The sequence below is a fragment of the Microtus oregoni genome, unplaced genomic scaffold (genome assembly GCF_018167655.1).
Source record: "Microtus oregoni isolate MIOR12 unplaced genomic scaffold, Mior012 000011F_ref0000422, whole genome shotgun sequence".
In the NCBI taxonomy this organism is placed as follows: domain Eukaryota; kingdom Metazoa; phylum Chordata; class Mammalia; order Rodentia; family Cricetidae; genus Microtus; species Microtus oregoni.
Window position 1 is genome coordinate 52,836,483 of NW_024543070.1, and position 71,702 is coordinate 52,908,184.

General features: G+C 45.3%; 1 protein-coding gene across 1 annotated transcript; it reads left to right on the forward strand.

Annotated features, from left to right (window-relative positions):
• The first annotated feature begins 13,291 nt into the window (after window positions 1-13,291).
• LOC121453660 (serine palmitoyltransferase 1) lies at window positions 13,292-58,533 on the forward strand. The gene is made up of 15 exons (XM_041660585.1): window positions 13,292-13,399; window positions 16,390-16,497; window positions 17,314-17,408; window positions 22,306-22,399; window positions 22,935-23,007; window positions 36,911-37,043; window positions 42,370-42,499; window positions 45,476-45,565; window positions 47,614-47,721; window positions 48,695-48,790; window positions 49,469-49,565; window positions 50,411-50,465; window positions 51,922-52,039; window positions 55,417-55,490; window positions 57,182-58,533. The coding sequence occupies exons 1-15, from the start codon at window positions 13,343-13,345 to the stop codon at window positions 57,273-57,275; spliced, it is 1,422 nt and encodes a 473-aa protein (XP_041516519.1). The 5' UTR covers window positions 13,292-13,342; the 3' UTR covers window positions 57,276-58,533.
• Window positions 58,534-71,702: the final 13,169 nt, after the last annotated feature.

Here is a 71,702-nt window from a genome sequence, read left to right on the forward strand (position 1 = left end):
AGCAACCACATGGTAGCTAACAACTATCTGTAATGAGATCTGGTGCCCTCTTCTGGTATGCAGGCATGTGTGCAGATAGACTGCTGTATACATAATAAATAAATAAATCTTAAAAAAAAAACCATACACCATCATTGCAAAAGGAAGTAAAGGGAGCAAAGTGAGGAAACGTGGGCCAGAGCAAGCCTGAAACCCATAGACTGGGAAACTCCGGGCTTAGATGGCTCTGTCCTTGTAGCTTTTCTAACTGCAACACCCTTCTCTCTCTCGGCCTGTTTCTAGGCCCAGTTCGCAACTCTTCTTAGCAGGTATCCGAAGGCTCTGGCATCTTCAACATCTTGGGTTCTTCAGCACAGTTTAGTCTTCACTTTCATTGCTTCATGTGGTGGCCTCTTTAGGCCTTCAAGCAGGAACTCGACTGGCCGCAGCAGCTTTCCTTAAGCCCAGAGGGAGGTTTTACAAACCACTTACTCCTGTGTCCTTCTCTAAAGCCAGAATTGCAAGGCTGAAGCTGCCAAGTTCTGCTGCCTGCCTGGGATGGGCTCTGAACCCTCCAAAGGCTTTCCTTCTTACAAACTGCAGTGCTAGCTGGGTGAAGTCTTACCCTGAGGGCAGCATGCCCTTTATTCTAATTCTCATTGGCCTGTTATCCGTTTCAGTATAAGCCTTGACTACAGAGTTTTCCCCCTCCAACTGTCCATTTGTATTTCCTTTGCCCTGCTTGCTCTTTTTCTTGACGATGTGCTTGATCTCTAATGACCATAAGAGAGCCAATAGTAAACTATCTTGAAATCTTCTCTTCCTATTAAAATCTATGGAATTAGTCCAAAGCTTTTCAATTCAGCTTCAGGAAGATTCTTAGGACAAGGACAGAAAGCTCTCGTGTTTTTTGCCAAAATATCACAAGACCTGTCTCTAGCCCAGTTGCTAATATTGTTCCACCCTGCAGTCTCTTGATTTGGGCCTCTATAGTCACATTGGTCTCAGCACTACTGTCTTCTGAGCGCCTGCTAGGACTTCCCTTAAAGCCTTGTTTACAGCATTCAGCCACTTTCCTAGTCCAAAGTCCCAAAGTCTTCCACAGTCCTCAAAAAACCCAGCATGGTCAGGCCTATGGCAGCAATTCCCCTCTTTGGTACCAACTTCTCAGTTATTTCTTATTGCTGTGAAAAGACACCATGACCAAGGCAATTAACAAAAGAAAGAGTTTATTGAGGCTACAATTTCAGAGGGTGGGTCCATGACCATCGTAGTGGGTAGCAGGGCAACAGATGTGGTGCTGTTGCTGAGTTCGAGATCCCCAGGGGAACCTCACCAAGCAAGACTTCAATTGAAAAGTTAAAAAACAAGTACATCCTATTTATAGCAATATTGTGCCAACAGCCTCCTTTGCAAACCTGACAGCTGCTGCAAAGAGGGAGATGGGTTGGAGTTTTAAAGGCTTAGACCACAACTGTCTCAATTCCAGGGATTTTTCTGCTACGTGAGACATTATCATTTTCTTTTTGTTTGGTTGGTTTGGGCTTTGGTTTTTTATTTTCCTGAACAAGCAGTGGTTATGTGAGATTACAGAAGCAGAATGTGTGTCTGGCTGATATTTCTAGATAACAATTATACAATAAGGGGAAGATGAGCCAAGTGGATCTGAGATTGGTCTCCTCTTTAGATTGCTGTCAAGACTCCACTGCTGACGAGGCTGACCTTAGGATCATGGTCTAGACATCCTGTGGTTAAAAATCCTTAGGCTAAGAATAAGGTTCTGCTGACTTCCAGATCTTTCCTTTTTATACAGTAACTTAGTTTGAAACTCATTTTTTTTACCATTACCTTGCTGGAGCAGTAGCTGAGAGTTTACATCTCGAAAGAAAGCTACCAGGAGGCAGAGGGAGCTAACTGGGAATGATGTGGGGTTTTGAAACATCCAAGCCCAAGCCCAGAGATGCACCTCCTCCAGCACGGCCACACCTTCTAAGCCTTCCTAAACAGCTGCACCTACTGGGGAACAAGCATGCAAATTCCTGAGGCTCTGGGGGTCATCCTCACTCAAACCACCACGCCTTTCCAGGTCCCTTTTCCCTAAGTACACCCACTCTCTGAAGGTCTAATTTTGGGTCTGTTCCCAGCTTCTAGTTCTCCGGGAGTGAAAGGGAATGAGTTGTGCAATCAGTTCACACTCACCATTCACTTACTGCATGTCAGATCTTTCCTGGCCAGATGATAGCTCCAGGAATGAGCAGGCTGAAATAGTCCTAACTCTAGGAGCTGGCATCTTAAAGAAGTGGCTATCTTGAGAGGCGGAGTTCTTATCCAGCTAGCTGGAATGGATGAATGAGAGAAAGAGTGGCCCACTGGGAGAACAGGCGGGCAGAAGGTTGCAGGGTCCTTTTGGAGCCTGAAGGCTAAGTGTGTGCATCGCTGCAGTGTCACTGTCTCAAGTTCTTACCTTATATTTCTCCTCAAGTTTCATATTTAATCAAGGTAAAACAAATCCCTTCACCTTGGGCTCAACATCTGGCATTGGTGCACACCCTTCCCCCAGTCCCTTTTACCCTTCTTTCCTGTGTTTGGGGGTTTTCTGAATGCCCTATGCAGGCTGCATTTGGGGGTTTTCTGAACCCCTCTCCAGGCTGCCCATCTAGGCATCTCGGTTCTCCTTGAGACCCGCTTGGGGCTTGGACCTTTATGGCTGCTATTACAAAGCCGCTGGCAGTAGACAGGAAAGTTAATTCCCAAACAGCTATAGTTGCCTCCAGCTAGGCCCGTGCAACACAGATGTCCCCCACCCCCTTCCAGCCAATTCTGCCTAGCGCTCACAAGTGCCAGGGCAGAGGCTATCCCAGCTGCCTGACCAACCCTCCCCAGTTCATATTTTTTGGCCTTACCCTGCCCCATGATCTCTGCCTCTGTACATGCCACTTCCTGTCTGGACTGCCCTTTTCTCTCCTCCTCCCTGCCACCTGCCAGAGCTAAATTCTAAAACATCTGAGTAAATCATGATTCAGGTCTGTCTTTCTTGAATCTGACATTTGTGCCTTTTGAGCATGCTCACAGTCCCAGTCAAATAGTTCTAAGTGAATAAATACAACTTTAAAACTGTGGAATCTAACATTAATGTCTCTTTTAAAGACATAAGGAATGTACTCATGAATATGAGCAGGTATGTTCTGAAAAAGATCTCAGAATGTGCACACTAGAGTGTGTGAATTCCCTGCTGGGAGAGAGAGTGAGGAGGACGTGTGGGTTAGGACGCACTAGAGTTTTTTCTGTCCCTTGTTCTATAGCCTTTCTTTCCCATTAAGGATGCACGTGGCACACAAGACCGTGGAGGCAGAGCCCAGAAACAAAGATGGAGCCTTTGCCATCACTGTTTTACCATGGTTACAGGGTCATTTTCCTCTCCATGGATTGAGGTGTATTAGAATACTCCTAGTCCCCTGCTCATTCTCTTGTCAGTTCCAGAAGGCTTAGAATGCCTGTCACCTTAACAATGGCTTAGATTGAGAAAACCCTTACTCTAACATAAATTCTGTTCCAAGATTTAAATACTCACTTAATTCCAAGAACAAATGGAACATTGATGTGCTAATAAAAGCAACACATATACAGAAGGACATGCCACATCAGAACACATTAAGACATAAACCTTAGGAGCTGTTGTGCAAGCCTGCTCTGAGGAAATCTAGGTCAAACAACTACAGCAAGAACAAGATGTGGCCAAACACAGCCTGCTCCTGTGGACCCCACATGATCTTACCGAAGCCCGCCCGCACCGGATTCTGCAGGAGACACTTGAGAAGGTCTGATCCTGGCTTTCCCTGTTTCCTTCATTTCCTTCCCTAAGGCTGATGCTTTAGAGACTATCCTTCCCACACATCTAAACACGTGGAATAAAGAAAGAGTGGTAATTACCACAACCCACTAACTGTGACATTAAAACAAGTCAATATGAGATCCTGGGTTTTCAAACACAGAGATTGATGAGCATTTCAGGTTAAAAATCTAACTAGGGGCCATGGAGATGGCTCACTGGGTAAAGTGTTCGTTGAAAAAGCATGAATGGCTGGGTTTACATCACTAGCAACCATGTAAAAACCTAGATGTGGTGGAGCAGGGGTCCATAACCCCAGTGCTGAAGGGCAGAGATGGGCAGATCCTGGGAGCTCACTGGCCAGCCAGTCTAGCCAAACTGGCAAAGGTCCAGGTTCAGGGAGAGACTCTGTCAAAACATATGGTGGGAAGCAATTGAGAAGACATTCTGAAGTCAGTCTGTGGTCACCACACGTCCCCACCAGGGGAAGTGCTCTTACACACACACACACACACACACACACACACTCATGCATATACCAAACATAAAAACTCCAGTTTACCACAGCTCAGTCTAGACTCCATCTGGAAAAGGTTAGAACATGTGCACACTGCACCGGGTGAGGACTGGAGGTGGGGTGAGGAGCTTAGCTCAGTGGACCGTCTCTCGCTCAGGCCCGTCCCCTCCTCTTTAAACCTTCTGGTATCTGCCCACTGAGCCAGCAATATGGCGGCTTATGATACACTCTTATTTGCCCTCTTCCTTTGGTGTGTCTGACTGCCTGTACTGTGTTTCTCCACGCAGGTTCATTTTTTGTCTGGTTGGTTTTGGTGTTGTTGTTGTTGTTGTTTTGTTTGTTTGTTGGGGGACAGGGTTTCTCTGTGTAGCCCTGGTTGTCCTGGAACTCACTCTGTAGACCAGGCTCTGTGTCCCAAGTGCTGGGATTAAAGGCGTGCACCACAACTACCCAGCAGGTTCATTTCTGTTTAACCAATCCTAAGCCTCACCAGTGGCAAGAGATGGTATTACCTGAAAGGTGAGCCAGAAATAAACTGTCTTACGAAACACCTGGCAGAGTCCCTAGGCGCACACTCCAGGGAATTCAGGCCAAGAAAGGTCACCTGACTCACCTGGGAACACCAAGGGCAGGAAAGCAGATAAGGAGGTCGGGTCCACAGAGTTCAACCTTGGGACACTCATTGAGTCAAAGAGAACTACACCAATGTTTGCCAGGCTTGACACTGAACACTCACTGTTGTGGTGGAGGAAGAAGGGAGCTGAAATCCGCAGCTTATTTTGGGTGCCTTTTGTCTTATCAGTGGTGCTCAGGTCTGCTCAAGTGTGAATGCTTCCTCATCTTGAATGACCCAAATGAAGTCATCGAAGGCAAGTCATGAGCCATCCCTGCTGGGGATACTGTTGTGTCACCAGGAGGGAGTCTCCCCAGAACCAGGTCTGGGCTCGTCCTCTGAGGTGCTTTAAAGGCTCCCAGCCCTCTCTCCATTCATCCTGAGATTTTTCTACTGATAACAGCTGCTGTTGGTTACTACTGCTTGCTGCTGGCTGCTTCCTAGAGGTTAAAGAGTTTCATTTCACAGTTCTCCAACTGTGTTGCACAAAAGAGAAAAATAAAACCCACCAGGCTCTCTGTTGAAGTGCAAAGGGATTTAAAGTAAGGATTGAAGCCAGAACGGTGGAGCTGGCACTACCTAGTTTAATTGTCCCCTGTCCTGTGGCCATCTTCCCGGTCCAGGACCCTGACAAAGAGCACACCAATGCACTCGCCACAACTCATCCTAGGCTGCGTCCAGGGCCCAGCGGTTTTTGTCAGCCTGACCAAGGGTTGACTCAGTTATTTTCTGTGTCTACTCTAGACAAGCACCGAAGTAGAGAAAAAAGGCATAAAGAGAGATAAAGGGAGAGGGTTAAGACAAATCTACATCAAGATCCTTCATTACCTGGAGACACTCATAGCAGACTACCAGTAGACTATGGAGAGAGGGAAACACAAAGCTGTGTGTGTGTGTGTGTGTGTGTGTGTGTGTATGTAGATATACACATAATATTTAACACACAGAGTCTGGCCTGGATTCCTGTAGGTTTCACATCTGTGAATTCAACCAACCTCAGAACAAAAATATTAGTAAAACAATTTGCCTCTGTATTGAATACATACAAACTTCTTTCCCGATAAATAACCCTTAAATAATACAATTTAGCATTTGTGCGCATGGCACTTACTCTGTCTTAGAAGCAATCTGAAGTGGTTTGACGTGTAGGTCATGTGTGCATAGGTTATCTAGAAATCCTCTGTCATTCTTTATGAAGGATTTACTTACAATGCTTAGATTTGAGTCTGCATAGGATATAACTCATTCCTGTAGATGCTCAAGTCCCATGAAGAAAATGGAGTGCATGCAATGACCAGGACGTTCTTTCCCTGCCCTATGATAATCTTTTTGTTGCTCTCATTGGTTTAATAAAAACCTAAATGGCCAGGAGCTAGACAGGAGAGACAGACAGAACTCTGGGAAAAAGAAGGGTGGGGCCATCAGTCATGTGGAAATGGAACAAGACATGCAAGAGGACAGGTAAATGTCATAAGTCATGTGGCAACAAGAAGAGTGATAAAAAATGGGTTCATTTGAATTGCAATAGCTAGTCAGTAACAAGCCTAAGCTATCAGCCAAGCTTTTATAATTAAGAAGTCTCCATGTGGTTATTTGGGAGCTGAATGATGGGCAGAGTCCACCACATACATCTCACATAAGTCTTAAACCCTCTCTAGATCATTTCAGCTCCTAAGGCCGTGTTCACATTGTGTGGACAGCTGTCCCATTCTATTGCATAAGAACAGGAAACATTTTACACACACTGAATACAGAAACATCTTTTTTCTGACTATTTTTTCCAGTCTCTGTATGTATGTGCATTCACGTGTGTGGTGTATGTCTGTGTATATGTTCATGTGTAGGTACATTTCTTGTGGAGGCAACGTTGACCATCATCTGTTGCTCTTTACTTTGCTTTTTAAGGCGCTGTCTCTTATTGAACCTAGAGATCACCTATTCTGCTAGACTAATTGACCAATAAATCCCTCAGATCATTTTATCTTTGCCCCCAGTAGCAAGGAGATTAGAGTCATGCTCCGTTATGACAGGCTTTCATGGGTCACCCGGGATCCAAACTCAGGTCTTCATTCTTCCACAGCAGGCACTGTATTGACTGAGTCATCTCTCTGGCCATGATTCTGAATAGCTTCATCTTGTGGCTGTTTGAATGCACTGGTGTGGTACCCCAGAATGCACAGAGAGGCTGGGCAAATGGTGTAAAACACAGCCTCTGAAAAAGCTCCTGTGAGAGCTTTCTTCTTCAGCCAGGGCTCTGCTTGTCCGTCTCCAACCAGTTAGATGTCTTCCATCAGTCACTTTGTTCCTACTCCGCCAGCCATGACTTTGCTCTGAAATATGACTGAACTTGAAGGTTCCCACGTTCCCTCCTGCACTATAGTCCCAGCACTTGTGGACACCTCATTTTTATATTTTAAAAAGCCAGAAATACACACCAGGAAAATGACAGCATCTTCAATAAATGATACTGCTTAAACTGGGTGGCTGCAGGTAGAAGAATGCAAACAGATTCACAACAATCACCCTTCACAAAACTCAACTCGCAAGGGATCAAAGGCAGCAACATAAGGCCATGTACACTGAATCTGACAGAAGAAAACGTGGGGGATAGTCTTGAACTCATTGGCACAGGAAAAGACATTTTGAACAGAACACTCTTAGCACAGGCTCTAAGAACAACAATTAACAAAGGGGACCTCATAAAACTGAAAATGTATATTTCAAAGGACACTGTTATTCGAACAAAGGAGCATGCTACAGAATGGGAAAAGATTTTTTACTGATACACACCCAATAGAGGGCTTATATCCAAACTATATAAATAACAAAAAAGAGACACCAAGAAAACTAATGGCCCAATTAAAAAACAGGGTACAGAACACAAACAAGGAAACAAATAGCTCAGAATTACTTAAAGCTCAACATCTCTAGTCATTGGAGAAATGCAAATCAAAATTGCTTTGAGATTCCATCTTATACCAGTCATAATAGCTAAGATCAATTAAACAAGACAGCTCATGTCACTGAAGATGTGGAATAAGAGAAACACTGATCTATTGTTGGTGAGAGTACAAACTTGTACAACTACTATTTAAATCAGTGTGGTGGTTCCTCAGGAAGTTAGTAATAGATCTCTCTCGTGATCCAGCAATACCACTCTTGGGCATAAACCCAAAAGACTCTACATCCTACCACAGAGATACTTCAACATCCATGTTCATTGCTGCTCAAGTCATAAAGGCCAGATTAGAAACAGCCTAGATATTTGTCAACCATATAATGGCAATGAAAATGTGATACAATTACATAGTGGAATATTATTCAGTCATTAAAATTTTTAGTCATGAAATTTGCAGGTAAATGGATGGAGCTAAAAAAATCATCCTGAATGAGATAACACAGACTCAGAAAAACAAATATAGTACATTTTTTGGGAGAATGTCAATATTAAATCATTGATAAGCAGGCTATGATCCATAAAACCACAGAGGTTAGAGACAGAGTAAGAGTCTAGAGTGGAGGGATGAATCTCCCTAGGAAAGAATAGACAGATATGGATGGATGGATAGGTGGATGGATGGAGAGAGAGAGAAGCAGGAATGAGAGGATCAAATGGGGTGGGGAAAAGAGAGGGTCAGGAGGGAATATAGAAAGGGACAGCTAAAACTTGAGGCCATGAAGGGTTATATGGAAACCTAATACAGTAGACACTTCCTAAAACATTTGCATATATGAAGGCAATCTATTTGAATCGCCAAATAACAGGAGAGATGGAGTCCCAAGTGGACAGCTATAGTCACCAAATGAAGCTTCCAGTACTGGGAATGGGTGACATCTAATTGAAGTGTTGGCCAAAGTGGCCCCATGGGAACCCCCAAATAAACTAGGCTATGCCAAGGTTAATGGATATTCTCCACAAACTGATGGGAAGGTCCTGTTGCTGAGGACAACACCTACACAACCCAGTGAACATCGAGACGTCAAGCTGTTGCCTACCTAGAGCCTTAACCCATACCGACTAGAGCTAGAGGTTCTGGAAGGTACTCTGCCTGTCACCAAAGGAGAACGGTTAACATCAACCCAGCTGCAAATCCTTCCATCTACAATGATGAGGTACACTGGTGCAATTGTGACACATAGTTTGTGGGAGTAACCACCCAATATCTGACTGGATTAACTGGGTTACTGGATCTAACCCATACTTGCCACTGCTTAGGTGGCCAAGAACCTGAGTCTAGATAAGCTGGGAACCTGGGGAAAACCAAATACTGGTTCTGCAAAAGGAACATAGCAATAAAATGCTTCCCAGTGACATGCTGCTATACTCGTACGTAGATCAATGCCTTCCTCAGCCTTCATCAGAGACGCTTCCCCCTGCAGCCAATGGGAACAAATACAGAGGCCCACAGCTGAGCAATGTGAAGCTGAAGTCCTGTGTGGATGTGCACAGTTGACACTGGCACCACCACGTGTCTCACTCATGGGAACATCACCGCCTTCCTCTGTCTGGGAGGACAGATATTGACAAGTGGGTGACCTGCAGCAAACTCAGCACGTGCAGAAAGTACTGGCTGCGGCTTCTTCAGTCTCTGTGCTACCCTGAGACTGCTCCAGTACAGAGACCCCCCTCTTGAGATTAGCCAACTCACTTCCTAGTTCATGCTGTGTATGATTACAATTGTGTCCAGAGCCTAACTACTATTTATCTGGGCTGTCTTTAGCCCTCTTTAATAGCCATTCCTTGCCCACTTCTGTGTCTGATCCACTCCTTGTAACAAAATCTTATGTAATGCACTAACTTAAGTGACCAAAAACATCCAACAGTCAACCATGACACACCATTTCTGGTTCACCAGGATGCCTGCCACTAGTAGGAAATTTAGTACAGTGTCAGAAAACAGTGTCTGTTAGCACGTGGGTGTGTTTCATAGATGCATATTCTGAAATAGTCTAAGAACTTCTTAGTAGCTGTCAGTGAATTCAAATATCTAACAAACTACTATCTATTTGATGAGTGTTTAAACATACTGTTTTATACTTATTTCTGGCCATGTGAATTGAATGTTTAGTTGTAAAGAACAGTATTTTAATAAGGGGAACAAATATATACCATAGATCTGTGGTGAAACACATGACATATTTAACATATGTCCACCTCAAGTACTGTCTTTGAGGATACAAGGTGGCTCAGTCACTTTTTAAAAAAAGTTTTCATTTCCTGAAGGGCTAATACAGAGTTAGGGCATAAACCAGTGATTTCATTCCTAGAAAGTTTGTAATGAATGGACTATGCCTTATTAGATGGAAATGGGTCTTTGAGGAAGGGTAGGATGCTATCTATGATTTTAAAGAGACATGCTGGGATGTCAAGATGACAAGGAGTGAACTTGTGGTGGTTAATGTGCATTGTCAACCTGATTGGACTTAGAATCACATAGGACACACACCAGTGGGCATGGTTAAGAGGGCATTTCCAGAGAGGTTTAAGTGAGGCAGCCATCATGAGTGTGGACAACACCTGGACTAAATAGAAAGGACAAAGGAGAAAACAAGTTGAGCACCAGCTTTCATCCCTGCATCCTGACTGTGGATACAGTGTTACCAGTCACTTCACACTCCTGCTGTCACGCTCTCCCTTCCATGATGGACTGTATCCCTCCAAACAGTATAGTATAGTTGAAATTGAGGACATAATTCTAAGATAAATAAGAGAAAGATACTAGATGGCTCTGTGTATGAGATTTCTCACTAAATTCTTAAAATGAAGTAGGATGGTGGTTGTCTGGAGCTGGGAAGAGCTAGGAGAACTCTTTGGGGACTCTTTTGTAAAAGCTTTGGTCCCAAGGGTGAGTCCTCCACCCTCATGATCTGATCACTTCCCAAAAGCCCAAGCTCCTAGTAGTACCGGTCTTCCTCAGTCCTCTCCCCACAGACTAATTTATAAAGGTAGGAAATTGAACTTCCATTGTTCAAGAAACTAGAAGTCCAGTAAGTAGGTGCTAGGATCTGCTGAAAGCCTTACCACAGGCAACACAACCTGCCAGAAGCCATCACCTGACAAGTGAGAACAAAGGAGAAGTGGTTTACATAACAAAGCTGCTACTGTGAAACTAATCTGCTTTCCTGGCAATAATATAAACCCATTTGTGAGGATGGAGCCTTCCTGCATAATCCTGCCCTAAAGGCCCTACCTCTTAATGACTTAAATGTCAACTCAATGTCAGCATGAGTTTTGGAGGAGATTTAAACTGTAACACCACTGCACTAAAATCAGGTTTGGAAATACAAATACTCATTTTAGTACATACCCAGTCAATAGCGTAGTGCCTAGAATTATACAAGGAACTCTCAAAATGAAAATAATCCAGCTGTAAAATGGAGAAAGGACATGAACAGTCATTTCCGTGAAGAGCAGATTTAGTTGGGTGATGGAGTGACAGCTCAAGCCTTTAAGAGCACTTGTTCCTGCAGAGGACAGGTTCAGCTCCCAGCACCCACATAACAAAACCACATGGGACTCCAGTTCCAGGGAATTCAGCACCCTCCTCTGGTCAACAGGTACCAGGAACATGAGGGGCACATACAGTCGTGCAGGCGAATCATACACATAAATCAACATAAAAAAAAGAAGAAAAAGCAATGTCATTTGATGTCAAATAAACATATAAAGAAGTTTCAGCGTCACGGTCTAGTTAAAAACTAACAAATTAAACTAAAATGAGATATAAGCACAGCCTTGTAAGAATGGTCAGAGTTTTAAAGAGAGACAAATCCTACTGAGGGTGGAGCGGAACCGAACAGTGTTACTAGCAGAAATGCAAGCCTGCTACAGTTGTGGAAAATGCAAGCCTGCTACAGTTGTGGAAAACAGTGTGGATATTTGTGTAGTTGTGTGTGTGTGTTCTTCCTCAGGAGTCATGCACGTTGTTTTTGAGACAGGGGCTGTCTCTGGCCTGGACCTCACCAAATGGGCTAGGGTAGCTGACCCAGAGATGAAGGGACACTGGCCCACTCGAGCATGTGGCTGTGGCAGGCCTTGCCCTCTCCCCCATTCCCTCTGCCTTGCTAAAAATTGTTAGATTACATTCCTAAAGCTAGTCACCAAGGTCTATTACCTTATTTGACTACTTCCTCCTCCTGAGGCTGTCAAACTCCAGCAATCAAAAGTCCCTTTTGGTACGCCTAATTAACATGCCCAATTAAAAACACCTCATCCTAACACGGAGCTTCCCTCTTGACCTTTATAAACATTTGACTCCTCTCTATCCCGAGGCAGTCCTTTGTCCCTCTGGAACAAAAATCCCTTCCCCCTTTTCCCTATTTTCTTACCACCACATCCCAGCCCAATTTAACACAATCCTCCCCTTTTCCTCCTCTTAAAAATTACACCTGTGAGGTCAGTAGCTGCTGTTTTCTGCCCGAGTCAGAAAGCAGCCACTTTAACTTCTCTTCCCTGCTAAATAAAGGATCTCCCCGTGAAAACAGGTGTTTGGGTGTGGTTTGTACCTAATCTGGTGTTGGGGGGAAGCCCCTCCCAACAAGATAATTGTTTGCTCCACCTCCCCATACTAGAATCGCTCTTTTTTTTTTCCTTATAAGGTGCTGGGGATTGAACTCTGGTCCTCTTTACTGACTGAGCTATCTCTCCAGGCCCAATTTAGTTCTCTCCCACTTTAAAAAAAATAATAAAACTGTTATACCAATGGCACGTCTGGACAAGTATCACGAAGTGTAAATCGGTGTGAATATCAAACGTGGCATCTAAACCTTCACGACAGCATTTTGACCGTATTTCACCATGACAACAACCAGACATACCCACACTATGAAATAATGACTCCTCATCTTGCCCTGAGGAACAAACTACATAGATTTCTATGGGTTAATTTTAATAATGCTGAATGACTGGGTTCCTTGTTTCTAAAAAGGGGAGGGGTGTATTTTCCTCTTGTTGTTTTAATTTTTTCTTTTTTGTGTGTTTTTATTTTGAGACAAGGTCTCACTGTGTATCCTAGTCTGGCTTGGAACTGGCCATGTAGAGCAGGCTAGCCTAGAACTCAGAAGATGAGCTCCTCTGCCTCTCAGATGGGATTAAAATAGGAGGTGTCACCCACCTCCCCCCGCCTAATTTCGTTCATCTCAATAACCCTGTGCACAGCCGACCATCAAGAACAAAGGCCAAGAACTAATTCTCTCAACATAAAGTCTACTGAGCGAAGGTGTTCGAGTCTCAGGGCTCTGAGCCTCAGACTTCACATCCTGGTTCAGGAACAACGCACACCCTGGAGGAGGCGACGCACAACTTCCCGCGGCCCCGCCCCGCGTTGGCGTGACGTCACTAGTCCGCGCCGCCGCACTATTTGACGCGACTGTGACCCGCCTGCCGGAAGCCGGGTGACTGACCATGGCGACGGTGGCGGAGCAGTGGGTGCTGGTGGAGATGGTGCAGGCGCTGTACGAGGTGCGTCGGTAGCCAAAACTACCCGTGAACCCGCGGCCCGGGTCTAGCGACCCGCGGCCCGGATCCACGGTGCTTCCTGCTCCCGGGGAGCGCAGGGGAGAGAGCCTCGGCTGCCCTCGCCTCCTGGAGTCACGCAGGAAAGCAGCTCTTGGGAGGGGTGCCGAGGACACACGAGTCCTCAGAACCACAGTTGGAACTGATGGCCAGACGGGGTTTGTGGGAGTGGGCGATCTAGGTGGGAGGAATGCCCTATCATAAATTACAAACTTTGCCCAGGGCGGGGGAGAGTGGTTTACAAGGCGGAGTAATTGGGAATTTATGAGCATGGAGTAGACATTCTTTTGCCCATAGTTTCTATATTATGAATATATAACGTTTTGAAGGATATTTAAAAGAATAGTTAAAGGGTTTTGGTGGTTTCATTCAGCTATGTAAAAAAAATGGATAATACAAATGCCAGTCTTGGGAGGACGCTGGTTTCTTGAACTGAGCTTCCCTGCTATGTCCTATAGAACTTGTACATTTTCTGTCTCAGGGCCTCTTCAACACGGCCTTCTCTAACTTCACGTGATAATAGGCACTGGCAATGCGTTTGTAATACCACTTTAATGTGAATGTCGGTGACCATGTATGTATTAGACCAGACGAATCTGAAGCCCGGAGACCAAGCTGTTTGAGCGAGCAGATAAATCCCGGTGCATAGAGAGCTCACATTAGTTGGAAGTGAATTTCACTTTATTTGATAATGTTATCCAGAGTTGCTTCTTCTGAGGAATGACCATGTTCCATTGCAAGAACTCTCTGGAATTTCTCTTCCTTCCTTCCCGTCCTCCACTCCCATCTCTCTGTGCCGCCTTCCCTCTCTTCTTCCTTTCATTTCTTTGTTTCTTTTGCTATTTCTAGACAGGGTTTTTCTGTATAGCCCTGGCTGCCCTGGCCTCCCAAGTGCTGGGATTAAGTACATGGCACCAAACTCAGATTACCGGGAATTTCTTCATGAAAATTATTTGAGACAGAGAGTACTTGATTTTCCTAATCTATACTGAGGTCCAATATTAGGCTAGTTATAGCTACTGAGTCACTATAATTGTTATTTTTTTTAAGAAATGAGTAATTTTCTGTTGTACAGTGTGACTTCTTACTCCCCAAAAGGGACCAACACAGACTTTGGAAAATTCTTTGTGTGTCACATTTCCTAGGTAGAGAGAAAAAAATAAAACTTGTATTTATGATTATTTGAATAATTTTTTAGACTATTAGTTTTTCATCTTAGGGTAATTTCTCTATGGGGTTTGTTAGCTGAAGAGATGTTTGCCTGCTATCATCCAGTTATTAAGAAAATCAAGGTTATCTGGACTCACTCTTTAATTATGTTTAAGAAGGGTCAGTAAAAGTTTTAGGTCATCTTAAGTAGAGATTTCTGTTTTTGTTCTCAGTTTCTGTGTATTTTGTAGAATTTGAGGCTTGTAAAGTATATCTGAAAAATAAAGATCCATGTGCACATGTGTATGTGCGTGTCATCTATGTAGTTTTAAAGGTACTTTCACATTGACAGAAAAGTTCACATGAGAACTGTCAGCAGCTTTCCAGTCTGTGGTCTGGTGTGGCTTTTGTTTGCTCCTTTGTTTTTAGCTATGGTGAAATGTCATCCCGTATTTCTGCCTCAGTGCTGATCTATTCTGTATTTAAGTTTGTAAGTACATGGCTGTATTTTGAGATAATGTCTCACTCTGTAGCCTGGGTTCTCCTTGAACTTCAGATGCTTCTAGTATTTCAAGCACACACCATCATGCCTAACTTTTAAAGGCCTGGGTTTACCAGGTATGGTGGCTCATACTTTTACTCCCTGCATTCCTGGTCTAAATAACGAGTTCCAGGCCAGCTATGGCTCCGTAGTGAGACCTCTCTTCAAAACAAAAGGCTTGTTTTGTTTCTTTTTTGTGTGGTGGTTTATTTGAAATAGGGTGCAGCTATGTAGACCATCCTGGCCTTAAAGTCAAAAGATCTGCCTGCTTGTGCTTCCCATGTACTGGGATTACAGGTGTGCACCATCACACCCAGATTAACATGCCTGTTTTAAATGATTTTTCTGGTGGTAACCCACTGGAATAGAGAATCCAGCCAGTAACTGAAGGGCTATAGGTGTCTAGATTCTTCTACATAAACTCATCCATGCCTTTATTCTGAAACCATGTAGAGAACAAGATAGTAGACTAGCCAAGATTCCATCTTACTATGCTGGCTCCACACTCTGGGCGAGGGTCTGGATTCAATTCCCAGCGTCTACATGGTGGCTTACAGCCATTTGTAACCAGTTCTAGGGGAATCTTCTGATCTCTGCAGGTGCCAGGAGCACATGTGGTAAACAGACATGTGCAGACAGAATACCTATACACATAAAATAATAAAATATTTTAATAAAAATAAAGATATCTTTGTGTCTATCATCATGAAACAGGTGGAAATCCTTTGGGTCCCATGATAGAAAAGAGAGCCACTTTCCTTTAAGCATTTATTACTGCCACCTCCACCCATCCACGCTGCATTGTTTAAGGTCTAAGGAAATTTAGCAGCAGGGTAGGGAAAATACAGTAAGATGTGCAAAACTTTAAGAGTTATGGAAGCTGGTTTGCACGTAGTTTTATTAGCTTTTCCATGGTGGGTACAGGTGTGTTTAGGTGTGTACAGTTTCCTTATACACATTTCTTGCCAGTAAAAGTGTAAATTATCTGAAAGACATGATAGAGTTGTTTTAACTGTTGGGGTTGTCAGGTCTTACCTCTTTCTCTTTTTCACTATTGAAAGGTTTTAAAGCTGAAGTACTGGGGGTTGTTAAGGTGGGAAAGGCATGAAGAGCCCTTAAGGAAGCCCTGGCAGTGAGGTGTATACAGTAATAGTGCAACCCTCAGGAGAGGCAGCACTGTGGTGGACTGAATTTCCCTACAGCTTTTGAAGTGACTACTTTCCTTCTTTGCTTTTCTCCCTCGTAGGCTCCAGCATACCATCTCATTCTCGAAGGAATTCTAATACTTTGGATAATCAGACTGGTTTTCTCTAAAACCTACAAGTTGCAGGAGCGTTCTGACCTTACAGCTAAGGTAAGAAATGAAGCCTGGGGGCTGGAGAGATGGCTCAGTGATTAAGAGCATTGCCTGCTCTTCCAAAGGTCCTGAGTTCAATTCCCAGCAACCACATGGTGGCTCACAACCATCTGTAATGAGATCTGATGCCCTCTTCTGGCCAGCAGGCATACACACAGACAGAATATTGTATACATAATAAATAAATATTAAAAAAAAAAGAAATGAAGCTTGTTTTATTCAAGGTATGTGGGAGCTACATCATCTTTTTTAAAGCAAAATGAAACTTGACTCTGTAGTGGATGTTAAAACGTTGACTATAAGAAGAGCAGGCAGTAAGGAACATCGGAGTAGATGAAGCTTGAGGAAAGAGGCATAAAGCCTCACTGGAGGAGACTGCAGCCTGCTGGGAGATGGCTTGAGGGGCGCATGTGTGTCTCACACAGGTTATGTGAGCTGCCCTTGAGGCCAAGAGGAGAGTCCTCCATGTGGTCTTCAGAAAGGGGATTCAGAGTTGGAAATGCCCACATCCCAATTAGGATTTTTTTGTGTTATGTGTGGTAAGATGGAAGAAATCCTAAACAGAAATGAGATTTTTAAGTTATCAGGTTACCCAAAAACTGCATGAGAAAGGGGATGAGCTGTAATAAGGAAAGAAGTAAGAGTGGGAAGTACCCTGAACACAACAAGGATGGCCTACGCTCTCCACAACAGCTGGCAGGGGTGTTTTTGTGGCACGCTGTTCATTGCTGCAATGTTGCAGTTTGGCATCACCAGAGCCAGTGTGAGGTGACTCGTGCTGAGCCACTCACTCTAACGCCTCTTTTTCTGTAGGAAAAGGAAGAACTGATTGAAGAGTGGCAGCCAGAACCTCTCGTCCCTCCTGTCTCAAAAAACCATCCTGCTCTCAACTACAACATCGTTTCCGGGTGACTTGCTTGGCCTTGCTGCTTGGAGTGATTGACCTGGCTTTAGTTCTGTTGCCAAGCGTGTGAAGGGTGATCTTCACCCTTATTAGATGAAGACAGTTTTCTTCAAGGGGTGGCCTGGGAATCTTTTAAACTCTAATTTGGGAATTGAAGATTATCTTTTTATTTTCCTTAAAACACATTCTCTTTCTCCCCTAACTCATACTCTGTTGTTTCTTGATTCCCCCTTGTTCCTCTGAGGTTTTGTTTTGTTTTGTTTTTTTATTTTGATTGGTGGTGGAACTAAAGACTGACTATAAACACAGCAGATCTCAATGTCCCCAGGACTCCAGCATTCACTGTCTAGTCTCTGCATAGATTAGGAAAAGGTGGTCTAGAGCAAGTACAGTGGCCTGCTGTGGTCCTCTACTGTTTCAGCACCTGGGGTACCTGCAGGAAGAGCCTGAAGCTTAGCCGTACACATCTCAGCTGTGTGCACTGTCCTGTTCCTCCATTCCCTGTTAACTGCAGCATGATGTGTCTAGACTGTGCTCTGCTTCAGTTTTCTGTCTCTGGCCATATTGCCACTAAAGAAGCCCATGCTGAGTGACTACTTTATCATACACTTCTCTTTGTTTTCCTAGCGTTGACATCATCCTTGGTTTACTTTTGAGCTCGACAGTCTGCATTCCATCTGTGTCTTCCTCCAGAACTGTACATCTCCATTGCTCAGTCATGCCATCCGTTTCTTTTCTTTTTTCTTCTAGAACTCCCTGTCCTGCTCCTGCTGCTCAGAGAAGCCTTATGATTTTGTCTGTTGGCTTGAAAACATTGGCCCCTTCTTTTCCCCTTTCTCCACCCATTCCTCTCCCTCTGTCTGTCTGTCTCCCAGAGTGGGTAAGCAGGTAAGGTACACACATCCAGTGCTGACATATGTGGGTATTTGGAGGTCAGCGGTCGAGTGTCTTTTCCTGCTGCTCTTGCCTTACTCCCTTGAGACAAGTCTCCTGCCTGAAAAGCTGTCACTGATGTTTGGCTAGGCTGCCTGACCCAGAGATCTTCCTGTCTGAACAGCCCAGCACTGCACTGGGATTATAGGCACTTGACTGTTCCAGGCCTTTCTTTAATTTTCTCCTTCATGCCATTGGAGTACAGACAGACTCCTGAGAGTCTGGACTATGTCTTGTGCTTATCTTCAGTTTGTGTTTATTTCACACTCATGTTCTCTACTGATCCTCACTATCCATCATTTTTTTCCAACCGTTTTTATCAAAATCAAGTGCATTATGTACATTGCTTATAAAAGCTACAAGAGGCCAGGCCTCTTGGCATAGGAATTCCAGCAATATAAGAGACTTGAGTTGGGTTCAAGCCCTGCCTGGGGTACAGAGTGACTTCAAAGCCTGTCTCCATAAATTACTTTTTTAAAAAATAATAATAACAAATAAACTGAGATTGTAGCTCAGTGGTGGTAGAGAACTAGGAAGAGGCAACACAGTAGTTAGTTTTTAATTTTTTCAGTTTGATTAGTTCTCTCTCTCTGTGTGTACATGTTTGTGTGTCCATGTGTGTGATAAAGAGAGAGAAAGAGAGAGAGAATATACAGAAGTGTTTGTATGTGTGGGGGCCTGAGGTGGCCAGAAAAGGTTGTTGGGTCCCTTGGAGCTAAAGTGGCAGGCATTTGTAAGCTGCTCAATATGGATGCTGGGATCTAGACTCTGGTCTACACAATGGAGCATCAGGCTCTTCACCACTGAGCCATCTCCCCAACCAAACACACTGGTGATTTTACCAGTTTTTGTAGTGGTAGGAATGGAACCTGGACCTTGTATGCTACACAGCATTGTACACTGAACTATGACCCTGTCATGAGGCTGTTTCTCATGATGTTGAGAAACTATGTTTTACTGCTGTTGATGCCTGTTTGCTTACATACTAATTTGGCATGAAAGTGTTTAGTTTTATTCTTTAAAATCAAGCTTTACTGAACATCCACATAGCACAAAATTTATTGTTTTAAACTATTCAGCTAAAATAAGTAAGTGTTATTGTATTTACAGAGGTGTGCCACTATCACCATTTTCTAATTCTAGAACATTTTCTTTCCTCCTCAAGTCAATCCCAAGCTTTTCCTTCCTGCCCCACTTCCTGCCCAGACCCTGACAGTATTTATCTACTCTATGAGCAGACTGGACTTTGTAGGTATTTCATAGGAACAAAAGTGTACAAAGTGTGATGCTTTGTGTGTAGCTCATCTGCTGAGCTTAGTGACTTACATCCATGCTATAGCAGCTGGCAGTATGCGTCTCCTTCCCTTAGATGACTGAGACTCTTCTTTATTTGCTTCTGTCTGTTTTAGAGTATCTTTTAAGTTCCCTGGCATCTGGAATTCTGTGGCGCATGCCTTTAATTCCAGCATTCAGGAGGCAGAGACAGGTGGATCTCTGTGAGTTTGAGGACAACCTGGTCTATAGAACGATTTTCAGGGCAGCTAGGACTACACAAACGCTGTCTCAAAAAACTAAAAATTGAAAGAAAAAGAATCTAGAATTCACCTTTACATATCATGTATCAGCTTTGTCACTAGGAAATACTGGTACATGCCCTAATTACTATGGGTCACATATTCTACTTTGAGGTTGTCAGCATGGCAGGTTCTCATCAGTGTCTCTGCCTGCCTGTATTTTATTACACATTGTATGTCATTTCCACCAACAGTAGTAGTAGTAGTAGTAGTTTCATGAGTAGGGAGTCTACAGGTGATGTGATCCAGGGCCTTGTAGATGATAGTGTGACTGATTTTGTTAATGTAAGTGAAGTCATTGCACACACTGTTGTCTTTTGTGATAAGCTGGGCAGTAAGAAAGTATGATGCAACTTTGGTTTCTATTCTCAAAGACAATGCCTTCATTGTCCTCTGTGTTATCTACATAATTTAGATAGTCTTATCAATTTGTATATCCTTCTTATCTTAAGAGTTTAAATACCCACACTGAACTTTATCCAGGGTCATTTCTTCATTGGTGTTTTTTAAATTGAGTTCTACCAGGGATTTGCCTTCTTTTTGCATTTTTGAGATTGACCAACTTAGTTGAACTCAGTTTTAAGCGTTTACTTTTTCTAGTGAGGATTCAGTCTTTTTTCTGATACCTTAGGAGCAGACATTCAGATTTGTAGATTTTGAAAAACACTGTATCTACTTCTCACATAAATGAGCATTGTCCTGTGACCTGGGAAAGGCGCAAGCACTGCCACCTCCTCTCTGCTTGGGATGGGTTTGCACCTGAAGAGTTTTGTTACTTTAAAGCTTTAGAAAGTGTAGACAAGGGGTAATGATCTCTGCAGAGGGGTGTAAGTTCTTCCTAAGATCTGTCCAGCTATAGCCCCTACTTTTACTATGTGCTGTTAAAAGTTTGACACTTTAAACAATATTTCCATATGAAGTGTGCATGCATCCACATGCGTGCCACAGCATGCCTGCGGAGCTGAGAGGACAGCTTTCAGAAGTCGGTCTCGGGGATCGACTCAGGCTGTCGGGCTTTGTGGTGAGCACCTCGACCACTGAGCAGTCACCAGCTCTTAGCACTTGCCTTTGATACCTGAATGCTCTCAATTTTTTATTTTGATTTCTAAAAAGCTTTCTCTTCCCTTTTAAACCAAGAACATTGCTTTCTTTGGACTGTCTGTCTTTAGTGCTTTGTGATTGATTGCTTTCTTGTTGGAAAGTGTGTTCCTTTCTGAACAATTCCTGTGTCCTTGCTGAGATTTGCTTTGTGTCTTTTAGGTTTTGCCCATATTATATATTAGAGTACACAGTGTTGCTGGGTGTGGTGGCTCACAGCTATAGACAGTCATACCACTTGGAAGGCAGAGACAGGAGGAGTTCAGGAACTGAAGGGCAGCCTGGGCCACATAGTAAGTTTGAGGCCATCATGAGAAAGTGAGACCCAGTGAAAATACCAGTGTTTTATAATACTAAATATCATGACATGTATTTTTAGTATTTTTTAATAAAGCAACGTTTTATTTATTTCTGGGTGTCTTACATCCATTGCATCATGCATTTTATTGTTGCTAAGACATTGCATCTCAGACATTTTTCTGTCTGCTTGACTGCCGGATGAGTGACAGAGAGCAGAGATGACTACCTCCCTGCCACCTGCTACATGTGTCTTATTTTGTTTTGGTTTTTTCTCCACTCTTTTTTTCTGGACTGTCTGCTCACGGGACTTGTAACTTTTCCGCTACTCTCCACGTCCTTATGTGCTCTTTCATCTTTCTGTAGGCTCTTTTTTTGCTTTGCTTTGTTTTCTTTAGACAGGGTCTCTCTGTATAGTGCTGAAAGACCTGGAAATCACTATGTAGACCAGGCTAACCTCGGATTCACGACGCTCCTCCTGCCTCTGCCTCCCTGAGTCTTCTCTCATTTTGTATGTTAGTACTGTAAGTTGATTTCAGGTAGTCTCTTCTCTGGCTTTCTAGAATTCTGTACCTCTTTTCTCATGAGTTATCAGTTCTGTTACAAATAAATAAGTAGTGTCTGAGAGCAGTGTGCAGTCCTTTCTGGCTCACCACAGACAGGCGTCAGCAGTGTCACTGAAGCCACAGTTCCGGGCACAATCCCTCTCCTCTCTTGGCCCATGCTTTGATGGCCTCTGTCTGTTCTGTCATGTTGTGCTGTCTCCTTACATCAGCAAAGAGCTGGCTTTCCCACAACTCCCTACCATCTTACTCTTTTTTAAGTACAGGGAGCTTATTAAAGAACAGAGCTAATAGGAAGATGTTTGACTTTAAATTTAGCATTCCCTAATTTATGAAAAAGTACAAAGGAAAGGGGTGGAGGGCAGATAGAGTGGTCTGACCGCACAGCTGTGCTCAGATGGGTGCTGAAGTAACCCCTCTCTGTCTCCTTCCCCAGCCCTCCAACCCACAACATCGTGGTCAATGGAAAAGAATGTGTAAACTTTGCGTCCTTTAATTTTCTTGGGTTGCTGGCCAACCCTCGGGTTAAGGTGAGTAGCGCTTGATACTGAAGTGGGACAGGACCTTGCTAGCTGCAGAAATGACATAAAAGTCAGGTGGGGTCATCAGAGAGGGACAGTTTCACACTACGGGGTCTGACAGAATCAAAATCTGGACTTGAACTATTCAGGGCAGATGTGTCGAGTGGGCTCAGTGTGGGTGACACCCAGAGAACCTAGGAAGCCCGACCCGGGCAGTAGTGAGAGAGCATCCACAAGTTTCCCAGCTCCTGTTAGGACTGGGACTTGCAGATCCTCAGGAGAAACTAGTGGTCTTTGGGCTTTTAGAGGTAGGCGATGTCACCTCTCCGTGCTTCAGTCCTGTGTCTTCCTAGTCTGTTTCCTAAACTCCATTAGAACTGCTGTCGTTACAAGAAAGGGGGGAAGGTAGGAGAGGGCCCAAGAGTGGGAAGTATTGCCTGGGCTTGTCGGAATTATAGATAAAGGGAAGAAAGGAAAGTTGGGGGTGGGGGAGGGTCGTCAGGACCACACAGAAGAAATCATTAGCACATTTGCTTCCATAAAGGCCGCAGCTTTAGCGTCTTTAAAGAAGTACGGCGTGGGTACCTGTGGACCACGAGGATTTTATGGCACATTTGGTAAGTCACATTCTTTTTCAGACCCCATTGAAAGATCAGTTTGCATTTGCAGTTCCTTAGGAAGCATTCTTAACCCTCAAGCTGAGTGCGTGCATTTTCTTGCTTTTCAGTTAGTTGTGTTTGGGAACTTGGTAGAAGCTATAGGGGAAGAGCTGTCGGGCCTGAGGAAGTGCCCTGAGAGGATGTGCTGCCGGAGTCCTGATGCCTGGGGCTAGGGGAGACTGAGTTGTGCATTCCAGTTGTTGGGTGAAAGGTCCAGCTTCTGGGGCCTGCTCTTTGTAGTCCTGTGGCAATCCATGTCTAGTGTCACTATGTTGTGGAATGAAAGGGCAGACAACAGTGCCGTTCCCACAGGACAGGTGGCCTTGTACCTGACTTTCCCACTGTCTACTGGCAAGCACTAACAGCAGGATGTACCTGGTCTATAGCCAGGGCTGATAAAAAGCCCTGGGCAGTCAGGACCACAGAGAAAGGCGAGAACACATTTACTGGATTGAGGTTGTAGCTTTTTTTTTTCTTTCTGCGATGGAGGTGAAGAGTCACTCGTGTCTTTGTGTGTGAGACCCTAGCACAGGCTCCCTGAGTCCTTAGGTGGTACAAGATAGCAAGTACCAAAAGCTTCCCAACTCAGCCTTCAGAGACTTCACTATGTACATTGCCCTCTGCTTCTGGAATGCCAGTCAGTGTTCTGGTGGCTAAACCCTGGAACTAGCCTTCTGGTTTAGGAGGCCAGGCCATCTCATTTCCACTTATGGAGTTTCTGTGTCTTAATCCCAGTGGGTAACATGTTTTTATGAAAGAGACCCTTCCTTTGTTTCTTTGTTTGATGGTTGCCTTTTTCATGCTGGAACAGATGAGGATAGCTGGTGCCCAGAATTCGAGAGCTAGCACTCAGAGATTCTTTCCCCCCATCATCCGACTGTTTAGAAGAGAAAGGATGCCCAGGTAGTTACATTTTCTCTGCAGTCACACAGTTCGCGGATTTCTACCCTAAGCCTGGGCCTAGTGTCCCAGCTGCCAGCTCAGACTCAAGTGGCAGGATCAGAGGACTGAGCTCAGACCCAAGACTCCCACTACCCTAGAGTCTAGTCTAAGGCAAGCAGGGCAGCTTCCTGTTTTTACTGGTAGGGACTTGTTTACTTTCATAGGACTAGAAAACAGGAAAAGCTGCTTTTTAGGGACTTGGTGGCTGTCACCTGATTCACGAGGCTTGCTCTCTGTGAGTTTGTCTGAGTACAAAAACTGCTTTCTTCAGAGTCTGTGGTAGCGTTCATTTGTGGACCCTCACTGCTCCTTAGGAGTTAACCTGGGAAGGAATTGAGATATATTGCTCTCAGAGGAGGGGTCAAATCTTTAAGCCTAATTTTCCCAGAGCTGTGAAAACGTAGTTTAAACGGCCCAGTTCTCCCTCTCTGTCACTTGTCAGGCGTGGAACAAAGACTGTTCAGTTAGCGCTCCTCACCAAGTAATCTGGTCCAGATGCAGATTTCTGGCCAGGTCCTCCAGCTGCTATCTGCCCCACAGTCAGCAGCTGTCAGTCACTTTTGTTTGCCATGCACAGGCTCCTCTTAAGCATATATGGATGATTTCTGTATGTGCATGTTTCACCCATTTTTGTAAAAATAGAACTGTTTTACACATTGTTCTGTGCTCTAATTTTTGTTTGCTTTTTTCAATTTTTTTAGTTAAAAATTTTTGTGCAGTATATTTGATCATGTTCCGTTCCCCAACTCCTCCCAGATCCTACCCAAGTTTATGTTTATTTTCTCTCTCAAAATGGGGGAAAGGAAAGACAAAAAGAAATGCCCAAACAAAGCAAAACAAAATAACAAAGCCCACCGCTCCCCTGACCCCCTCCAAAAAAAAAAAAAACCCAGAGTTTGTTTTTACGCGCCAGTTATGCCTGAGTATGGGACCTGTCCCGGAGTGTAGTCTACAGAATCAGTGACTGTCCAATGCACTTTCCCTTTGCCAAGCAGGCGTCGGTTGCCAATAGCTTCGTAGTTGGTGTGGGCTATGCTTTCATGTGGATGTGAATGTGTCTGGGTTTCTGTGATGCTTGGAACAAACTACAGCCTTGTGCTCTGAGCACACACTTCTCCCCTGAGCTGTACCCCATCCCCCAAATGAGTGTATTTTAGATTTAAATTGGATTTGATTGTTTGGGTTTCTGAATGGCCACCCGCAGCAGATAGTGAATATACAGTTTATAAATACTTGCAAGCAAGCAACTCCCGTCTGTCCTAAAACCACAACTGAAGGCTCATGTGATGCAGGGCAGCTATGTAATGGTACTGGTTGGCTCATTCCTTGTTCAGTTGTTTCCTCTGTGTGTGCACATGCAGTCTTTGTTCTTTCTTTGTTTTCTAGCAACTTTTTTTTCCTGGTTCGTTGGTTGGTTTCTCTCACCTCATTCTTTTTTTTTTTTTTAACTTTCTTTTTGAATTATTCTTTGTGTCTTTCTCATCATGCGTCTCCATCTCATTCATTTCCCTGTTTCTTTGTCTCTGCCCTCTAGCCTTGAAACCTTCCCCCACCCCCAAAATAAAATTTAAGAGGAAAAAAAAGAAAAAAAGAAAGAAAACAGCCTCATCATGGAAGCTGCAGTGTGACACAGTGAGTCACACAGTAAACACTTTTGTCCATACATCTTTACTTGCATGTATTTGCTGCAGAGTCGTTGGTCTGGTTCGAGGCCCCTGATTTCTGTTACACTATCGATGTTGGCCCTCACTGGAACTCCTCTTAGTTATCTGTTGTTGCCCTGTGTTGTGGAATCCTGCAGCTTTGGGTCTGCAGGACTGGTCCTTTCACATGCTCCAGCAGATCACAGATGGGGTGAATGTTGAGATAGGCCAACTCGTAACCCTGGTTCTGGGCCTTGGTAGTTGCAGAGTTGGGTCAGCCAGCCAGCTCTCCTCATACTCCCCACCAGGATGAGCCCTCCTGGCTAGTTAACCTCTTACAGCAAAGAGAAAGGGGCGTGGCCAGTTCTCCTGCTTTCACATCCACAAGGTCAGTTCTCTTACACCTGTACCTTCAAGGCCAGCTCTGCTGTGTAGTCCAGGTGTGCATAGGGGCCACTCTCTCCAGTGCTGCAGCTGATGAGAGGCGGGACCAGCTCTTTTGCTCTTGTGACCTCAGGGCCAGCTTTTCCACCTACCTCAGGTTTTATGTGTAGGGAAGGGCGACTCTTTCCCACCCGTGCTGCCACTTGGCAGACAAGTGATTTCTTCCCATATTCTGAAAGAATTATATGAATAGTTATAGTGACCTGCTTTAGAATTTTAGCATTTAGTAAAATCAGAGAAAACTACTTGGGTCATCTCAGACTGAATTTCAGACCTCTGCAATAGCCCTGCAGTGAATCACCCTAGGGTGCAAGCACATGGCTGGCCCCCTTTGCACTGAGCCCTGTAGCAGATGTGGGGAACCTCCTCTTCTCTAGACTTTCCCTATAGCAGATGTGGGGAGCCTCCTCTTCTCTAGACTTTCCCTATAGCAGATGTGGGGAGCCTCCTCTTCTCTAGACTTTCCCTATAGCAGATGTGGGGAGCCTCCTCTTCTCTAGACTTTCCCTATAGCAGATGTGGGGAGCCTCCTCTTCTCTAGACTTTCCCTATAGCAGATGTGGGGAGCCGCCTCTTCTCTAGACTTTCCCTATGCCCACAAAGGTTGCTCTTAATTTGATACTTTCCCCTCCTTGGTGATCATTTGGGCATCTGTTTTCAACGATCTCTGCCTTGTAGATCGTCTCTTAACTTGTAGATAATGAACAAATTACTGTGGGCAGAGTCTTCTGTCCCACCAACCCACTCCAAAGTAGCTACACAGAGAGTGATTGTTAATTATAAATGCTCAGTCTATAGCTTAGGATTGTTACCAACTAGCTCTTTCAACTTAAATTAACCCATATTTCTTATCTATGCTCCACCATGCAGTAGTACCTTTTTTCACCGGGACATGTTCATTTCCTGCTTCCTCTGTGTCTCTGGCTGGTGACTCCTCATGACTCCACTCTTTTTCTTCCCTGTCCTCTCATTTGGTTGCCAAATCCCACCTAACCTGTACCTGCCTAGGTATTGCCCTATCACCTCTTTCATTAAACCAATCAGAAAGCATCTTGGCAAAGACACGTCTTCTCGGTATACAAAATGATTATCCCATAACATTTCCCCCTGTTATCTAATTAAAAAGGAAGGTTTTTAACTTTAACATAGTCAAATTATGTACAACGAAAACAGTTACCAAGTGAGAATTACAGTTACAATATTCAGTTCTTTTTGTATTTGGCAAAATTATCTATCTTATCTTAGAGTCTAAAGTTTTATACCTAATTTACCTTTTACCATAATTAAGGAAAACTTTAATTATTTAGTTTTTAACTCTATCAAAGACCCCAGAAGGCTGTAATGTTACTTAATAACAAGTACATCTGGCGACTGGATGGTCACCCAAAGTTCATCTGTAATGTTGGCTTAACCAACTTTGACCTACAGGCCTAATGTATTTGACAGACATTTCTGAGAAGCAGGGAATTTTGAAGGACTTTCTGCCTTGTTTTGGCAATGTTGGCAGTCACTTTCTTTTTTTTTTTTTTTTTTTTTTTTTTTTTTTTTTTTTTTTTTTTTTTTTTTTTTTGGTTTTTCGAGACAGGGTTTCTCTGTGGCTTTGGATCCTGTCCTGGAACTAGCTCTGTAGACCAGGCTGGGCTCGAACTCACAGAGATCCGCCTGCCTCTGCCTCCCGAGTGCTGGGATTAAAGGCGTGCGCCACCATCGCCCGGCTGGCAGTCACTTTCTTTTGCATCCTTCTGGTCCAGTTTGGACAGTATACTCTTAGCACTTGAGGCTAGAGCAGTTTTGTTGCCTAAATGGCTAACTTTTGCCATAAAGAAAGCAAACTCCATATGGAGTTTCTTCAGTGCCCTTCATCTTTTCTGAAGTAAATTTGTGCTACGAGGAGCAGATGTGTCTCACTGTCAAAAAAACCTTGTTATTAAAACATTTTAAATGCCATATTCTATAAGTCTTTGTCGTGTTTGAAGACCATCTGCCTAAGTATATCTCTTTAACCTTTAAAACATACCTAATATAAGTTTGATTATTATAGGTAGCTAACTACTAACCTGTATTTCTTAATTATGCATTTTTAAGTGAGCTACAGAAGCAGCTTGCCTCTAAAAAGAGTAGAAATATACATACAGTAAGCAAAATAACTTTAAATTTATGCCAATAAACCAAAATTCATACCAATGTAAAAGATTTTGAGATTAATATTTATTTTTTGAATTAAAGTAGATTCAATAATCTACCCTTTTATCCCATCATTTCTATACCATATCCCCTTTTTTCTTTCATTAAGTGATCCTTGTATCTAACTTTTCTGTTTAGGTGTTTTGTGGCTTTTTTGTTCCATGATCAATAACAATTTATAAACACCCTCCCCCCCATGACAACAAACAGCCGTAACCCATCTTTTGGGAATGTGGGCATTGTTTTTCTCTAGACTGCTTCCTGTCGTTTGGTGGTGCTAGAGTTTTTGGGGAACCCTGAGAAAAAAATCAGGATTATGGTCTGGCTAGAGTAGTCTGTGAGGCTGGATCATATCGCCTAGCAGTCTTGAAGCTGTTCTGGATATAGAACATTGAGGAAACTGCAGCGAAGGTGATTTTGAGATGTTGGATTATCTGCGCCTTCTGATTTTATTGATGTCTGCTGCCCTTGCTCTGAAAATACATAAACTTTTAAAGGTAACATACATATCTGCATTAATACAAGTATGACTGTATATTGTACACAAGTTAGCCAAAGATGATTTGTTGTTGTTGTTGTTGTTTTATGCCTGAGTAGGTTACATGTCTTGTAGTTTTTCTAGATTTCTTTATGTCTGTAGCCAGGGTTTTTCAGGGGGTCTTCCTCTATCAAACCTGATCATCTTTAACCTTGAATGAATCCACAGTCTTTTGTTTTCTGTGGGAACAGAAGCACTACCTCTTTCTCAAAGCAACACATCTTTTGACTTCCATTTTGAAGTCAAGACATTTTTAAATTTTGGTTTAAACCAGAACCATTCACAATCGTTGTCTCTCAGCAGCTGTTGTTTGTTATCAGCAATCAAAAACTCCAAAGACAACACAACAACATATGGTGTCCAGACTCCTGTGCAGTTTCCATTTTTGTCTGGCTTTTTTTTTCTCTGTAATTACTTTACTCCTTTCTTAAGGAGTTTTTTTTTCTGTGACTGTCTATGTCTTTTTCTCTGCAAAGCCCCTGTACCTTTTTAAACACACTGTGACCGTTTAGAGGTTTCTTTTGTCTGGATCTGTCTTTTTTGAGCATCTGTATTGTTTTCTGATCATGAGATGAATCTTGAACTGCTGTGTCAGCCACTGGTGGGACTAGGCTTAGTACATGGTGCCAGTGCAAGGGGGCCAATGGCTGACTCCATCCCACAGGCAGCTGCTGGGAAAGTCATCTCTGTACTGCAGCTGCCTTGACACTGTGAGACTAGAAAGCCACATTTGGCTCTATTTTTGTGTGTTTGGAACCTTTTTTTAAGCTTTCTTTGGTTTAATGTGGAAATTTGTGTTCTACTTGTAGGCCAAGTTTTTTGTTGGGACTGCCAGCTCCCCCCAATAACCACACAGAGACTTATTATTACTTATAAATGCCCGGTTGATGGCTTAGAGTTGTTGCTAACTAGCTCTTTCAGTTTAAACTAACCCATATTTCTTATGTACACTCTGCCATGTGGCAGTTCCGCTTTTCAGCACAGCATGTGCATCTCCTGCCTCCTCTGTCTCTGACTGCTGACTGCTCACTGCACCCGTCTTCCCTGTGATCTCTTTAAATCCACAGGTCCCAACTAACTTCTAACTGCCTAGCTATTGGCCAATCAGATCTTTTATTGAACCAATCAGAAGGTGCTTTGGCAAAGACACATCTTAACAGTGTATAGACGATTAATCCATAACAAGCTACTGTACTTTTACTAGAAGTAACTTTGCTTGCTCAAATATCTTCCCAGGCCTGCAAGATGGCTCAGTGGGTAAGGGCACAGGCTGCCCAGCCCCAAGGCCTGAGGTAGAGCCCTAGAACATACATGGTAGGAAGAGAGAGCTTACTCTTTTAAGTCATCTTCTGACCATGAACATGCACCATGGTACACCTGTACCCCACACACACACATGCAAAATAACTTTGTTTGCTTTTTAATGCTCTTTTTTTTTATCATTTGTCATAACATATCTGTTAGATGATTAAGACAGATAGTGGAGCAGTGATTAAGCTGAAGTTTGTCTGTTTTTAGAATAAATGTGGCCTTCCTCCCAGAAGACAGGCAGAGGGAACTGAACACTGAGTTCTTGCAGTGAGGCCAGCTCACAACACACATATGTTTACAAATCATACAAGATATCTGCTACTTTGTACAGCTATGTATGTTGTTAATTGTGGTTTACAAGTAAATAGAAAGTCATGACTGGACTCTTTCCCTCCCGCTTACTTATGGTTTAGAGCTCAGAACCTCGTCTCCCTCTGGGGTAGTCAGGTCCTGTGTGTTCAGGAGGATGGGCTGTGACTATTTGTTCCAGTGCTTTCCTGTTTGGGTACATAGAAGCTGTAACTTACACGTAATCCACACTGGCTTCATGGTCTTGCCCTGACCAAAAGGCATCATTATGTGGCTTGCTCAGCAGTGAACATTCCGTGCCTTCCTTCATCCATTCCTTTCTTTGTGTGAGACTAGTCAACTGGGCTGCGGCTGGGGCCCGGAAGATCACACACTCTTCTGACTCCTAGATCGGCTGGCTGCTGCTTTACTTCATTCATACGACAGTGGTTTTGTAAGTGTGGGGAGCAGTCCTCAGGCTTGTAGCTTAGAGCATCTCAGTAAGAATCCCACGGTGTCCTGGCTATGAAACATTCTTCATGACATTTGAATACAGAAGAGCTGCTGTTTTTACTTTTAGAAAAATTGTGCATGCGTTCATGTGTGCACATGTGTGTTGCTGTGACTTAAACTCCAGGACCTTGCACATACCGGGCATGTGCTGTACCAGTGAACACTATACCCACCCTTTTCTGTAGTTTTATTTTGAGGCAGGTCTTACTAAGTTGTTCAAGTTGGCCTTAATTTGAGGTTTCTTGCCTCTGTCTGCTAAGTGGACAAGCTAATATCTTCTGCTTCTCAGGAGTTTTCACTTGTTTGTTTATGTTTGGGCATGGGTGTGTGCCACACCCTATAGGAGGTCAGGAAGCACCTGCAGGAGTCAGTTCTGCCCTGCCACCATGTGCATCCTGGGGCTCAGACTCAGGTCGTCCAGCTGGCAGCGGGTGGGTGGCACCGTTACCTGCGGAGCTTTCTCGGGTGCCCTGGAGTGTTTTTTAAGAATAGTAGTTATTAGGATGGACAGTGGTGGCGCACACCTTTAATCGCAGCACTCAGGAGGCAGAGGCAGGTGGATCTTTGTGAGTTCAAAGTGAACCTGGTCTACAGAGCCAGTTCCCGGATAGCTAGGGGGGAAAAAAAACAGGGAAAAGAATAGTATTTACACAAAAATACAAAGTTCTTAACAGAAAATATGGCAAATTGAATTTGAACTATTGTGAAGTTGGTTGCTTTCTAGTCTTTCCTTTGGAAAACAACCACGGGGGTTGCTGTTTCCTCACTGTAAATGAGGCTGGACAAGTGACCCTACAGAAGATAAACTTTAACTGCTATCAATTCACGTGACTTTGTTGGAAAATAAGGGATAACCAGACTTTCCTTTTCTGAAGTAAAAGCTTTTTCCTAGACTTTGGTGCTCAGCACTGTTCTGAGTGTTTCATTCATGCTAAATGATTGTCCTCCCAGAAGTCCCTTGAGGAAGGCGTGGCTCTTACTCATGTTTGTCAGCGGAGACATTGCAGGTGTGGAACAGTCTCAGAGTTGTCTGAATGTACACCCAATGATGAGTGCCCAGCCTGAACCTCCCAGGGTCCTGGTTGCATCATGAGCTCTTTGGATAGCTCAGTAGTTGGACCTTCTGTCCCAGTTTCTCGGAGGGCTGGAGTACCTTGAAGCATCAGAATCTTTAGGGATTGGGGGCACAGACCTCCCAGTGCTGGTCTCTTCTCTGCTGATATGAGTTAGAAACTGTAGTGCTTGGGTTTTACTCCATGCATAGTTGGGGCCTCACTGGCCTGGGTGGATCTGCACTCAGTGCCATCAGTAGTACAGAAATGCCCTTGGTGGTTTTTCCTGCTGCCTCCCTCCCTTGGGTGGGGAGGAGTTCACCCACAGGCTCACATCAAGAGAAACGAGTTCTGCACTTACCCCTGTTGACCCATCACAGAACCTGCTCTGCTGGACTGACACCAGCCAAAATCTGTGTTGTCAGATAGAAGGAAAGACTGCAGTTTCTGAAACTTTGGGAACTAAACAAGTCATCAATTTATTACTCGGGTTCTCTATCCCAGAGTGTATATGTGTGTGGCCTTCAGTGTACAACAGTGATGAGCGTGCTCTCCTGCAGCTGTGTGCGTGGCCTTCCGTGTACACAGTGATGAGGTTGCTGACACACTTTCCAGTTGCTGAGGTGCTTCTTCTAAAGCCCTGGTAAGTCCAGCTTTTCAGTCTTATCCCTCACCGGTACAAGAGTCTGGAGAGCTAAGAAGCCTACATAATAATCAATAGTAATTCCTTTCAGAGTCAGTAAAAATATTGCATCTGCCTCCAAAGCATGGTGTGATGTTGGCGGAGTTCGCTCAGATTTGAAATAATCACACAGAAACTGTATTATTTGCAATACTGTTTGGCTAATAGCTTAAGCATGTTTTTAGCTAGCTCTTATATCTTAAACTAACCCATCTCCATTAATCTGTGCATCACCAAAAGGTTGTGGCCTACCTGTAAAGTTTCAGCCAGCAGCCTCCAGTGGAGGTGTCTGTCTCCTGCGGGTAGCTGCATGGCTTCTTCTGACTCCACCTTCTTTCTTCCAGCATTCAGTTTAGTTTTCCTGCCTGGCTTTACTCTGTTAAGCCATTGCCTGAAAGCAGTTTCTTTATTAACCAATGGCAATAAAATGTATTCACAACATACAGAGGGGAATTACACATCAGTGTGACAGCCTGCATTGTGTTCTGAAATGGGGATCAGAAATGAGAGCTGTCAACCCTGGCCTGGTGGCCTGGACTGTCCACCTACCAGCTAAACCCTGAAGGTTATGGTAGACTCCCAGCCAGAAGCAGGGCTGTAGTTACAGGGGTCTTTTTCCTGGACTTGAGAGGCACAGGCCATGATGCTGAGGACCCTAGAGAAGGGAAGGAAGATGTCTCAGACTCATCTGTGCTCAGTAGCTTGGGGGTGACCGGCTATTAAGTCCTCATAGCTTTCTTCTTTCTGGCCATTGTTTTCCTGAAGCCTTTTCCCAGTGACATTTCTCTAGAAGCTGGGCAGCCCCCTGCCTTAGGCTCTGCATGGGGTTAATATCCTGAGTCTATGACTTGCTGATGAGCTTAGGCAGAGTCCTGTGAAGCCACATTTATTTACAGTTGATGTAAGGAACTGATAGTTGTGATTTGACTGTGGCAGTTGGCAGTGCATTCCTGTTCCTTACAGTGCTGTTGTGACCAGAAGCATGCTGCCTCACGGCTTGCTTGAAATGGGAGCTGCTGTTTATTTTCACAAGTCTAGCACCTTTTAAGGAATCTAGCTGATCTGGGATCTGCCATTGGCACTCCCTGCCATCCTTCACTTGGAGTAGTCTTGTTCTGGCCATTACCCAAAGTATTCTCCGTGGACACACCCTGATTCCTTCCTCCACTGCTTTGGGATCTGCCTGTACTCCCCTCCGTGCCCCTGAGTCTTCCCTTAGTGTTCAGGAGCCAGAACCAGCTTCCTTCCCTGAGCTGAGTGCATGTGGTGAAGCCGATCTGGTCCTTCAGGTGTGAACTCACTGTGGTGAGATGGGAAAGGGTGCTCACACTGCCAGTTCTCTCCTCAGAATGCCTCATTTTAAAGTGACCTTGAAGCTCTAAGACTGAGCCAGTTGGTGGCAGGCTGTCTCTGAAGGCTGTTGTCCTTCTCCTTAGCACATGTTAAGGGCTCCAACTTGATTTGAAAGCCCTTAAGGAGCCATGATTGACTAAATATGTCAGTGAATAAATATGTCAGTTCAGTATTACATTTTATGCTCTTATACCAACATTCTTTTCCCCCTTTTTATTTACTCATGTAATACATTTGATTACGGTTTCCCATCCCATGTGGATCCCCACTCCCTTTCTGTCTCTCATAGGAAAACAAACAGACTCCAGACAATATGACACTTTAACCGTAATATTCAGGAGGCAAAGACAGGTAGATCTGTGAGTATGAGGCCAGCCTGGTTACAGAATAAATTCCAGGACAGCCAGGGCTATGCAGTAAAACCCTGTCTCCAAAAACAAACCAAAACTTTTTTTTTTAAAAAAAGACTTTTATTATTTAATAGTAAAATAAAATAGAGTAAGATAAAACAAAACTAACACATTAGAGTTGGAGAAGACAAACAAACAGAAGGAAAAGATCCCAAGAGAAGGCACAAAAATCAGAGAAACACTAAACTGGAAGTCATAATATATATGTAGATGACCTGGTGCAGACCCATGCAGGCCTTGTGCTTGCTGCTTCAGTCTCTGAGTTCATATGAACTTTGTTCAGGTTGATTTAGAAGCCTTGTTTTATTGGTGTTCTCTGTCCCCTCTGGTTCTTAGATTCTTTCTGTCTCCTCTTCCCTGGGGTTCGCTGAGCCCTGAGGGGACTGATTTTCTAGAGACACCTCATTTAGGGCTGAGTGTTCTATCTCCGCATGATGCCTGCTTGTGGATTCTATTAGTCAGGGTTGTCTAGAGTAATGGAACTTACAGAATGCATATAGAAATTGGAACGACTTAGGTCTGTTGTCTAGCTAATCCAACAATGGCTGGCTGTGAACAGTCTAACTGTTGGTCAGTCCACGAGGCTGGGTGCCTTGTCTGGTCTTCATTTCAGTATATGCTGGAATCCCAAAGAAGTGGGCTCTGATGCCAGTGACGGAATGGCTATACAAGGACGCAGCAAGTAAATGCTTCCCTCTTCCATGTCCTCGTAAAGGTTTCTGGCAGAAGGTGTGGCCCTGGTTAAAGGGGTGGCAAAGGGCAATACTAGAAGTGCATTCACCTGCTTCAAACCAAACAGAAACAATCAGTCTCTCACGGGTGTTCCCTCCCATGGAACGAATAATTGTAGTTCATTCCAGATGTAGTCAAGTTGACAACCTAGAATGGCCGTCATGTGGGTCTCTGTATGCATTCCCATCTGCTGTAGGAGAAAGCTTCTCTAATGATGGCTGAGCAAGGTACTGATCTATGGGTATAGCAGAATGTCTGGTTTTTGATCCCTCAAGTGGTGTTGGATATGGGTCCCATCTCGTGGAGTGGGCCTTCAGTCCAGTCAGGTATTGGCTGGTTTATTCCCACAAGCTTTGTGCTAGCAATGCCCTAGCACATCTTATAGGCAGAACAGGGCTGTAGATCAGAGGTTTGTGGCTGGCTTGATGTTTAAGATTCTCCTTTGGTGGTGTGCAGAGTACCTTCTTATACCAAGGATGCTGGAAGATGGGGGTCGAGGCTCTCTATGTAGGCACCAGTTAGACGTCTTTGTGTTCAATGAGTTGTGTAGGTGGTATTTTCAGCAGTGGGCCTTATAGTCAGTTTGTCTTGGCAACAGCCTGGATTGTTTGAGGATTCTTATGGGATCCCTTTTGCCAACAACTCAATTAGATGTAACCCAATCCTGGTACTGGAAGCTTATTTTGGTGATAAGGGATAGCCAGTTGGGACTCTGTCTTCCCCATTATTTGGCAGCTTCATTTGGATCACCTTCATATATGTATATATTTTAGGAAGCTTCTACTGTCTTAGGTTTCCATACAAGTGACCCTTCATCTTTGCTGTCTCTCCCTGTATTCCCTCCCTCAACCTCCTGTCCCAGCACTCCCCACCCACCCATAGCGATCTCCTCTACTTCCCTTTCCTGTGCCCACTGGTCCTTTGTACATACCCTCTGTGGTTCTGTGAACTTAGACCAGCATTCTTAAGCTGCTGCTACACAAGAACCCTATTTCTGTCAGTACTGTGAACGTGAATTCCCTGGTGTACTTGGGGGTGGCATTTCTACACCTGAGCGCTAGCCTGGACTGTGAGAGAAGAGGCCACTTGAATGTGTCTTGGTGTAGAGTGTGTAAAGGTCTTTTTGTTAAAGTGTGAGAGCCGCTTTGTGTAAGTGGCAAAGCCTCAGCAAAGTGGCCAAGGGAAGCTAAAGTGGGTAAGGTAGGTAAAGTCGGGTGTGGGATTCCCACCGCAGAGGGTAAGGAGGCAAAGGCCCTGCTTCGTGGTCTGTCACTGCTCCAGGGCAGTGCGATCAGCTCTTAACTCCCGGGCTTCTGGAACACTAAAAAAGCCTATAGCTAAACTGAGGTCTCCATTTGCCATGCTTAGAGACAGGGAATTGCTTTCAGCTCACATGTCTCAGAAGAACTCTGGATCCAGAATTATTATAATCTAGAGGTTTTTGGATTTGTTGTCGTTGCTTCTAATTCCATTTTAGGAACTGGTGAAATGGGTCAGTAGGTGAGACACTTTCTGTCAATCCTGAAGACCGAGTTTGACCCCCAGAACTAAACTGTTGGAAGGAGACAGTGAAGTCTCAAAAGTTGCCCTCTGACCTCCACACATGGGCTGTGACAAAAACACAGACATAAATAATAAATATTTTTTAAATTGCATTTTATCTGTAAGGTGAAAGAGGCAGTAATTAAACTATTAAAGTGCTTCTTTTCTCTTGTTAGTAAAGGAAAAAGAATTATAAGAGTAACTGTTTTACTTTTTCCGTAAAATAGATGTCCATCTGGATTTGGAAGAGCGCCTTGCAAAATTTATGAGGACCGAAGAAGCCATCATTTACTCATATGGATTTTCAACCATAGCCAGTGCCATTCCTGCGTACTCTAAAAGAGGGGACATTGTTTTCGTGTAAGTGCCTTCACCCACCCTTCTATCCAGATTCCTTCTGAAGCAGCACTGTGCTGCAGGGCTCAGCAGGTCCTGCACTGCATTGGAAATTACCTCCTAAGGGGAGAAGGAATCTTCTGGGGTTCTTTGTTTTGGTTTGGTTTTTAACTGTTTGGTTTCCCAGGCCCAAAGCTACAAGACCCTCACCAAAAGGTGCTTGACAGTGATTTAGCCACTCTCCTGGCACCATGATTGTTTCTGTTGGTATCCAGATGAGGCTTGCCGTCTCCTTCCCTGTCAGCTCTGTGGCCCTGTCATGCCCTGCGTCATGATCACAACCTCACATTGCTTACTGTGCCTGGCAAAGTCACCCGCCCCTCATCACTCACCCTTCTTACTCTCCATGTCTCTACTGATCCTGTCTCACTGCTTATTAAGGATGTAGGAGCTGAGGCAAGGGCAATGGCTCAGTGCTTGAGAGCACTGGCTACTGTTGCAGGGAACCCAGGTTGGTTCTCAGCATCCACATACCAGCTTACAACTCTCTGTAACTCCAGCTCCAAGGTATATGATACTCTCTACTGACGTCCTTGGATACCAGGCACACATGTTATATATCTGATCAGACAAACACACATGCACATAAAATAAAATAGAATAAAGAACCTAGAAACCATGAGTGGGGATCAAGTGCACAAACTCGGGTGAATTCCCAGACGCATGGTGTGGCTGTTCACTGCGAGGGGAAAGCGCCGACCATGCAGATTATGTCAACAATTTCAAGCATCTTTGCATTTACCATGAGGTTTACAAAAACATCTCTTCATTAATATAAGCTGTTTTCAAATGATTTCAACTTAAGTATCATAAACATAAGACCGAAACAAAAATAAACTAGTAAGGAAACTGCCCTTGTATTCCTTCCTCCCGTTTAAATGTTTTTTCCATTTTTGTGTATGCTTGTATTTGAAGTTCCTAGGTTGATGTTTGCAATTACCCTGGGTTGTTCTTCTACTTCTTCAATGAGGCAGGGCCTCTCAGTCAAACCCAGATGTCACTGATACAACTAGTCTCGCTAGCCAGCCTGGTCTGGGACACTCTCTTTACAGGTGGCATTTACATGTGTTCTGGAAATCCAAACTTCAGTCCAAAAGCAAGCACTTTAACACTGGACCGTCTCTCCAATCCTCATTTACATTTTTGGGGTATCATATTTGCATCTTTCTGTGTTGACTATCTCAGCCTACTAAAATAGTTATTATTTCAGGGTTTTTTGTTCTGGATTAAAATTATTCTGAAGATATGAATGGTTTGTACTCATTGTTTACAATGTTAGCATCTCTGTCCCTGTGCAGAGCTCAGGAGATCTGGGCGACATAGATTCTTTCTGCTCTGGCTTGTCTGGGATCATCTACATCCCCTTCACCTTCTCATCCCTTCTTTACTCTTCTTTTTCTTTTGGTATTTTGAGACAAGAGTTTCTCTATATAGCTCTGCCTGTCCTAGAACTTGCTCTGCAGACTAGGCTGTCCTCAAACTCACAGAGATCTGCCTGCCTCTGCCTCCTCAATGGTTAAAGGTGTGCGCCACCACCACCTGGCAAAAGAAAGATCTGTCCTGAGAAGTTCGGTCTTTTTGTTTGTTTTTGTTTTTTGAGATTTCACCTTCATTTCCTTTTTTTAAATTAATTTATTTTTGTTTCATGTGTATTTGTGTTTTGCCTACATGCATGTCTGTGTGAGGGTGCCAGATGCCCTGGAACTGGAGTTACAGACAGTTGTGAACAGCCATGTGGGTGATGGGAATCAAACCCAGGTCCTCTGGAAGAACATCCAGTGCTCTTAGCTACTGAGCTACCTCTCCAGCCCCGCCCCTTCATTTCTAAATGATAGCTTTGCTGTATAGAGAATTCTTTATTGGAAGTTTCTGGAAGTTTAGTTTCTCCTTCTAATTGAAGACCTGCACTGCTTTGTCCTGGCAGTAAAGTTTCTGTAGCAAATTCTGCCCGAGACTGAGAGACCTTGAGAATCTCCCTTTTACCTCTTTGCGATGTGCTTCCAGCAAGTCTTGACTCCAGCCATCTGTTTCGCCATGACTGTTGGCTTTCCTAGACCTGTGCTTTGGTGGCCATCTATCCTGATGGCATTCTCGGGTCCTTTTTGCCGCCAACCTCCCCCCGCCCCCATTGGCGTACCTATTTGCTTTTTAAGGCTATTCCAAAGCTCCTGTGAGCTACCTTCATCACACCTCACTTTTCTCTGCAGATAACTGTTTGCAAATAGTCTGTCCTTGAACTCAGTAATTCCTTCCTGTATTTGACCATTCAAGATGTTAATACCTTCTACCGATTTTTTTTTTCACTTTGTGTGTGGGATTTTGTTTTGTTTTGTTGCTCAAAGAGTTCTGTGTTTTTGTTTCCTTCTCAGGTGCCCATATTAGAGTGCAGAGTGGTTTATCTGTGCTTCCTCTGAGCTCCTTGGCTTTCCTTAGAACAGTTGTTCTGAGTCTTCCCGTGATTCCTCCTGTGAGTCCTCCTGTGTGTCCTCCTGTGAATCTTCCTGTGAGTCCTCCTATGAGTCCTCCTGTGACTCTTCCCCTGAGTTTTCTTGTAGTTTCTTCAATACTGATTACAGTGTGGTCAGTTTCTGGCACCTTGTTATGATGTAGTGAGTTCGGGAGGGGGGGTGGTGACGTTGAGGTTTTTTGTTGTCATTTGTTTTTAAAGATTTATTTATTATGCATACAGTTTTCTGTCTGCATGTCTGCCTACAGACTAGAAGAGGGCACCAGATCTTATAACAGATGGTTGTGAGCCTCTATGTAGTTGCTGGGAATTGAACTCAGGAGCTCTGGAAAAACAGTCAGTGCTCTTAACCTCTGAGACATTTCTCCAGCCCCTTGTTTGTTTTTTTAATATTTCTATTTAATGTGTATATGTGCATGTATATATGTGCACAGCATGTGTGTGCAGTGTCCACAGAGGTCAGAAAAGGACATCATATCCCTTGGAACTGGAGTTAAGGGTGGTCACTAGGCACCATGTGCTGTTAAGAATTGAACTCAGCTCCTCTGCAGAGCCGCAGTGCTCTTAATGGCTGAGGCAGTATTTCCACCCAAGGTCTTAGTTTATTGAAGGCTCTTGATGCTGTTGGTGTGAAACTTCACCTGGGCACTGAAGGAGTCATGACTCATCTTTTCAAACTGACTTTGCTGGTGCCTCTCTTTCTAGAATGAGAATTATGATCCACAAGACCAGGCTGACCTGAAGTGGACTGATGTAGCACTACTCTTTGAACACTAGAGGGCGAGCCAAGCCCAAGTTCGTCACAAATTCATAGTCGGTAGGTTGCTTAGGGATGAATCAGGAGTCTCTAGGCCCAGGTGTCTTGTCCTCATAGTCACTGGCATACCTACAGGATTCTGTCCACCATGGCAGAGTTATTGTAGATAGATGTACTCTGCCTCCTGTGCTACACTTGTGCCATCAGCAGTGCCAAGCTATGTGATACCATAAGGCCCCAAACCTGCACGTCTCTGGGGCACACAAGAACACAACTGCTCTAGACTAAAGGTGATGTGGGCTCCTGGCCCATGGTCAGTGCAACTGGCGTGGGTGATCCTGACTCTTACAGAGGTCTCTTACACACTGAGATATCCTGCCACCAGGGAAATCTCTGTCCTTAGACCTGAAGGTGGGCAGGGGATGGGGGGAGTTAGTGACTTCCCTGCATTATATTTGTCCCATTTGACACTTCCAAGTCGTGTCTCTGCTTTTCTTGTTGTTCCTCCATGAATGGAGTCTTGTCCCATGCTGTAATGGGTGAAGGCTATCCTTTGGCCATCTAGACATATGCTGAGTGGCTGGAACCAAGTTGGATTGTGCGTGCATTTGACAGAGACTCGGGGTTTCACTGTACCCCCTGTGACTCTTCATTTGGCCTTATCTGTTTGAGTTTTGCTCACTGTCTTTAACCTGTAGATTTAAAGTTTTTCTTTTTCTTTTTGTATTAGTATTAGGGGTTTTCGTCAGCTTGTTTGTGTCAGCTAGCGGTTCTAATGTCTTTCTCTTATGACTCCACTGACATGAATGTTAGGTTGCTTTATACCTCTACCCCCCAAGTCCTTGGAGCTCTGCTGTCTTCTTTCCTGTCTGTTTCTCTGTCTCTGACACACACTGACTCGTTTCAGTGTCTTTCTGTTCACCAGTCCTTTCCCTCTGGTCCGCTGTGCATCTCGCTGATGTTTCAGAACGCTTTCTCCACAGGAGAGGATTCTCTCTGTAGCTTCTGTTTTGCTCAGCTTTCTGTTTTAGTCCCTTGTTTTAGGTGTGTTGGTGACTGCTCATTTTTATCCTGGCTGCTTTGAGTTCACTGCTATAGGTCACCTTTGGCCCTGTTTTCTCAGTAGTAACACTTGATGGGCGTGATCCTCAGCTGGGCCCTGGCTTTATGTTATATGCCTCCAGTCCATACTGGCTGTGCAGCCTGCTGGCCACAGGCCACATGTACCCCAAGGTAGATAAAGGTGGCCCACCACAGAATTCTTAACTTAAAATATTGTGAGATTTTTCCCTCTTCTAACTTGGTTGTGTTTCTGGAACATGGCCTTTGCAGATGACAGTGTTGCGGAACTATCTGTTAGGGTCAGCTTTCTCTGACACATGGAAAGTGGGAAGTGGGAGACAACTATGTCATTCCAAATGCCAGGCACGTTTAGCCTGGACACCCAAGGGTGTCAGAGTTTCTTCATTGCTGCTGGGTGATGGTGACAGTCTTGATTTCCCTTGGGTTTCCTCATCCAAGTGGAGAATGTTGGGGGTGCCTCATTGTTACCCTGTTGATAAGAAGTTTGTGTACCTAGGAGGGATGCAGCGTTCCAATTACAACAGCGTTTCAAAGGCCGACAGCTTAGTTCTTCACTCGGCCTCAGCTGGTGTGAGTGAGCTTAGACCGTTCCTTGTGCTCGTGTCTGTAGTTACGTGCTTCCAGCTGACTGCCAGTGATGCAGCAGTCAGGTAAACAGAGATGCCACTGACGGTGAGGTCACCAGCGTTCTGCAAAGTTCTTAGAAAGAGGAGCATGTGAGTAAGCTCGGATGCCAGCCACAGCATGCATCCTGGTTTCAGAGGTCATGATGTGGCTAGCTGTTTTAAGTAGCCATGTGGAAAGGACTTGCAGGGTGAAGAGCAAACAGTGGGTGTGAGTGCTCAAACACACTCTATGTGCTGTGTTTCAGGTAACGATTGGAGGCTGGTCAAAGGCAGGTCGATGTACAAAAGCAGGCATTCTTCTTCTGAGAACGTTGACAAGGCCCTTTAACCCCAATTTGGTGCCTCTCCCCCTTGCAGAGACAGTGCGGCCTGCTTTGCTATCCAGAAAGGATTACAGGCGTCACGCAGTGACATTAAGTTGTTTAAGCATAATGATGTAGCTGACCTGGAGCGACTGCTAAAAGAACAAGAGATTGAAGATCAAAAGGTATGATCTTGTTGAAGAGCATTGTGCAGCTCTTTGTGCTTCCTAAGAAGCTAAATTATAGATGAAGTGGTAATTTGTCACCGAAAACTGGCCTGCAGATCACATTTGGATACTAAGTAAGGGAGTTCCTGCTTATTAATGTATTTCAGATTGGAGAGCCTTGTCGTATTTGGGGGAGGTGTTTGAGGCGACTTTCTTTGGGGGCCTAGGGGAGAGAAGCAGCTTGCCCTTGAGGAGACATAGTACTCTGAGTTCTGTGTAGGAGCTCTAGAATACACCAAGGCTGTAAGGAGGTGCATAGATTAAATAAGTAAGAATATTCTTACTTATTCTATCAAATCTTAAGCTCTCCTGAAGCTCCAGACAGCTGCTGCCTGTGGGGAACAGCCTCCCTGAAGAGGGGGTGCCTGGAAGCCTTAACTACACCTAGTGGTAGTGATTAGGCAGTGTCTCCCTGACATGATTGGAGAGCTGCACAGAGGACATGTGTTTAAAGCATCATGGGAGGATCCTGACTTACCTTCCGGGCAGTGTGGGTAGGAAAGGCCGAGATGGTGGTGCTGTGTGGCTCTGCAGCAGGACCTTGTGATGTATGGCCTGTCCTGGGAGCCCAGTTGTCACATCTCAAGCCCCCCTTTCAAGTGGACTTTGCCCTAACAGCTCATTCATAACTAGAGTAACTGATGAAAATGCTTACTGCCTTCTTTGATTTTTGTATTTAGATTTTTCTAAACATTTGGATTATTCACTCAGGATTCTGTCGTCTTTGTTTAGGAGTCAGCCTGCGTGATAGATACTTGGCGAATATGCACATTATCATATTGAATATGATGAACTCACCTTTGAGTGCTCAGAATAGTATCAGCCAGTGTTCCATATTTACACGATTAAGAAAAAGCTAAAGAAATTCTGAAATTGAGATTGTTTCACAGATTTAATTCTTTCAGCAAACGAGAAAGATGACCTTAGTCTGATTAAACACTCGATCCCAACCACCAGAATAAACACTGGTTCGGAAAATGTGACTACAGAGTCAGTGTGCTGAATCTAGGCGCTGTCATGCTCACATTTCATGTGTGTTTTCCGTAAGATAATCTATGGAGCTCCTGTGGGTAACAATCAGAAAGCTAGTTATGTATCTTAGAAATTTAATTTCACATTTTCACTAATTAATTTACACCTCATTTTTCTGCCAGGAGTATGCTATTAAATAACTTTACATTTAATATTAGAAAGTTCTTCTTACTTGAGATGCTGTCTTTAGAATATGAGTAGAACTTATATCAAAGATTGGCTCGTACTAACAATGTGATGTAAAAAGCAAAATGAAGGCAGCAGCTTGCTTCCAGCACTGAGCATGGTGAGGAGGCAGTATGCTCCCAGAGGGGATGTCTCCAGCAAAGGCATGTTGTCACAGGCTGGAGAGATGCCTCCATGGTTAAGACTTACTGCTGTTCCAGAAGATCCAGGCTCATTTTCCAGCATTGTGACTCCAGTTCTAGGTGTCTCATGCCACCTTCTTCTGACCTGTGGGCATTGCACACACGTCCACATGCATATATGCAGGCAAAACATTCATATGCATAAAATAAACATAAATCTTTTAAAGGAACAAAGTAAAACTGTTTTAAGTAAAACTGAGAAATGATCCTAATGTAATATTTTTTAAAATACGATTCTAAAATTACTACAGTAAAATCCTGATTTTGAAAAAGTGATGTGCACATAAATATTCAAAAGAAAGACGAGCTATCATTGCATAGCACGACTAACCTTTAGTAGCTTCCATATATACTTTTGCTCATCCTAAGTCTCTTCCATTGAATATTTGGAAATCCTAAGCAGGTACTTGAATTGATAGAACACTTAACTAGTGTGTGTATAAAGAAGCCCTGCCCAAACTAAGGGAACAGGATATCTTTTCAGAGGGAGAAGTCAGGACGCTGTGTGTTGGCATGCAGGTGTCCTCTTTCCACCAGTGATTCTGACAGGTCCATGCTGCCATCTAGAAATGCTGTGAACCGCAGCATTCAGTGGCGAGTCATGCGAGACCGGCAACCTCTGGATGTATATCTCTGCAGAGCAGAAGTGCTTCTGTGCTGACAGCAGCCGCTGGTCCTGAAAGGCCCCATAGCATTGTTGTAATTAGTGACTGGAGCACAAGTAAGAAATCTTTGAGTAGGAATGTGGGGATGAGTTCTAACTCTGGTTTTTCAGCCTGTCACACCTGCAGCATCTTCAGGTTCTTAGGTGTGATAGACTCATGGCCTTCTGGACACGAGGCGGAGGAGGACACACACTGTCTGAATTAGGCTGCTCTAGTCTACCACCTTGTATTTGATCAGACAAGGTCACATTTGGATTTTACATGACTCACTGAGCAGGCAAAGCAAACGAGGAGTTGGTTATATTTTGATGGGGAGGAAGGCTAGAGATTACCAGCACACAGAGGAAAATACAGTAGTATAATTCACACACACACACACACACACACACACACACACACACTATGTCCCTCCCATACTGTTATCATCAACCTCCCAGGACACTTGCACCATCCATGCCTCTCCCTGCTCCTCAGGCCACACCTGTGGTGGTGGTAACAGTGGTTTTCATTCATTTGTAATTTTTTCCCCTTTTACACTGAAATGTGTAAATCCTAGCTGTGTAATTTTTAATGTTTTCTCTCTGGAGTCTGTGCTTCATCATTAATTTCCCTGGGCTTTCTCCCAACCGTCCCCAACTGGGACATTGTTTAACATTGTTCGGGCACCTCCAGTGGTGTGTGAGGTCATCAGCTAGAATCTGCCTGAGGAAGGAAAGCTGCTTTTTCTCAGTGTTTCTGTCAAAATAATAGGATCTGAATTCATTATGGCCTTCTCCCCCTTTTAAATAAATCCTTTATGAGGTACATGCTCTTGGGAGTAACAATTTCTATTTGGAGTTATGACAGTTAAGATGTCTCGTTTCTTAAAGAATCCTCGGAAGGCCCGTGTGACGCGGCGTTTCATCGTCGTGGAAGGATTGTATATGAACACCGGAACCATCTGTCCTCTTCCGGAACTGGTGAGCAGCCCCGTCAGTCCTAATTTTAGTGTGCTGATTATCTGCCAGTTAGACCTTTCATCTATAATCATATTTAAAGCATGATACCTGGGACACAAGGTTGCGCAGCAAAGGAAGGTGCTTGCGTTTTGCCTGACCTGAGTTCGATCCCCAGAACCCACAGGGTGGAATGAGAGAATTGATCCATGAGAGCTGTGCTTCAATTCCATACACAAACTATGGCATGCACACACATGCACAAATAAATAAGAAATATTTATAAAAAATAATAAAAGTATGATGTGCTGTTGTCAGACTTTCCTTTTGGGTCGCCAGCCCCCAAGTAAGGACATGGGACTTGTTATTAATTATGAAAGCTTGGCCTTTAGCATAGGCTTGTCCCCAACTAGTTCTTATAACTTAAGTTAACCGTTTGCTTCTGTTAGTCTACATTCTGCCAAGTGGCTTTTTACCTCTCCTCCATTTTGTATGTCCAGCTTACTTCGTGTCTCGCTGGCATTTGCTGCACACCTAGATTCATCCTGAATTCCTCTCTCTGCCCGAAAGTCCCACCTCCTCTCTCCTGCCTAGCTGTTGGCCATTCACCTCTATTAAACCAATCAGGTGCCTTAAGAGGTGAGGCAGAACACAGACACAGCTTCACGAAGTATAAACAAATCTTCTGCAACAGTGTGCACAGTGGTGCACACCTTGAATCCCAGCAGTCAGGAGGCAGAGGCAGGCGGAACTCTAAGTTTGAGGCCAGCCTGGTGTGCAGAGTGACTTCCAGGACAGCCAGAGCTACAAAGAGAAACCCTGTCTGGAACAACCAAATTATTATTATTATTATTATTATTATTATTAATTTTATACATGTCTACAATGTGTCTTGATTATATCCACCTCCGACTTCTTCTTTTTTAAAAAAAAAAAAAAGATTCTTAGAACAAAATACAGATATGTACACATCTAAAACACTAGAAGCTAAAAGATTTTTCTTCTATGCCCAATGACAAGGAAGAACAAGCCATCCATGCCTCTGCCCGCCTGCAATGCCTGTGTCCTAGCACTGAGCAGACTCAGACGGGAGAATCAAGTCTTTAGGCCACCCTGTTCAGCATAAAAGTTTTAGGCTAGCCTGTGTTACTGAGTGAGATCCCTCTCTTATAAAGTAAATTAATAAATAAAAGTAAGAGGAAAACAGAAGAATGAACCATAATAATAAATATAATAGAACTTTTTACATTCAAACATTTCTGCAAATCCAAAGTAAAATAACTACTGAAAAATACCACTATACTTCCCAGGAATTTTTATATGTAGTTGGACAAGTGTTTAACCGAGAAGTTGTACATCTGCACACATAAATGTCTTAACTTTTCTCTTCTGAAAACTAGGTCCTGTGCTGTCTGTTTCTAATCTGGGTCATTTCAGAGATTGAAAAAGGACAGTTGGTTCTCATTATTCAGTGTACTTACATTCTGTAAAGGTAGCACACACAACGACAAAGGGACATAATGGTGAGCCATTGCTACTGGGCTCCTGTGAGCTGTGGTCAGAACACAGCTGGTTTGTGTGTGGTTCTAGTACAGGCTGTTGATTGATTCACACTGGACTCCTGCCCACAGCTCTCTAACTCACGCTGAAGGAAGTTTCTCCAATGTCCGTCCGTTTTCTGAATGCATTTCTCATCCTTTCTGCATCTGAGAATACTTGAAAGCTCATTAGCAGGGACATTGAGAACATCAGAATCTCTAGTGATGGCACAGTGCTGTGAAATGCACGCTTCTTCAGAGGACAGTGGCCTCTCTCCTCAGCTGCGAGCACCCACTGGCAGGTAGCTCACTCATTTCTTGACCACCGCACGCATGAGCCTTCTGAAGGATGGATGAGTGGATATTGATTTTAGAGTCATAGATTTTAACAAGTAGGTAAATTTGCAAATGCAGAATTCATAGATACTGAGAGTCAACTGTCAGTACTTTTACAAGTTTAATTTTTTTCTGCAAAAGACCTTCTATATGTTGTTAATGGTGGTGGTATTAAGTCCAGTTTTATTTATCATCTAGGTTAAGTTAAAATACAAATATAAAGCAAGAATCTTTCTGGAGGAAAGCCTTTCGTTTGGAGTCCTTGGGGAGCACGGACGCGGAGTCACGGAGCACTATGGGATCAGCGTGAGTTCTCACTGCAGAGTGGGGAGCCTGTCAGAGGCATGAGAAACAACCTTTAATGAATCAGAGGCTCCTGGGGCTTTGATGTCTGGGTGGATCTAGGCAGCCCGGTCAAATACCATATCCTCCCTCTGAGATTTTTGTTTACCTGGAATGGGGATAAGTGTTGAACTTGACTCTTCATGTTTTGTGTTGTATTATTAAGGTCACTAAGAATTTCCTTAGGAGCTGGACATGGCGGCACATGCCTGTAATCGCAGCAGTTGGGAAACTGAGGCCTTCATGAACTATATAAAAAGATGCTCCACACAAAAAGCAACAACAAAAAGGGTTCCCATAGTCCTTTAGAAGACAGTTTAGTATTTAAATTTCCCCATATAATCTGTGGAAGTACATATGTACAGTTGCACCATATATATATATATATATATATATATATATATATATCATTTGTGTAGGTGACAGTATGTGTGTACGTATTAAATATATAATTGTGACACACACAATATATGCTGTCAAAAATACTGCCAAAAAATGGCTTCAGCAAAGCAACTAAAGCTTAAACAGTTGGGATAGCATTGGCCCCTTTTCTTTCACTGAAGGGAAATGGAGCCACAGAGACCAAGTGCCCTGGCCTGTGCTCCTGGTGCCTCAGGCTGGTGATAGGCACCTTGCTGGCCACTATAGGGTACAGTTACAGGGTGCCTTTTCTCCAAATGTGGGTGGTGAGTTTTGCTACATGTATGACCCAGTTGATGGTAAAATGCAAAGTCCCCTTAGTTATCTGCACCCCAGCACTGCCCTGCCCCAGAGAAAAAGGTACAGAGTAAAGCTACATGAAGTTAGCTGACAGCTGACATCAGCAGATGGGTGTGGGTAGGGGCATAGTGAATGTAAGGATGGCATGGAATTTACTGAGGGAAACCTCCATCCCCAGAGGGCTTGATGGGGAATTGCTCTCTGTTTTTCCTGGCAGATTGACGACATTGACCTGATCAGCGCTAACATGGAAAATGCTCTCGCATCTGTCGGGGGCTTCTGCTGCGGCAGGTCTTTCGTGGTTGACCATCAGGTGATGCTTCGATGTCAAGGTTTTTGTCTTGCCCAGTTCCTGCAGTCATTAAGTCCCAAAGAAATCACACAGAGTTCTACATTAACTTTAAACTGATTGGCCCATTAGCTCAGGCTTCTTATTAACTCTTATAATTTATATAGCCCATTATTAGCCCATTCTTCTTATCTGTGTTAGCCATGTGGCTCAGTACCTTATTCAGTGGGGCAGTTACATCTTCTTCTGTGGTCGGGTCAGGACTGTGTCCTCTTCCCAGAATTCTCCTGTTCTCATTGACCCACCTCTACTTCCTGTCTGATTGCCCCGCCTATACTTCCTGCCTGGCTACTGACCAATCAGCGTCTATTTAAAATATAATTGACAGAATACAGACCATGGTCCCACACCACCATTGTCACTGCAGAATGATGTTTCCAGTACAAGCTTTATATACACTTTAACTCATAATTTACCACACTGTTTTTACTTAAAAGCCTGTTTTTTTTAAAGCATAGCTCAAAGTGTTTACAGATACATAAGGACCCTATCTCCAAGACAGCATCTTGGGTTTGTTACACTGTCCCTCAGCTGCCCTCCTGGTGCACTCAGTGTGCTTGCTGTTCAGATGCCTGTGGCTATGTAGTAGCTTCCAAATGTCTCTCCAGAGAGAGATTATCTATTTATTTTGTTTCTCCTTAGCGGCTCTCTGGCCAAGGATACTGCTTTTCAGCGTCATTGCCTCCCCTACTAGCTTCTGCCGCCATCGAGGCCCTCAACATCATGGAGGAGAATCCAGGTACAACCTTGTAATGTCTGGTTCTGTTAACTGTGGTGCCAACTTGCTTTCTGGAAGAATTAGCATTAGGGAATTGTTTATCAGACAAAACTCTAAATTACTTTCAAAATCATGTTCCCTAATACAAAAACCAATATCCAAACTTGTTGAGCACGGGTGCTTCAAATTCAACCAATAGTCTTTGAAAATATTCCAAAGTCTGAAACATCAAGATCCGAACCATGCCTCACCCCAGAATTTAAGTGGGTGTTCTTACCAGTGCCTGACACTGTGGGAAGATGGCGGCAGAGAAGCCACCCCTGCCTCAGGACTGTGCACGGAGCTTTAGCTCTGAGTGTGGAAAGAAGTAGGAAAGAAGAGGCCTTCCCTAGCCGTCAGTTCTGAATCTCCAACAGAGATGTCTGCTCCCAGGGTCAGATATGACTCATGCACTTACGCGCACACCAGGAGGGTGTCAGGCCCCAACTCCCAGTCACATGGCTTTCACTTTGAGCTTTTCCTGAGTAGAGGAAAACATCCCCCAAATTACTTTGCTGCCCACTTGTTTTGAGTTGAGACTGAGTAAATGGCACCCTGAGAACTTAGCGGGACTCTGCAGATCCTGATAAGGACAAGAGCCTGAGTTGGGTTCAGAAGCCATCGTCCCTGGTCTGGCCAGTTGGCAGCACCAGTGAGGAGGAGCCGTTGATGATGTCAGAAGCCCAGACCCTCAAGGTGTGGTTGCCGAATGTCTGCTCACGTCGAGAGCATTCACGGTGTTTCAGACTACAGATGGGGCGTGTAGAGGAAGTTACGAGCTGGTCCCACCAAATGTCCTAAGTAGCCATCACCCTTTTTCTATGCAGGCATTTTTGCAGTTTTAAAGAAGAAATGCCAACACATCCATGAATCTCTACAAGGGTGAGCATTAACACGCGTCCTCCCCCCACTCAGCAGCACTGCAGTTCTGAGTTTTATGGGCTCTGGAAGTTTCATCCACACTGCAGCCAGAGAAGCAAAATCTCAGTCCAGGCCGCTTCAATATAACTGGACCAGCCATTTGCTGCTGCCGTAAAGACAAGGCCTTGTTCTAGAATTCCATGGTGTGTAGTGGGCACTGTTACCAACCAGGAGGAGAATAAGCCGCAGCTGCTCTCAGGGGTGACCCAGGGGCACGTGGTTCGTCTCCCCAGAGCGAGGGCGGCACTGTGCTGTGTACTGGACAGTCCTGAGCCCTACTGTCCATGCTACCCTTAGTAAGTTAAAGTTAGTCATGAGTGGTCTTTTTAGGAAAGAAAATGAAATCTTCAGGCTGATTTTGGTTCCACAGGAAATGATCTCTCATTGTTTTCGATCTTTTCTGGGGATTCATTTCATCCTGGGAGGAAACCTGGGCCTAAAAACAAGGCGCTGAGCAAAAGCAGCCAAACTGAAACAGGGAGCCCAGTTTCACACAGGCCTGCATCCCAGCTGTGCCCAGGAGCTGGATAGCACGGGTGAAAGGGAACCTGACTGAGGACCACTCAGAGCTGCCCTGCAGCTCATTCCAAAAGACAAGATTTACCAGAAGGGAATCTGTCCTCTTCCCCGACAGCAGGTTTCTGTGTGTTACTCTAAGAAGAAATTCTTAAAGTGCAGAAGATGTAAAACAAATCACACAGATAAGACAATCATACCCCCTAAACCTATTGTTGATAGTCAAATATAATGTTCTCACTTCAAGTCTCTATGACATTCTGAAGCCTAGATTATAGGCAAGGCAGCGTGACAGTACACAGACCTGCAGGAAACCAACAGGACAAGTCATAGGAAATGGTGGTATATGTCCTGCTGGAAGTGGGTCCCAAGAGAGGTCCCTCCAGAAAGGCAATGTGATCTGGAAGTCAGTATGGACAGCGTTCTTGGGAACAAGAGAGCAGCGTATATCTGGTGAAGAGATTGGGGGACCAACCCCAGGGCTGAGGGACTGTGAGAAGAGGGACCTTGTAGGGTGAGCAGCAGTGATGCCCAGGCTCATAGGAGACTGAGAAGGCCACAACATCCCATGGACAGGAGCTTTCAACCATTCAACCACAGGCCTTTCCTGGACTGGGAGGCACTGCCCAACACACGGCTTCTCAAGATGGAATCCTGCCATGCAGTGTAGCTCCTTTCCACATCCCCAGTTCTGCTGTTAGTCCAGGGGCCTTGACAGGGCTGAGTATTTATCTATTTATTATGTTTTCTGTATGGCACTGGGGACTGAACCCAGGGCCTCACCCATCTAGGCAAGCATGACGCCCTGAGCCCCGACCCCTGCTCTGACAGTTACACTGTGTATGTGTGGGATCTCTGTGAGCCTGCAGGGTCCCGATATCATGTTTGTTTGCTTCTGCAGCATTTCTGGTTTAAAAGTGGTGGGGGAGCCCCTGTCCCCAGCACTTCACCTCCAGCTGGAAGAGAGCACTGGGTCTCGGGAGAAGGACATGAAGCTGCTTCAGGAAATCATAGTTCAAGTAAGTGTGCCCTTGTGTAGTGAGCACCACTACTCACCTCGTTTCCAGGAATACCTCCCTACCGCAAACGGTGGGGTGTGCCAGGAGGAGATGGTCACCAGGTCACCTCGACCCTCCAGACAGCCCTGCTGAGCTCACATGGTGTCTGAAGTGCTGGCTAACGGTCTTCTCTCCCCTGCGTCACTCACTCCTGAAGTTGTGAACCTGCTGCCTCCTGTGTATGTCTGTGCTCAGCTTCTCTCCTGAACAGTCCTGCAGAACACTCTTCCACTCAGTGTCTGCATTTTCTGAGCTAAGGTGCCTCTCTTGTCATCCCCAGGCTGACCTGATATTCACTGTGTAGTTAGGCTGGACTTCGCACTCATAGGTCATCCTGCCTCGACTTCCTGAGTGCTGGGGTTGCGGTGTGAGCCACTGCTCCTGACCAAACTCTTTACTAAGTTTACCAGTGTTTCACTTTTTGTTTTTATAAATTACTGCTAAGTAGTTTGTTCTATGTGCTCACTGCATAGTTGCTTGGCCCCTCCTCCCATCAGTAGCAGCCTTCCTGCCTTTTTTTCAGGCTCCTGCTCCAGTGTGCTACAGAACTCCAGTGTGCTACAGCTCTGGGGATGTTCACATCTGGAGTCATGCAGCCTCCCTGTGGAACCTGGCACTGGCCCTTTATGTCTTGAGGAGGAATAAAGGTTTATTCTACCCTGTTACTGCCCTGAGACAATACCACTGGCTGGTCACATGATATTCAGTGTGCAGCTGGTATGTCAAGACCTCTAGTGGTTGCTTAAGCTTCCTGGGCCATCCTTCATTCTACCATGTTTTAATTGTGTGATCTGGAGTGAGTCTGTGCAGAGCTGCACATGGTAAACAACCTCTTGGCCTCCACTGTATTAAAAACAAAAAAGCAGAATCTAAAATTCATAATTAAGGACACACGTCAGAGCGTGATGATCAGGCTGGCAGTACTTGCCTGACTGAAAAAGGACACATCACACACAGGCTCAGCTCTGCAGGCCTGAGCAAAGACAGACTTCCTTAGAAGGACAGAGCATCCCTCTAGCCTTTCACTACCTCAGTACTTTACCCTAGGTATATATATAGATGTGAAAATAAACTTGTGCTTGGAGTTTTTACACAAAGGTGAAAGCAGGTGCACACACTTAGAAGAACTAAACAGACAAGCCAGGGCAGCTCGAGTGAACTCCATTGCATCCATGTGGCTGTTGGGTCTGCTGTTTTCAACAGGATTGCTCGCATTGGAGGACCACGTCAGTGGACACAGAGCAGAGGCCCTATAAAAGCTGTGTGGCTCTGTTGGGGCCCACGAAAGGAGCCCATTGTTTCCTTTCTCCCCTGGCCTGTGGCCTGTGCACTGCCCGTGGTTGGAGTGACCCTCATGGCATCAAATCTGCTCTCTATTAGCCCCACCCTGCTCTCTTCCCCAGCACAGGGAAGCTGCCTTTCAGAGACCCGGGCTCATGTGCATGCAGTGGGCATGAGCAGACTGCCTGCACCAACCTTCTCAGAAGAAAACCTAAAGATGGGCCCTGAGAGAGGACTCAGTGTGTTAGTTACTTTTCTATAGTTGTGGTAAACCCCCACGACTACGACAGCTTATGAGGAAGTGTTTAATTTGCGCTTGCCATTTCAGAGAGTTAGAGTCCATAATGGTGGAGAAAAGGCACAGTGGCAGCAATAACTGGGAACTCACATCTTAATCCACAAGTGGAGGCAGAGATTACACTATGAATAGCAGGAATGACCACACCCAGTGACATGCCTCCTCCAGGAAGCCCACACCTCCTAATCCTTCCCAAATAGTTCCACCACCTGGGAGCCAATGGGTCTGTTCTCATCCAAATCACAACACTTCGGGCTGTATGGATCTGATTTCAATCACTCTGGTTTTAAGCCGGTCATAGCAGCACACACTTGTGGTCTCAGCATTGAAGAGCTGGGCCTACCTGGTAAGCATCAGGCCACTGAGAGACCCTGTCTCAAAAAGCTGGATGGTATGTGCAGAGGAACAGCCAGGCTGTCCTCTCACCTCCAGATGCACACACACACACGTGTGCACACACAGGAGTCAAATAATACTAAGGATGCAAGGCCTTGAACAGTTCCCAAGCTCATGTGTGGGCTGCAGGCTCTTACTTACGTCACTGGCTATCTTGGGAAATCATCCTGTGAAATCCAGCCTGGAAGGAGAGCCTCATACCTTCTTCACAGCCTCCACTCTAAGTCTTCCCAGTTCCTGCCCCTGCCCCCCCTCCCCCCCCCCCGTATTTAGAGAAGGAGTTGGGGTACAGCATTACCCTTTGCAGACCTGAGAACTTTTCGCCAGGTTTATGTTGAGTTGTTGGTCAGGACATTGTTTTCACAACAGCTCCGGTTTGTGATGTCTCTTAACCAGCCAGGCTAGACACACAGCCAGGCCAGATGTCCAGATGATGGCACACTTCCAATTTCTCTCCCTGGATCTGAAGTGAACGCACGGCTCTGATGCCATCTGCATGGTATTCCATCTTTCCTTGCAGCTTGTGGCCACCTTTCTTTGGGATGATGCTTTTACTGATGGGCAGTTGAGGGACTCAGCCTTCCCTTGTGCACCATGTGTGCACTTAAGTGTGCACGTGCACCCACAGGGAACACAGCCAGTAGAACCCTGGGAAGTCTGCCTTTCAGGGGCCTAGGCTGTATTCATGGGTTCTGCAGCTCTCACTGTCTCATTCCAGAACTTGCCATCACCCAAAAGGAACTCTGTCTGTACATACTGCCGCCTCGCTCGAGAGTCTGGGCTTCCTGTGTACAGTGGAGGTCTTTTCAGTTAGACAGGTAATCAGTGGGTGCCTAATGCACAGGACAGCTCAGAACAGTTGTTTTCAGTGCCAAATTCTTGGGACCTGGGAGGTCTTTGCCAAGATGGAACCATGGACGGTCTCAATGTGGCTGTCCTCCTACAGTTGCTCACTGAGGCAGTCCTGCCAACACTGTCTGCACATGGGCCTTTGCTCCTGGCCTCCCCGGGTCCTCACTCTATGTTGTGTGAAATGTTGTCTCTAGCTTCTATGTCTGTGTAACTGAAAAATGGGTCAAAGTGTGTAGAATCAGATTTGCAGTTCTAGGGAGCCAAGTCTTTTCTCCCAAGTGTTCAGACATCACACAGGGTCTGTAGCTACCAGACTCCATAGCCTAGCACATCACCATCACAGAAGGTCTGAGTCCAAAGGAAGGATTCACCTTGAGAGTCCAGTGGGGGCATATGTGCTTTGTCTCCTAGAACTCTGCGTGGAACTATGAACAGCCTGTACTTTGAAGGCAGCGTAGATCTCTGCACTGTGGTCTAAGTCTGGATTGTTAATACCCCTTTCTCCCTGCAGTGCATGAACGAGGGCATTGCGTTGACTCAGGCACGCTACTTGGACAAGGACGAGAAATGCCTTCCTCCTCCAAGGTTGGTTAACGTTAAAGCACAGATGTATTGGGAAACATTACAGACTGTTGCAGGATAAGAATGTCCTTATATCAGGACAGGCTCCAAAACCACAGAGAAACCCTGTCTCGAAAAACAAAAAAAAAAAAACAAAAAAAAAAAAAAACAAAACAAAAAAAAAAAAAAAGAATGTCCTTATAGTACAGCACATTCATGGGTTTGCTCTCAACTAGATGGTTTTCATTTTCCCTGAAAAGCATCTCAGGACTGAGTGTCCTCCTAGGTGACTGGAAGGGTCGTCTGGAGACCCAAGAGTGATCTGACGACAGACTCTTGGCGACTAATAACAGCTGGAGTCCAACCCTAACTTGTGCTATGGAGACACTCTCGAGGCAGGGAGCAACCTGGATGTGGTCACCTTCCTAGCTGTCCTGGTGGGAGTCTGGATGCGTCATGCTGTGGACCCCAAAGCTACTTCAGGACTGCAAAGCAAGGGGGAGAAGGGGATTTGCACATAGGCTGTTGAGACACAAGTCTGCCCTCAAAATGCCTACGCTGTTCAGAGGAAGTGCACACCCTGACACCAAAGTCCTAGGTCAGAGGTCACAGAGGAGACTGGCACGATGGAGACTTCCTAGAACAGGTGACACCCTGACCTCGGAGAGTCAGTGCAGACAGTTCCTAGCTTCTGATGGTTTCCCCTCAGACTTGCTCTCCCATAAGCATTTGATTGCTCATGTTAGTAGGAGTCTCATATAAAGTCGAGTTGTTGTATGTGATGTTTCCACGCTGTGGGCTAATGCCGAGCTCATAAGCCTTACACTGCTCTAGCTGAGTGTGTTAGCTGGATGAGATTTGTAGAGGGTTTGTTGGCATGTGTCCCACCCTGGGCTCAAGAGGACCCTGGTGGGCACCATGTTCTTCAGCAGATGAGACACTAATTGTCTTGGGTGTGCAGTGGTTGAAAACCTCCAGGTACAGCCTGGAGCACAGAGAATAAGATGCCATGGACCTGGGCACAGACTCCCTACTGGGTGGAGGGGTCTCACATGCAGAAGGCTTCATCAGGACTGAGCTCACTCAAGAACTGCTCAAAAAGAGTTAAAGTTCCAACTCTGTCCTGTCTGTGTCCACCATCCCTGTGCTTCTTTGCTTCCTTGTAAGTGCACAGGGCTAAGACAGGAGACACACTTGTTCTGTGTCCTTGGTGGCCATGCCTGGTGCTTAAAGCCAGTGTTGGCAGAGGACAGGAGGAGCGTTGCCTCATCAGCTTCTGTTTCCTAAGGAACTTGAACATGTCTGCTTTTCTCTCTGATGTGGGCATTCATGTTTCCAGCTGAATTATTAAACAAGAACAACCAGGCAGTCACTGATGTGAGAAATGCTGACTTCTTGCTTTGGGGCAGGACTGCTTAGAGTGGTAGGTTGTTCAGAGGACTTGCCCACTGAGACTGGGAAGCACAGTACAAACCCTTGGAGTAGTTGCAGATGAGGGGGACGGCCAGGAGGCATAGCTTCTGCCCATGGCCACAGAGATGGTGTTAGGCCGCAGATAACCTCTCGCTGCTGCTGCTGCTGCTGCTGCTGCTGCTGCTGCTGCACGGTAGGAAAGCAGCGGCAGGTGGAAGGACCACGGGTGGGCTTCCAGAAGAACTGTAACAGTCTCCAGCACTGGCGTGTGACCCCACCTCACTGTGTTTTGTCTTTCTCAGCATCAGGGTTGTGGTCACAGTGGAGCAGACAGAGGAAGAGCTGGAGAGGGCTGCGTCCACCATCAGGGAGGCTGCCCAGGCTGTGCTGCTGTAGGCTGCCCCATGCTTCCTGCCACATCGCCTGCAGGCCGAACTGCTTGGAGACCTCCAGTTTGCCAGGGAGTAGATTGCTGCCCCGTGGTGCAGCTGTGGCTTGAGTACACAGCCTTAATCAATGGATGGATTTGTTTGTAATGCAGGAGCTGACTGTAGAGGAAGACAGAAGACAACATGTAACTGTACAGTGTGCCATTTGGTCTGTTTGGATGCTTTACTCTCTGTCATGTATATTTGTTTAAACCGGAGCTTCAGTTTTCCTTCTCCCGCCTGTGGTAATGATTTGATAAACACTCCTCCTCAGCTAAGAGGAACTCAGCGGGTATCACAGTTACTGTGGGAGAGGGAGTCCGCTGAATCTTCTCAAGTCCCTCAGTGGTGACTGCTTGCGGAGAACACTTCCTGTGAGTTAGAAATTTCATATAATGTATTTGAATTCCAGAACCTTCTATGCACTAGTTATTGATGTTATCGTTTCTGAGCTTCACTAACTGAAAATATTCATAGTGCTTCCTAAGCAATAATCTGAATTGAACATTTGTTTATTTTTGTGTAATTGACTTTATATTTTTAATATTCTCTCGTCAGTTTTGGGAAGAGGATTATTCTGGTCCCCAAATATGAATCATGCCCTGGGCATTTTTGAATATATCAGATGTCTGTTTCATGGTGATTTTGTCCAGGAGCACAGAACCGTGGGCTTTTCCTAAGCTGAGGAAAATAAGAACTTCTTTCATCCTTAAAGTCCAGATGCCTCAGAAAAACAGGGATGCTCTGAAGGTGACTTCCGAGCTGCACACTGGCAGCTGTTCTCCTTGGCGAACATGCTGAGTGGTGTAAAGGCTTGTGGTATGTGCCACGGAGCGTGTGTGTGGAAGGCCGGAGCGTGTGTGTGGAAGGCCGGAGCGTGTGTGTGGAAGGCCGGAGCGTGTGTGTGGAAGGCCGGAGCGTGTGTGTGGAAGGCCGGAGCGTGTGTGTGGAAGGCCGGAGCGTGTGTGTGGAAGGCCGGAGCGTGTGCGTGGAAGGCCGTCATTCCTTCTCTTGTTGCGCAGGCAGAGGAATCGGGTCGTTTAAATGTCATTTTATGATGTGCATCCATGTTAACGGTGGATCGGCATCTGTTTAAGTGATCTGTGACATTTTGAATGTTTCTATTTCATACGTGCCTTGTGATTGCTGCTGCTGTGAGGGTACGGTCCTGTCGGGGATGGGTCTGCTCTGTTTGGTTTTTAGTGAAATAAACCTCCAAGAGCCTATTCCTGAAAATGAGTCTGTTTGTATAGCTACATGTTCAGCTCAACCTTTCTGCAAGTCTGAGGCACTATTCATTTTCCCTGTGTGGTTTCCTTCTGTTTTAGAAAATAATTTAGTTTCTTAGTCGCATTTCCCTGCTCAACCAAAGAGTGTATACTATTTTAAGGTTCTTAGGTTGCTACTAACTTAAACATTGGTTAAGGAGGACTCTTAAAATGCTAGAGCAAGGGTTGGACACTTAGTTCAGTGGGAGAGTACTAGCAAGCATAAGGCCCTGGGTTTGGTCCTCAGGTAGGGAAGGAAGCCTGGATGAGAGAGAGGACACAAAGCTTTCAAAGACGTTTACAAACAGCAGTTACTTCTGTTGTTGAGAAGAAGAGGTCCAGAAACAATGGGTCAACTTAACTCCTGGCTACCTCTTCCAGTCAGTGCACTCCCTCTAGCTTCAGAGGGCCCACGTAGTACGAGCAGGAAGTTCAAAGTTCAGGATCACTGTCACCCCCAGGTCAGGCCCAGCTAGTGTGTGAGCTTCAGGCAAGACTTGAACAGACATCTGTTCACTTCAGTCTAGACACCAGCAGAAGACCAAAGAAGCTAAGCTGTGGTGCACAGGTCTCTAATCCCAGCACTCAGGAGGCAAACACGGATGGATCTCTGCATTTGAGGCCAACCTGGTATACACAGGTAGTTCTGGGATAGCCAGGGCTACACAGAGAAATCCTCTCTCTCTAAAATAAAATAAAATAAATAAATAGAAATTTAAAAAAAAAAAAGGTGGGGGCTGGAGTAATGGCTCAGAGAAGTTAAGAGCATTGCCTGCTCTTCCAAAGGTCCTGAGTTCAGTTCCCATACAGTGCTCTTAACAACTGAGCCATCTCTCCAGCCCCCAGTCTTTTTTTTTTTTTTTATCACTTGAAAACCTTGCTTCTAACTTGTGGTGTTTCTGACTGCAGATCTTCTGTCGCTCAGCGAGTCTTCCTCTATAGGTACTGCATTCATCTCGGGCTGTTTAGAGATGTTTGTTTAGGTTGGTTGGGTTTTGTTTTTGTTTTATTATTTCATTTTGGTTTTGGCAGTTGCATCACTCTTGTGTTTTTGGTGTCCATTGGTTTTGGTTTATCCTATTCGGCTTTGTTTACCCTTAGAACTCTGAGGTTTTCCGTCTCTGACCAACTTTGAGAGACTGACAGACACCATTCCTTTGAGGACTTTCGAGCCCCAGCTTCTTCCCACTTTCTTCTGTAACTCTCTCTACACGTGCGGCTGTGAGGTGGTCTAGGTGTGGGGGGTGAGACTCCTCTAGGCAGCTAAGGCTTTCCGTGTCTGGTTTATTTTCCCTGTTTTCTCTGGTTTCCAGATGCATCCTGCAGAGGTCTTTATGTGTTTCGGTTTCATCTCCTGCCATCCCCGCTGAACACCATGTCTGTCCAACACGTTTTTTTCACTTCAGTTGCGTTTCTCTGTCCGATGATTTCCATATTTTACAGTGTCTGTTTGCTGAGAGCTGGGCTGAGACTGGTTTTCATTTGTCTCAAGGGAATCTGTTGAAGCTTTCTTACTGTGACTCTTTCAGTCCTTGGAAGTGATGTCAACGTGATTCATTTCAGGGCTTGCATGGGGAGGTTTTGGTGGTTGTTTTCCTCGTTAAACGTGTGGTTTCCCCGGGTGCTCATAGGACCAGTGGCTTTCATTGTATCCCGGACATGTCGGCTCTTCTGCTCTGGGACTCTTGCTGGGACTTGAGTCTCCTGTGCAAGCAGAGGCTCAGCTTTCTGGAGCATAGACTGACTTCTGGCCTGCATCTGCGTCCCGTGCTTCTAATGCCAGTTGTGTCTTCCCACTCTCGTGATATTGCTCACTGGCCTACTTTCTCTGGCATTTCTATGGCTCTTCCTGGGCCTCTGGTGTTACTTTCTGGCAGAACAGAAGTTGCTTCTCTGTCCCAGCTGCTATGTGGCAAGGCCACCTTCTGCCATGGCAGATGGGAGGAAATGAAGCCATGGGCCTGCATCCCCTCAGGCAATTAGACTCAAAGCAAGGCAACAGCCCACTTTGCTGATGCTGTCTCAATGGCTGTCTGGCCCAACAGCCAGTTACCCAATTCTAGAGAAGGGATGGTCAGCCCAGTAGGGATTCGAAGACTACTTGTGCCCTGTTGTGGGGTTGGAGAGAGCTCTCCATGTGATTTTTGCCTTCTCCTCCTCTGTATCTATCAGGTTTTGGGCATCTTTGCCCTCTAGTCTGGAGTCCTCTGGGAGACAAAAGGAAAATGCGGGCATTTGAGACCTTGTTTCACCTGGATTCTAAGCACGCTCATGTGTCTGCCTTCTCTGGGTGCCCAGAGTCTTGTACCATTGCCCAGGGATTCTTCCCAGGGTGTTCATTTCTTTCTTTTCATTCTGCTTTTTTAGATGAGGCCCAATCTGTAGTCCAGGGGACCCTAAATTGTGATCCTCCTGCCTTAGCATCCCAAGTAATAAATAGTATGACTGTAGGCAGTCATAGGCCACCATACTTGGTGTGCAGGTTTGTCGTGATATTTCATTTGTATTTTAATAAATAAAGCTTGCCTGAAGTTCAGAGATTAGAAGAGCCCCATTGGTTAGCCTTCCACAGACCAGGCAGCGGTGACACGCCTTTAATCCCACTAGCCACACTAGTTTGCCATAGAAACTGAGCAGTAAGGTACATGCCTTTAATCCTGGCACTGGAGAGGAATATAAGACAGGAGGAGACAGCTCTCAGACACAGTCTCATTCTGAGATTCCTGGAGGCAAAATCTTCATTTCAGACTGAGGTAAATAGGAGACAGTGGCTGGCTGTTTTGCTTTTCAGATCTTTAGGTTGAACCCCAATTTCTGTTTTTATTAATTCTGCTACACAGGTTAGTTATATAAATGTCAACTTGCCATAATCTAGAATTATCTGAGAAAAGAATCTCAATTGAGTTACTGCCTAGATCAACCTGCCTAGCAGGAGGCAGACTTAATTGTTAATTGTTAATTGCCCACTGAGGGCATCTCCCTTCCTTAGGCAGATTGTCCTGAATTACCTAAGCAAGCTAGCTGAGCGTAAGCCAGCAAACATCACCCTCCGTAGTTCTTCCATCATTTCTTTGGCTGTGAAGTGGGTTCCTTGGTCAGAGGTAATGGTGTGTGGCATAGCAAGCTGGTCTGCCCTCAGGTGCAGCCAGGCTTGGGTCCCGGAACACCGACTAGGGGTAGCAAGGGAATCAAGAAAGTACAGACACACAGGCAATACAGAAAAGGGGGATCAGCTGGGGTGTGCACTCTAATGGAGAAGTAGTTACTCAGGCCACAACCCAGAACAGTTGTGGGGGACCCACCAGAAAAGACCACTCAGACAGGGTTTCAAGCCAATAGAAAGTCTTTATTAGCCCGCTGGCGGCAACACTGGGTGTTCTAGACCTGAGTGAAGTCCCCAGCCTTTCTCAGGATGGGTTTTTAAGAACAAAAACCACATCCTGAGTTTACACACCTAAGTCAGTAAGAACAGTTAGCCAGAAGCTGAATACAGAAGCAAGGTCAGTACGTTCAGGCATTTTGCCAGAACTATGGACTTTGGTGGATTAGGTCTTTGTCCTCATCTTGGCTGGTGGTTCTGCCTTTGTGCTAGTTTCCAGGGCTTGAATGGTCCTTACGTCATGGCGTCAGTTGGGCTAAGGTCTGGGGGCCAGTTACAGAACTTCAGTGTGTTTATTAGGTTCAGCACATGGGGAGGGGTTCAGTAGTCTTGGGAGGAGATCTCTGTGAGTGAGCAGCCTCCCTCTGAAGACATCCCCTAGCAGAAAGCTGCACTTGCTAATTTTTGCACACCCTGGTCAAATATTTGCACTCAGAGCCCTGAGGGAAGCTTTGCCATCCCTCTGAGTCTCACCCAGGGAAGGCTTTGCCGCTCCCAGGAGGCTGAGGCATTGGTGTCCTTGATGTGGCTGTACTCGAGTGAACAATACACGCCCACTCGGGGCTTCACACACTCACAGTTGCCTCCGCTCCTTCATTCGGGTTCCTGCCTTGACTTCCCTCAAGGATGGGATGTGGCCTGGATTTGTGGGCCAAATAAACCCTTCCTCCCCCAAAATTGTTTCTGGCCAGGGTGTTTGTCATAGCTGTGGAAATGAAACGGGGACACTCAGCTTAGGCTGTCTTCCTAATTGTGCATGGTTCTGTAAGTGGGACTGGACAGGAACCAGCCATCCATGTTTCCTGAACCAAGTTCCTCCTGTCCTCAGTGCAGACTGGACTCTGATATCTGTGAACTGAATGAACGAACAGGGTGGTTTTCATTCTCGAGAACGTCAAGATCTTAAAGTTTCCGTCCGGCAGACGTCCCTAAACTCTTGAGTGAGTGCCTCCCAAACACGTAAGGTTACGTGAAATCGTCATGTTGAACAGGTGACCTGAAGGCGGGAAGCTTCTGTTGTCAAAGGGTTAATGGCATTACTTTCAACTTAAGCCCTCTCCAGACACCCCAACAACCATCCCGCTATGCACCCCATCTCACAGTCCATCCTCCCATCTGTCTGTCCATCTCTCTGTCTGCCTGTCTCTCTGTGCCTTGCTGATCAACTTGAAGAATTCTTTTCTGTTCTTTGAAAGGATTAACCCTTGTTACCAACTATCCTGATATTTTTATCTGCATAGACCAGCCAGTCCCCCTAGCTGGCCTGCCCCCAGGAAAGACACCAGGATTTAACGTGAGACGTGATAGAGTAATCTCACTCTTCATGGCACTGGGGTACAGTGACAGAACCTTGGTGGGGTTTTAATATGCCTAAATGCCCAGATTCCTACTAACTTCACCCCGACTCTCATTCCCTTTCCTCTGTAAATGTTACAATGACTCTGAGATGTGACTCTTTCATGGCAAATGTTTAAGTGAGGCGGTAAATAACCTTACGGTGCACAGCCGACCCCTTGGTGTGGGTTTCACAAAGGATCATACCAGCTAGGGTTTGCGTTCCTAAGTCTGAATTCTACTCCCCAAAGGACACCCCACTTTTGTGTTCAGATGTGAAAGGCATAAGGAAGTCATTAAGAACTGGGATTTTGCGGGGCAACTTTGATTTGACACTTTTGAAATATGATCCAGGTCATGGCTGTGGATGGTGCCGAGCTCTTTTTGGGCAACGTGTCTGGACTTGATTATTTGAAGCCAGGTTGTGGGCTCTGTTGCCCACCCCTCTGCGACGGTGCTGCTGCAGCAGGCCTTGTGTCCTGAAATGATTGGGGACTTTGTATGGGTTCTAAATATTAATAAGTAAGTGTCATATGAGTTCTTGACTTTGCTGTCTAGCTTTTACCTTGCTTCTGTAGTGGTGGCCTTCCTGTTCCAGAAATTACACTGCCAGCATCTTGTCAATATTTAGTTTCTTCCCCAAGGAGGACAAAGGACACAAAACAGACTATTCAATAAATACTTACCAAATGAGTGAAAAGGAACCGGAAGTAACCCACCCAGTGGGCCTTGGTGGTGCCAACACATCCGTGTCTAGGGACTTCCCTTTTCCCTTTCCTCTTGTGGTCAAGAGATTAACCCAGAGTCTTTCCGTCCATCTCACCCCCAGCAGCAGACAGACAGGAGGGTATAAGGTTGGCCCCTCCACACTGTCCAGCAGCAGCTACATAACTGCGGCCTGGTTACAGAGGTGTTTATTTTTCAGGTGACCCTGTCCCAGCTCAGGCGTTCACAGCTTTCTCTCACAGTGTTCCAGAAATGGCCTTTTCTGGCTGTTTCTTGATGATCACTAGAAACGCTATTCCAGGCACGTTGTCTTTTGGGAGACTGATGGGGGTTTGCAAGGGTCTTCCTGTTTATGAGGATGCTGTGAAGTCTCTCAGGAGAGAGCGAGTCAAAGACAGGAGCTTGTGTAGATTCTCATCCATACTTGTTAGGGGACCAGTGAGTCCTCTGCACTCCCAGAGTTGTCTTAAAATCACCCATGGTTATTTATATAGAGTATATACCCGCAGGGTAATGTCTCAGACTGTCTAATAAATAACATCTCAATTAAACACCATCAAATCCTTTTAAAGGTAGGAAAACAGACAGAGAAAGGAACTTCTCTCAACGACAACAGCCAGACCCAGTTGGATCTCCTTTTGTTCTACTTCCTGTCTTTTCCTCATCTACCCATCAATCCAAAGGGGGGACAGAAGGCAGAAGGAAGGAGTAGTGGAAAATAAAATCCCGGAGAAACAGCACTGCCTACAAGGACCCGCGAATCTGCCTGGCTTCTCTCCTCTTCCTGGCACTATTAGTGACTCACAGAATGACAGCCAGGAAGCTCTCCACCCAAATGGTGGACCCCCTCCCCCCAGTCCCTGCAGCATAAGACAAGACAGCAAGAGCACTCCTGCAGGGGCATCTAGCTGAATTTGAGCCAACTGACTTGTGTCTTGGCTTAAGCTTCCTTGTAAGCAGAGTCTAGAAAAGTTTTGCAGGAAACCAATCTGGAAAACTCCTTTGTGGGAAGTCAGGAAGGCAGGCACACCTAGGGAGCAGTTGGTGGCAAGGCTCCACAGTGGGCTGCTGGGGCCCCGTCCTGTAGGGACCTAGGTTCATCATTCTGCCTAAGGCAGTCGCCGTGGGAATGCGTTAGGTTTACTCCAGCACCCACTTTGGGCCCCTCACAAACACAGAACTACAGCTTCAGAGGATCTGATGCCCTCTTCTGGCCTCCGTGGGCACCAGCACATACGTGGTGGCACAAACACAGAGAGAGACATAAATAAAAAATAAAAACACTTCTTTAAAGTGTTAGTTAAAATAAACCGAAATTCCCCGGGGACTGGGAACGGTAGCACAGTGGTGGTGGAGAGCTTACGTGGCCTATTGCAAAGCCCTGGGTTCAGCTCTACAGAAATCACATAAATGAATCAATAGATAAGCAGCCCCCAAGAGGCCTGAGACTTCTAAGAGGAAACAAACCCTTTCCTCCCCAAGTTGCTTCTGGCCGTGGTGGTCTATCACAGCAGTAGAAACACTTAGACACAAGGCTTTGTTGTTGCTTTGGATTGGTTTCATTTTTCCTTTGGATTGGTGTATTTTTCTTCTGTTAGCTGAGTCAGGAGGTGGTGAGTCTGCACCCCTATGTCCCTTGCCCACCACCCCACAGGGCAAGATCACCTACCTCCCTTGATCTGCGGCACAGACACCTGAACAAGATTCTCTGCTGTTACGCGCTTTGAACTTCATTATTCTGTAATCACAGTTTTTGTCAGGCAACAGATGTCATCCACCCAAACACCCTCCCCTTTTCCCCCTCAAGCCCCGCCTTTCCGGGAAATGCTCTTCTTACTTTGTTAACTCTGCTCTCCCCGAATAGCAACCCCTGAACCCCGGCTGTGCCTGCTCACTTCGGAGATCATCCCAAGTCTTTGGATGACAGTGGCTCCCTGGTGCTGATTTTCTGGAGAGTCTCGAGTAACACGGGCCTGGGCCTATCGTAGCACGGAGTGAAGGGTTGGGCCTGGCGGCCTGGCCCTGAGCTTCTCGGCCTCGGAAGGTCACAGTCGGGGGCACTACTTTCTGGAAATTGGAGAGGAGCCTTCCACACAACCAGAATCTCTGAGGGCTTGGAATCCAAATAGGATCTTCTCACAGAAGTCCCTTCCCCTGTCTCCTGAAAGGGGCCTTTCCTCCACCCTTGTCAGTCTCTGAGGAACAAGAACAAATAACATAGGGTCACACCACGTTCACTGCATGGCAACTAGTATTAGGGCCTTTCTCCCGACACTCTTGAATAACAATACTCTGAAGGGACACTTCTTTAAACATCCTGTACATTTATGTAGTTAGTGTGTGTGTGTGTGTGTGTGTGTGTGTGTGTGTGCATGTGAGTGAGTGTGTGTGCATGTGAGTGAGTGTGTGTGCATGTGAGCGTGTGTGTGCATGTGTGTGTGAGCGTGTGTGCATGTGTGTGTGTATGCATGTGAGTGAGTGTGTATGTGAGCGTGTATGTGCATGTGTGTGTGAGCATGTGTGAGTGTGTGTATATGTGGGCAGAGAGGACAACTTGAGGGAGTCCGTCTCCTCCCATCATGATTTTCTTCTGTCAGAAGGGTTTTCTGGTAGCTGAGATGAAAACTGATGGTTAAGAGCGCCCGCTGTTCTTCCAGAAGCCCCGGGTCCCTGGCACCCACATGCTGGCTCACAGCTGCCTTAACTCCAGTTCCAGGAGGTCCGAAGCCCTCTTCCAGCCTCCTTGGGCACCTGGCTCATAGGTGCACATACACGCAAGTATGTAAAAACACATGCAATAGAATGGTTTTTTGTTGGTTTGGTTGGTTTGGTTGGTTTGGTTTTGGGTTTTGGTTGCTGATTGTTCAAGACAGAGCTTCTTTCTCTGTGTATGTAGCCCTGCTTGTCTTGGAACTCGCTCTGTAGACCAGACTGGCCTTGAACTCAGAGATCTTCCTGCTTCTGCCTCCTGAGTGCTGGGATTAAGGTATATGCCACCAACACCCTGCTAAAATGTATCTTTTAGAAAAAATATAAGGCTGGGCAGTGGTGGCCCATGCCTTTAATCTCAGCACTCGGGAGGCAGAGGCAAGCTGGTCTCTGTGAGTTTGAGGCCAGCCTGATCTACAGAGCAAGTTCCAGAACAGGCTCCAAAGCTACAGGGAAACCCTGTCTCAACATACATACATACATACATACATACATACATACATACATACATAAAAGAACTCTCTGAATTAAATTGATTTTGGTTAAAGTTCCATTCCAAGTTTTAACAAAACATGGTGAACAGATGTTGTTATGGGGAGCTAATAATCCTGCCCTCCTTACTTAGGTAAGGAGACAAGAACTGGTTAATCTAATCCAGCACTCAGCACGCGACCTGCTGAGGTCTTGAGCGAGTTTGTTTAAGGAACCCTGTTTCTCAAAGCCAAAACATTAAGTAAATTAAAATACTTTACCATATTAAACAAAATTTAACAGATCCCGTTTTCCTGGTGGTACTGTTTTCCAAAGGAGAATATGAATAAAATCTATTTTACAAGCTATCAAAATAATTTGCCTAACACCATGCCAATGTAAAGACACATGTGAGTGAGTGCCCGAGGGGAAGCCACTGTGCACGCCTGCACCAGGAGTAGGAACCGCACTGCGTCTCTCTAGCAAAGCAAGATTTTCACCATGTGAAAAAAGGCTTAACGTCACGATGCAGACTATCTAAGGTAGTATTTTAATGTAGGAGGCCAGAGGGAGGCTGGGAGAGGCTAGAGGAGGAGGGTGGATCAATGATGATGTGCTTAATGCTCAAACATGAGGCCCTGAGTTCAGATCCCGAGCACTCAGGTAAAATGCTGACCAAGGTGCAGAGGAGAGACAACAGAACGCTCAGCTGAAAGGGAACATGTGTGCCCTTGGGGGAGGGAGGGTGAACATGATGAAATTTTATTGCATGAAATTCTCAACTAATCAAATAAATGTTTTTAAAGATTTGAAAAGGGGGGCAGGTGCTCCTGGTGAACGTCTTTAATGTCATCACTAGGGAGGCAGAGACACAGGTGGATCTCTGAGTTTCCTGTCTCAGAAAAGAAAATGGCTCCTGAGGAATGCCACACAAGGGCCGTCTCTGACCGCCCCATGTACACAAATAGACATGCACACTTAGAGACACAAGAATAAATAATAAATAAGATCGCTAAGTTAAGATATATGAGTGAGTGTTATATTAGTATATACTGGGGTAAATTGAGGGCCATGCGTGTTCCACGGGGCTGGGCTGTTGCCTGGGACCCTGTTGGTGTCCTAGGGCTACTCTGTCTCTAGGATCAAGCCGATCTGGATGGCCTTCACTGCTACCTGGGGCCATGGTGATATCCAGACCCTGGGGGCTGCCGAGGACCATGTCTGGGTCCATGGTCCTACTGCAACTGGGGTCTGTGTTGTAGTCTGTGGCCCGTGCTGCCACAAGGGTCCACATAGAGCCCTGGTGTCTGGAATTAAAGGCGTGTGCCACCACCACCTGGCAGAGTGTTTGATATTCTTGCAGAGAACCAGGATTCAATTCCCAACCCCATATCCAGCAGCTCTCAAACCCCTGTAACTCCAGCTCTAAGGGTCTTCTGTGGCCTCCAAGGGCACCACACTCAGGTATACATACACTCACAGAGAAACACAGTTATATGAATCACACTCAGGTGTGCATACACTCACAGAGAGACAACTATATATGAATAAAAATATAAATCTTTTTAAAATGGCTATGATGAGGCATCTAGGATGTTGTGTACTTCACTCCAATTCAAGCTTTTGTCTTTTTGTTTGTGTCATAATCCCACTATGTAGTCCTGGAATATATGGAGATTAAGCTGGCTAAGCTGGCCTCAGACTCACAGACCTTGAATTGATTCTCCTGCCTTTGCCTCCCAAGTACTGAGTTTGCCGGCATTGAACCATGCTAGACTGTTTTCTGAGATGGGATCTCACCGTGTAACCCAGGCAAGACTCAAATTCCAGTCCTGTCTTAACCTCCCAAGTGCTGAGATGACGTGTGTGCCACCATATCCGACGAAGTTTCAGGCATGTGTGTCTATGTGTATGTGTGGTGTGTGCACATGGATACATCCACATGTATGTGAGTGACTGTATGCTGTGTGCACACACATATAGAGGCCAGAGATTAACGTAGGTATTTTCCTTTATCTCTCCTCTCTTCATATTACAGTGATCTAGGAGCTCAATAACTCGGCTGGTTTAGCTAGCCAGCCTGCCCCACGGTCTGTGTTTACTGAGGGCTGGGACTGCAGATGCTGCCATGCCTGTCTGGCTTTGATATGGGTTCTGGGAATCCAAATGCTAGTCCTTGGGATTGCGCAGCACTGTTTTATCCACTGAGAGCCCCCACTCACCTCTGCTCCATTAAAAGGAAAAGGAGCCAGACGTTTAAGGGACTCAAGCAGGCCCCACACATGGCAAAATCTGTCTGCCATGTTTGCCATGCTCAGGCTGCTAAAGCCCCTTCTTGCGTGGTGGCACTTGAGGGCTGAAGACAGCCTGGTGGATGAGTGCTCATCTTGACAGTTCATGGCCCTGAATTCAAATGCTACCACTGCCAGAAAAAAAAATCACTAAAAATTTGCTGGGAGGTGATGGCACACACCTTTCATCCCAACACTCAGCAAGCAGGTGTGGATGGATCCCTGAGTGTAAGGCCAGCCTAGTCTATAGTACAAGCTCCAAGACAGCCAGGAGTACACAGAGAAACCCTGTCTTGGAAAACCAACATAAATAAATAAATCTAGCACCCAAGAGGCAGAGGCAGGTAGATCTCTGTGAGTTAGAAGCCAGGCAAGAAGGAGAAGAGGAGGAGGAGAGGCAGGAATTAAGTGTGGCCATAAAGCTATTCGTATACCTTTGCCACATTAGCAGTATTTTCCAGTCAAATCTAACCATGTCACAGGAAGCATTTGTAACCACTTTCTGCAGCAGAGACTGGGCTTAACAACTTCCTTTCGATGGTTCCCTCTCTAAGGACCACCATGTCTTTTTTTTTCTTTTTTTTTTTAAATATTTTCTATGGTTTATTTAACTTTTATTTTATGTGCATTGGTGTGAAGGCGTCAGATCCCCTGCAACTGGATCTTCAGACAGTTGTGAGCTGCCATGTGGGTGCTGGGAATTGAACCCGGATCCTCTGGAAGAGTAGTCAGTACTCTTAACCACTGAGCCATCTCTCCAGCCCCAGGACCACCATGTCTTGATGGCCTAAGCAGGCAAGTCCAAACTTTGGCCCACTGTACTCCACCCACCCTCCACCAGCCTCATGCAACCAGAGACAGCTACAAATATGGCCCTAAATCACAAAAATACTTAGAACATTGAGGTTTTGTCTGTTTGTTTGTCTTTGCTACTTTTTTTTTTTAAAAAAAAGAGGAACATGGGTGTACTCACTCATATTTGGTTTCTAGCCATAAATAAAGGACATTGAGCCTATAATTAGTGATCCTAGAGAAGCTAAATAAGAAGGAGAACCCAAAGAAAAACATATAGGCATCCTCCTGAATATTAACCTTCATCAGGCGATGAAAGGAGACAGAGACAGAGACCCACATTGGAGCACCGGACAGAAATCTCAAGGTCCAAATCAGGAGCAGAAGGAGAGAGAGCACGAGCAAGGAACTCAGGACCGTGAGGGGTGCACCCACACACTGAGACAATGGGGATGTTCTATCGGGAACTCACCAAGGCCAGCTGGCCTGGGTCTGAAAAAGCCTGGGATAAAACCGGACTCCCTGAACATAGCGGACAATGAGGACTACTGAGAACTCAAGATCAATGGCAATGGGTTTTTTATCCTACTGCACGTACTGGCTTTGTGGGAGCCTAGGCAGTTTGGATGCTCACCTTACTAGACCTGGATGGAGGTGGGTGGTCCTTGGATTTCCCACAGGGCAGGGAACCCTGATCCCTCTTTGGGCTGACGAGGGAGGGGGACTTGATTGGGGGAGGAGGAGGGAAATGGGAGGCGGTGGAGGGGAAGAGACAGAAATCTGTAATAAATAAATTTAAAAAAATAAAAATAAAAAAAAATAAACTTTGTTACTCAATTACATGATTCTCCAACTCGAACTTGACAACCTCATACCTCAATGTCAAAAAGTCAGCATTCCGGCTGAGTCTCATGTCATATCAGTTCTGCTGGCTTCAGGAGGTAGTTAATAAGAGCCCAGACTGACGCCCAAGAGCAAGCAAGGGAAAAGCTGGTTCAAGAATCTTCCCAACACAGTGGCTGGAGACAGAGGTGGCAGGGACAGAATTGATGGCTTTCCTTTGTTCTCAGTCTCTGCCTCTTCTCCCACAGCTGCCTGCCAGGGACACAAGGCTGGGCCGGGAAAGCAGCATTGTCGAGCCTGCAGGTGGCTACAGTTCCTGCCCAAGCACCCATCTCTCTCCTCTCCATACGAAGGGCTCCCCCCAAGTTCCCTCCAGATGGAACCTGAACCCGTGACCTCCCCACATAAAGACATCCGCGACACCCACCACACCATCTGGGGCTCATAAAATTGCGCTCTGTCTTTTCTTGGCTCTGGGGCCGTTCAAAAGCTGCAAGGCCACATTCAGGACTACTCTGCTTTACCCGCAGACTCTAATTCGGAACACATTTCCACACAGAGAGGCAGAACAAAGCCCAAAA

Coding starts and splice junctions, on each gene's coding strand:
- LOC121453660 (XM_041660585.1), top strand. CDS start 13,343: ATGGCGACGGTGGCGGAGCAGTGGGTGCTGGTGGAGATGGTGCAGGCG. Junction 17,409..22,305: donor AACTACAACATCGTTTCCGG/GTGACTTGCTTG, acceptor CTCCTTCCCCAG/CCCTCCAACCCACAACATCG. Junction 49,566..50,410: donor CATCATGGAGGAGAATCCAG/GTACAACCTTGT, acceptor TTTTCTATGCAG/GCATTTTTGCAGTTTTAAAG.